Below are 72,089 nucleotides of genomic sequence, written 5' to 3'. Positions count from 1 at the left end.
ATGTGCTTGAACGGACACTAAATAACTCGCCCAGCTACAGCACTAAGGACAGATTTAGCGGGATATAAATTTGAGGCCTAGTATTTAGGCGCTGGGTGACAGGTATGGGTTTAGTGCCAGAATTAGACTTGGAAATACACAGTAGCGGGTGTGTGTGAAGTTATTCTGAATGACCCAATGTGCACCTTGAATATTATATACCCTTTTAGGGATAGATTTCAAATAGCTCTGATATAGCAGAAACCACTAAATTATGAAATTGCTAAATTGGGAATTGTATTTCAACCCAGAACAAGAAATGTGCTTGAACGGACACTAAATAACTCGCCCAGCTACAGCACTAAGGACAGATTTAGCGGGATATAAATTTGAGGCCTAGTATTTAGGCGCTGGGTGACAGGTATGGGTTTAGTGCCAGAATTAGACTTGGAAATACACAGTAGCGGGTGTGTGTGAAGTTATTCTGAATGACCCAATGTGCACCTTGAATATTATATACCCTTTTAGGGATAGATTTCAAATAGCTCTGATATAGCAGAAACCACTAAATTATGAAATTGCTAAATTGGGAATTGTATTTCAACCCAGAACAAGAAATGTGCTTGAACGGACACTAAATAACTCGCCCAGCTACAGCACTAAGGACAGATTTAGCGGGATATAAATTTGAGGCCTAGTATTTAGGCGCTGGGTGACAGGTATGGGTTTAGTGCCAGAATTAGACTTGGAAATACACAGTAGCGGGTGTGTGTGAAGTTATTCTGAATGACCCAATGTGCACCTTGAATATTATATACCCTTTTAGGGATAGATTTCAAATAGCTCTGATATAGCAGAAACCACTAAATTATGAAATTGCTAAATTGGGAATTGTATTTCAACCCAGAACAAGAAATGTGCTTGAACGGACACTAAATAACTCGCCCAGCTACAGCACTAAGGACAGATTTAGCGGGATATAAATTTGAGGCCTAGTATTTAGGCGCTGGGTGACAGGTATGGGTTTAGTGCCAGAATTAGACTTGGAAATACACAGTAGCGGGTGTGTGTGAAGTTATTCTGAATGACCCAATGTGCACCTTGAATATTATATACCCTTTTAGGGATAGATTTCAAATAGCTCTGATATAGCAGAAACCACTAAATTATGAAATTGCTAAATTGGGAATTGTATTTCAACCCAGAACAAGAAATGTGCTTGAACGGACACTAAATAACTCGCCCAGCTACAGCACTAAGGACAGATTTAGCGGGATATAAATTTGAGGCCTAGTATTTAGGCGCTGGGTGACAGGTATGGGTTTAGTGCCAGAATTAGACTTGGAAATACACAGTAGCGGGTGTGTGTGAAGTTATTCTGAATGACCCAATGTGCACCTTGAATATTATATACCCTTTTAGGGATAGATTTCAAATAGCTCTGATATAGCAGAAACCACTAAATTATGAAATTGCTAAATTGGGAATTGTATTTCAACCCAGAACAAGAAATGTGCTTGAACGGACACTAAATAACTCGCCCAGCTACAGCACTAAGGACAGATTTAGCGGGATATAAATTTGAGGCCTAGTATTTAGGCGCTGGGTGACAGGTATGGGTTTAGTGCCAGAATTAGACTTGGAAATACACAGTAGCGGGTGTGTGTGAAGTTATTCTGAATGACCCAATGTGCACCTTGAATATTATATACCCTTTTAGGGATAGATTTCAAATAGCTCTGATATAGCAGAAACCACTAAATTATGAAATTGCTAAATTGGGAATTGTATTTCAACCCAGAACAAGAAATGTGCTTGAACGGACACTAAATAACTCGCCCAGCTACAGCACTAAGGACAGATTTAGCGGGATATAAATTTGAGGCCTAGTATTTAGGCGCTGGGTGACAGGTATGGGTTTAGTGCCAGAATTAGACTTGGAAATACACAGTAGCGGGTGTGTGTGAAGTTATTCTGAATGACCCAATGTGCACCTTGAATATTATATACCCTTTTAGGGATAGATTTCAAATAGCTCTGATATAGCAGAAACCACTAAATTATGAAATTGCTAAATTGGGAATTGTATTTCAACCCAGAACAAGAAATGTGCTTGAACGGACACTAAATAACTCGCCCAGCTACAGCACTAAGGACAGATTTAGCGGGATATAAATTTGAGGCCTAGTATTTAGGCGCTGGGTGACAGGTATGGGTTTAGTGCCAGAATTAGACTTGGAAATACACAGTAGCGGGTGTGTGTGAAGTTATTCTGAATGACCCAATGTGCACCTTGAATATTATATACCCTTTTAGGGATAGATTTCAAATAGCTCTGATATAGCAGAAACCACTAAATTATGAAATTGCTAAATTGGGAATTGTATTTCAACCCAGAACAAGAAATGTGCTTGAACGGACACTAAATAACTCGCCCAGCTACAGCACTAGGGACAGATTTAGCTGGATATAAATTTGAGGCCTAGTATTTAGGCGCTGCGTGACAGGTATGGGTTTAGTGACAGAATTAGACTTGGAAATACACAGTAGCGGGTGTGTGTGAAGTTATTCTGAATGACCCAATGTGCACCTTGAATATTATATACCCTTTTAGGGATAGATTTCAAATAGCTCTGATATAGCAGAAACCACTAAATTATGAAATTGCTAAATTGGGAATTGTATTTCAACCCAGAACAAGAAATGTGCTTGAACGGACACTAAATAACTCGCCCAGCTACAGCACTAGGGACAGATTTAGCTGGATATAAATTTGAGGCCTAGTATTTAGGCGCTGGGTGACCGGTATGGATTTAGTGACAGAATTAGACTGGGATATGGCCAAAAAATAAACAGACTATTGCTGGTTAAATGCACTTGGTGTGACAGCTTCACCCTGATGTAGGCTTTAGCCAAAAAACAACCACACCATTGAGGGTTAAATGCACTTGGTGACAGGCGCAGCTTGCCCCTGATTTAGTATATGGCCAAAAAATGAACAGACTATTGCTGGTTAAATGCACTTGGTGTGACAGCTTCACCCTGATGTAGGCTTTAGCCAAAAAACAACCACACCATTGAGGGTTAAATGCACTTGGTGACAGGCGCAGCTTGCCCCTGATTTTGTATATGGCCAAAAAATGAACAGACTATTGCTGGTTAAATGCACTTGGTGTGACAGCTTCACCCTGATGTAGGCTTTAGCCAAAAAACAACCACACCATTGAGGGTTAAATGCACTTGGTCGCAGCTTGTGCTGGCGCACCACAAGACACAAAATGGCCGCCGATCACCCCAGAAAAATGTGACTGACAAACGGTCTGTGCAGCCTAAAAACAGTGAGCAATTGAGGATCAGCAGCTCAATGATCCACAGCTGCAGATCGATCAGTTAATCAAGTCCTTTGGAGGAGTTAATCTGCCTAATCTCGCCCTACTGTCGCAGCCGCAACCTCTCCCTACGCTAATCAGAGCAGAGTGACGGGCGGCGCTATGTGACTCCAGCTTAAATAGAGGCTGGGTCACATGGTGCTCTGGCCAATCACAGCCATGCCAATAGTAGGCATGGCTGTGATGGCCTCTTGGGGCAAGTAGTATGACGCTTGTTGATTGGCTGCTTTGCAGCCTTTCAAAAAGCGCCAAGAAAGCGTCACAAAAGCGCGAAGAAAGCGACGAACACCGAACCCGAACCCGGACTTTTACGAAAATGTCCGGGTTCGGGTCCGTGTCACGGACACCCCAAAATTCGGTACGAACCCGAACTATACAGTTCGAGTTCGCTCATCCCTAGTCATGTCCCATGTATCACAGTTTTATTCACGGTCTTATAGCTATCATTGCTGTTTGTTCGCTTTCTTAAGGCCTCATGCAACACAAACTTATTTTCTTTCCACGTCCGTTCCATTTTTTGGGCTAACCGTATTCATGTCAATGGGTCCGCAAAAAAAAAAAAACTGAAGTTACTCTGTGTGCATTCCGTTTCCGTATGTCCGTATTTCCGTTCCGCCCAAAAATTTAACATGTCCTATTATTGTCCGCATTACAGACAAGGATAGTACTGTTCTATTAGGGACAAGGATAGTACTGTTCTATTAGGGGCCAGCTGTTCTGTTCCGAAAAATACGGAATGCACACAGACGTCATCCGTTCATCGGGTGATCTGGAGTACCTTTACACGGGAAGATTGTCAGGAACGAGCATTCACAGGAATGCTCATTCCTGATAATCTTCCCAATTATCTATATGTTTAAATCCACCTTTAGACACTCATTCCAATGAATGCCCTACCATGTGGTACATGGATGAGTCAGGTCTAATAGAGCCTGTGCTGCTTTTAGATAAGCAGCTGCAAACATTCCAGCAGGTTAAATGAGAATAGTGAGATAACTGAGAAAATGCACTAAGATGATTCTATCTCAAGACATATAGAAAAATTCATGGAGACAATTTGCTTGCCCTGGAGCATATTGTGGCTACAGTTATTAAAGAAATAAAAAAAGTACGCATGACATACAAAAGCTACAATCACATAAACTATAGTAGATATAATAGTATTGTCAATATTGTATTAATTGATAAAATATATGATAATAAAATATTCAATACTAATCTATAGTCGATAAATTCACGGATATAAATCACACACCAAAAACTTCAAGTATTGTCCAGGTCTTATATATGCTGTTATTGTGAAGGGGGAGGTAATTCCTCTGTGACTCTATCCCAGATTGGGAAAATGAGTGTCACTTTAAATATTGTAGGTGTATTTCCCCTGGGAACGTAATGTATTCATAAAATGTCCACAGGATTCCTGATAATGTTGGAATAAAAAGTCTCTTATGGTATTTCCTTTTAAAGTCGAGGTAAACTTTAAATCGGTATTTGGCTTACCATCTGGTGTCTGCTGTCTCCCTGTTGCTTGAGTGGAGCTTTAAATGTCTGCCGACTTATTTGATCGCTCCTTCCAGCAAGCTGGTTCAGATTTCGCGGGAGTTCCAAAGATCGAGGGAGTTGACACTCTATTCCGCAATTTCCTTTGGTACAGCTTTTCGAAGATAAAAGTAGTTGTTCCTTTACTGTAAAAAAAATTTCTTTCTCTGTATGGCCATACAGTTTTATCAGAGGCTTCTCAATATAGGTACATCACTTGTTTCACCATACGCGTTTCGGGTAGATTCGCTCTCCCTTCCTCAGTGGTCAAGTGTCTGCCTGCCTGGCCTCCATTTTTATCCATTCCTTAATTACTTCCCAACTCTCAAACACCTGCTGTTCATGCTGTTCCCAATTGGTCAGGAAATCCTGCCACATAATCAGGGGATAATTTTATACAGCATTGGATTTTTTTTTAATTATTATTATTTTTTTCTCTCTACTTGCAGTTTCCATGCATTTTTTGGGGGGGACACATGCGTTTTTTTGCCCAGATGTCCCAATTGGTGTGATATACTGATGTATGAGATATAAACTTAATATCTAATTGCTAACACTTATAAAATCACATTTTGATGATAAAATATTATTAAACAAATTATTTAGATTAAAATCCGGATATAAAACTATAAATACTCCCCAACATTTATAATGCATTTGAGGAATCTTGAAAGTTGGAGATTTATAGGATTCTTGGAATTTGATAAAATTCTTGGAATTTGATAGAGAAGGAAGGGTGGGTATCTAGGAGCCAAGGACACGTCGCAGCGCCGATAAACGGCCTGGCATGCGACGTGCCGTCGGCCACAAGACACCCAACCTACATGAATCCAAAAATCTCCAACTCCGAATTAAGACCTTTCGGTTGTAGAGATCCAAATTCATAAATGTGTCTGGATTCTATCATAGACATTTGTCTAATAAAATCACCACCTCTCCAGTGTTTCTCCACCTTCTCCAGTGCCACAAACATCAGACTGGATGGATCCTGGTTGTGTACGTCTTTATAATGTTTTGATAGGGAATGTTTATCGTACCCCTTACTGATGTTAGCAATATGCTCGGCCACTCTTTTTTTGAATGGCCTCTTGGTGCGTCCTATATATGGTCTATTGCAAGGACACTGGAGAAGGTAGATAACTCCACTGGAGTCACATGTAAGACAATCTTCTATCTCCCAATTAAAATCATTCTGAGTCGAGGGGACAGTCGTCGTCAGGCGGGGTTTCTTATTCATTCTACAACCCATGCACCTTCCACATTTATAAAAACCCTTCAGACTCAGCCAGGTTCCTGAAAAACTCAACTTGTTCTGTTTCCAAGGTTTTACAGTAGGGGCCACCTTAATACCTAGATTAGGTGCCCTAGTGAAGGTAATCGTCGGAACAGTCGGAAGTAGATGTCCCACAATTTTGTCATTCAACACGTGGTGCCAATGGGTTTTAATAATTTTCTGAATCTTCCTATAGTTCTCATTAAATGGAAGAACAACCCTAATTACTTCTTCTTTGTTTTGTGTTTTATCTTTCTCATTTTTATCTTTGTTGTCTTCCTTCTCCAAAAACTCTCTTCTATCTAATTTCCTAATTTGATTGAGTGACTCTTCCACTAAGTTTTCAGGATATTCCTTTTCAATAAATTGTCTTTTCATCTCAATGGCCTCTATCTCAAAAGTGTGTCCCTCTGTGCAGTTCTGTTCTATCCTACGGAACTGACCAGAGGGGACATTTGTCAGCCATTTTGGCAGGTGACAGCTAGAAAAATCAATATAGCTATTTCTAGCTGTGGGTTTGCGAAACGTCTCACATATGTATTTATTACCAGATTTTGTAATTAGTAAATCCAAGAATTCGTGCTCTCCTGTATGTTTGAGGTAAAGACCAAATTTAAGTTATTAATATTAAATATTTCTAGGAATTTTTCCAATTCTTCTTTACTTTGTTTCCAGATGAAGATCACATCATTTATGTAACGGCGCCACAGGGCCAGATCCGTCCCCAGCCTCGGCTTGATGTGGTTATATTCCCAGTCGGCCAAAAATAAATTTGCATAGCTGGGGGCGAATCTGGTCCCCATGGCGGTACCCCGTTTCTGCGAGAAGAATTCCCCCTCAAAGAAAAAGTTGTGGCTCAGGATATCATCCATTCCTTTCGTTATAAACTCTTTTTTTATTGCTCCATAAAAGAGCCATAAAAAAAGAACGATCTCTTGTTAGTTGCATTTTTACAGCATCAATTCCTTGGTGATGATCAATCACGGTATAAAGTGATTGAATATCAAGTGTGCCCATAATCCATTCAGGCTGGACATCTAGGTTTTCCAGAATCTGTATGATTTGGGTCATATCCTTGATATAGGAATTGGTTTTCTTAACTGTTGGCTGTAACTGCACATCTATATATTTGGACAGGTTGGATGTGATGGAACCAATCCCTGAGATGATAGGACGTCCTGGGGGATCATTCTGGTTTTTATGAACTTTAGGCAGGCAGTAGAAGCATGGTAGCCTCCTCCGCGTGCCCAAAATAAAATCCAGTTCCTGCTGTGATATTGTGCCATTGTCCAATCCGTCCATACTGTATCTCCTGATCTCCAACTGAAATCTCTCAAGGGGGTCTCCCCCCAATTTTTGATAGGTCTCCCCATCTGAAAGTTGTCGGAGGCATTCCCTATTGTAATTAATTGTGTCCATCACCACTACCGCACCTCCCTTGTCCGCAGGGCGTATGGTGATGGAATGGTTCTTTTGTAATTGTTTTAATGCCTCAAACTCTCCTCTGGTTAGATTGTTTGTGGCTCTTTGTCTGGCCTTTAATTTGCATATATCTTCCTCTACACGCCCTGTGGCGCCATTACATAGATGATGTGATCTTCATCTGGAAACAAAGTAAAGAAGAATTGGAAAAATTCCTAGAAATAATTAATATTAATAACTTAAATTTGATCTTTACCTCAAACATACAGGAGAGCACGAATTCTTGGATTTACTAATTACAAAATCTGGTAATAAATACATATGTGAGACGTTTCGCAAACCCACAGCTAGAAATAGCTATATTGATTTTTCTAGCTGTCACCTGCCAAAATGGCTGACAAATGTCCCCTCTGGTCAGTTCCGTAGGATAAAACGGAACTGCACAGAGGGACACACTTTTGAGATAGAGGCCATTGAGATGAAAAGACAATTTATTGAAAAGGAATATCCTGAAAACTTAGATAGAAGAGAGTTTTTTGAGAAGGAAGACAACAAAGATAAAAATGAGAAAGATAAAACACAAAACAAAAAAGAAGCAATTAGGGTTGTTCTTTCATTTAATGAGAACTATAGGAAGATTCAGAAAATTATTAAAACCCATTGGCACCACGTTTTGAATGACAAAATTGTGGGACATCTACTTCCGACTGTTCCGACGATTACCTTCACTAGGGCACCTAATCTAGGTATTAAGTTGGCCCCTACTGTAAAACCTTGGAAACAGAACAAGTTGAGTTTTTCAGGAACCTGGCTGAGTCTGAAGGGTTTTTATAAATGTGGAAGGTGCATGGGTTGTAGAATGAATAAGAAACCCTGCCTGACGACGACTGTCCCCTCGACAAGTGTGAAAGTAGCCGTAGATAGGACTAATCATTCTGGGAGATAGAAGATTGTCTTACATGTGACTCCAGTGGAGTTATCTACCTTCTCCAGTGTCCTTGCAATAGACCATATATAGGACGCACCAAGAGGCCATTCAAAAAAAGAGTGGCCGAGCATATTGCTAACATCAGTAAGGGGTACGATAAACATTCCCTATCAAAACATTATAAAGACGTACACAACAAGGATCCATCCAGTCTGATGTTTGTGGCACTGGAGAAGGTGGAGAAACACTGGAGAGGCGGTGATTTTATTAGACAAATGTCTAGGATAGAATCCAGACACATTTATGAATTTGGATCTCTACAACCGAAAGGTCTTAATTCGGAGTTGGAGATTTTTGGATTCATGTAGGTTGGGTGTCTTGTGGCCGACGGCACGTCGCATGCCAGGCCGTTTATCGGCGCTGCGACGTGTCCTTGGCTCCTAGATACCCACCCATCCTTCTCTATCAAATTCCAAGAATTTTATCAAATTCCAAGAATCCTATAAATCTCCAACTTTCAAGATTCCTCAAATGCATTATAAATGTTGGGGAGTATTTATAGTTTTATATCCGGATTTTAATCTAAATAATTTGTTTAATAATATTTTATCATCAAAATGTGATTTTATAAGTGTTAGCAATTAGATATTACGTTTATATCTCATACATCAGTATATCACACCAATTGGGACATCTGGGCAAAAAAACGCATGTGTCCCCCCCAAAAAATGCATGGAAACTGCAAGTAGAGAGAAAAAAATAATAATAATTTTAAAAAAATCCAATGCTGTATAGAATTATCCCCTGATTATGTGGGAGGATTTCCTGACCAATTGGGAACAGCATGAACAGCAGGTGTTTGAGAGTTGGGAAGTAATTAAGGAATGGATAAAAATGGAGGCCAGGCAGGCAGACACTTGACCACTGAGGAAGGGAGAGCGAATCTACCCGAAACGCGTATGGTGAAACAAGTGATGTACCTGTATTGAGAAGCCTCCGCTAAAACTGTATGGCCATACAGAGAAAGAAACATTTTTTACAGTAAAGGAACAACTACTTTTATCGTCGAAAAGCTGTACCGAAGGAAATTGCGGAACAGAGTGTCAACTCCCGCGATCTTTGGAACTCCCGCAAAATTTGAACCAGCTTGTTGGAAGGAGCGATCAAATAAGTCGGCAGACATTTAAAGCTCCACTCAAGCAACAGGGAGACAGCAGACACCAGATGGTAAGCCAAATACCGATTTAAAGTTTACCTCGACTTTAAAAGGAAATACCATAAGAGACTTTTTATTCCAACATTATCAGGAATCCTGTGGACATTTTATGAATACATTACGTTCCCAGGGGAAATACACCTGCAATATTTAAAGTGACACTCATTTTCCCAATCTGGGATAGAGTCACAGAGGAATTACCTCCCCCTTCACAATAACAGCATATATAAGACCTGGACAATACTTGAAGTTTTTGGTGTGTGATTTATATCAGTGAATTTATCGACTATAGATTAGTATTGAATATTTTATTATCATATATTTTATCATTCAATACAATATCGACTATACTATTATATCTACTATAGTTTATGTGATTGTAGTTTTTGTATGTCATTGCTATAATACACTGTTTTTATTATTTTTATTACTTGAATTTTATGGAGATTTAATAATAAATATTTTCTGCATATGTCAATTTGGTTGCCAAGTGTATGAGTGCTCGCTCATTTTTCTATTGTTACATTCACTTTTTAACAGAGGGTGGGGTGATTCCCTCTATATGAGCTTGCAGCACCACCCTGTAACTACTAAGGAGTGAGCCACTACAACCCACTACTAATTCAAAAGTTTGCTCGCTCACACGGAGCGCTGTGTGACATCACAATTTGAGCTACGGATGGTTAGGAGGACCAAAGTTATACCAACGCATTTCGAATAAAATGTTATTCTTCGTCAGGGATACTCATTCGGTCTCCTAATGCTGCTTATATAGATCCATTTCTCTTCCTTCATTTATCCCCCTCATATCTTCTGCGTTCTAGCATTCATTCATTCAAAGGCAAACAGTTAGAATTCTGGGTTCAATCCTGATGGTACTATTGTGTTTAGATTAAAAATCCACTGGATCTCTGCTCTGGACATTTTTTAATGAAGTCCCCCCCCCCCCTTTTGTCTTTATTAACTATCTCTATTCCAGTAAATGTGGTACCATTACTATTTCCCCCATGTTTCTTTTTGTAATGTCTTGAAAGGGGATGACCTTCAAATTTTCTCCGGATGTTATAGCTATGTTCCCCTATTCTCTTACTTAGGGTTCTTTTTGTGAGTCCTATATATACCTTTTTACATGGGCATTTTATTGCATATATGTTATATATGCAATAATAAATGTTTCCGTTTAATCCTTATGCATTCTGAATGGAAAGAGATCCATTCAGGATGCATCAGGATGTTTTCAATTCTGGCAGCATTCTGTTTTGTGACCAGACACAAAATCGCTGCAAGTTGCGGTTTAGTGTCAGGTCATAAAAATGGGAGGGGGGGGGGGGGGAACGGATAACGGACAATATAAGTCAAAGGTGACAGATGTGTTTTTCTTATGAACCTAAAAAAAATGGATCAGTCACCCATTAACTTTTAATGTATTGAGTGACAGATCAGTTTTCTTCTGTTTTGATTGGATGCATCCTGATGTGTGAAATCAAAATGGATGCATTTAATTCCGGTACTGAGATCCTCTGCCAGATCTCAATACCGGGATTAACAACACAAGTGTGAAAGTAGCCGTAGATAGGACTAATCATTCTGGCCTTATACTTATGTCTTCTTCAGGAAGCCAGCTTCTTTCCTTTCTGGACAGATTAAAACTACATGCAGGTACTGAAGGAAGATTGTCATCTGCTGTATCTCAGCCCTTCATTCCTCCCACTATAGCCACCTCCTCCTCCTCTACACCAGCATATAATGCTTAAAATCACTAAGCTGTAAGGTGATGTATCCAGATTAAGTCACATAGGTTACACTTTGAAGATAAATGAAACAACCAGCAAATGCATAGATCTATTATAGCTATTCTAAAAAAAAAACTTTTTATTAAGTAATTAAAGGCTATGTATACTTTTGGGGGCAGTTTTTTTTTTATATTGCATTGTATTTATTTTGAGATAATTTTTTTTTTCTTCAATTGGTCTTAATAAAACATTTTGAACCAGTGTGTTTGTGCAGCCTTGAGATTTGGTAAGCGAGCATGGTACTTGCTGTACTCGCTTACATAGCTTGTTCTCGTGAGATTTACCAAATCTCACGAGAACAGCTCTCCTAGCTTGCCTGTGAACAGAGGAGCGGATCATGAAAAAAATTTGTGAGATGGCATCTACTGAACATGGACTACAGTATGAGGTATTGATTTTATACTGCCATCAACAATGAAGAAGCAGGATGGAGGAGCAGTAAGCTTGATTTGGAGACCAAGTCTTGAAGACCACTGCCCTTTTTACTTCAAATAGGCCATTTGGATATAGAATAAAGAGGTTTAGCAGCAAAGTTATCCATCAGACGAACTACCAAAAAACATTATTGGGGACTGATGGCCAGAGCTATGAGGTACTCCAGGAGGTTGGTGAAGCATTTTGGTGGTGACAGGTTCCCTTTAAATATATGCAAACTACAGATCGGCGTGGTATTAAAAAGCAGGAAGTACTAAACCCCATATGCAGTGGTGCATCTATACGGGGGGGGGGGGGGGGCAGATCATGCACTTGTGGTCCACTGCTAATGGCAAAACCCAGCAGAAATGCAATGGAGGATGCCCGCAGCGGATCACAAGTACCACAATAGACATCCTACACAGGATAGAAAATGTGTGGATGTGATAAACAGTAAAAATAATATAACAATAACAAAGACAGGTGCACTCTGCAGTCTTACTAACCCTCATACTGGTGTAAAATTGAGAGATTAGCCAACATATCACATATCCTACTGTGGAGGACATGTCTGAGCCCGAGCACCGCCCCAAGGTTTCTCAATGGAGGACATGTCTGAGCCCGAGCACCGCGCCAAGGTTTCTCAAGTAGCTTGGGACCTAACGCTAAACCTACCTGTGCCGTATGGTCACATGCTAAAGATTGCTGTGAGTCAGACCTTGCGCTCCTGTAATTCGCCCTCTGGCTCCTGGTATTGCCCATAAGGCATAGGTAGGTTTAGCGTCCCGAGCTACTTGAGAAACCTTGGCGCGGTGTTTGGGCTCAGACATGTCCTCCACAGTAGGATATGTTGGCTAATCTCTCAATTTTACATCAGTATGAGGGTTAGTAAGACCACAGAGTGCAGCTGTCTTTGGTATTGTTATATTATTTTTCCCTTCAAATATAAACTCACATAAAGCATCTGTTATTCAATAGACCTATTACAGTAAAAATTCTAAAAGAATAATACATCTATTTAGACCCATAGTTATACACATCAGCTCTGTCATTTGTATACACAACACTCAATTGGGGAGATTTATCTTCGCATTCACCAATTTCATGAAGTAAAGAAGTCATAAGCCCAAAGTTTGCAACTTTTTAAAGTCATTTAAATGCCAAATGCAACTAAATTTGCTTTGCTGTCCTGCACTGTGCCCTAAGGCCTTGCACTAAGCCTAATATCGTGTATACATATGCGCTTTCCTTTCAGACAGGAGGTTAAATGAAATGGCATCTGTTTTCCAGTTTCTTAGGTTTTTGTGAAGCTATTAGACAGACTTCCAGGTACCATTTAGGAGAAATCAATATCTTTCTTGAATGTGGAGTCTCCAGACATAGCATTCTTGTTACGTGGGATTATCTGTTGTAAGCAAAAGCAATTTGGAAGTTACTTGTAAATTCACTTTAATGGGAGGCAAACCTAAAAGACCTTCAGGTCATATTTGCAGCCACCAAATACTTACTAGAAGTGCACAAATCATCACACAATATGGACAGTAGGGGGATCAATGGCAAAAATTCCCACAAAAAATATGTATTTTAATTTATTTTAGACTATGAGAGTACAGGCCCCAAACATTAGGCATTCACCAGACAGAAAACAACAAGTGATTATGTGGCTGGAAGTATATTAGATGGTCATTGGATATCAATTTTACTGCAGGCCAGTGGAGTACAGGCCCCAAACATTAGGCATTCACCGGACAGAAAACATCAAGTGATTATGTGGCTGGAGGTATATTAGATGGTCAACAGATATCAATTTTACTGCAGTCCAGTGGACTACAGGCCCCAAAAATTATTCATTCACCATACAGAAAAGAACAATTGATAATGTGGCTGGAGGTACATTAGGCGGTCACCGTATAACAATTTTACTATTGGTCAATAAGATTACAGGTCCCAAAAATTATGCATTCACAGTACATAAAAAATTCAGGATTTTCCTAAGTCATGACGTAAAGTCATGATTTTATGAAAGACACGGAGGCGAGTATTTGCTTAACTCTTTCTTTACTGAACATATAGCAGCAAAGACAACTGAAGAAAAAGACATCAGTGTAACCATGGTAATAACTCCACCCCCATAGCCCCTATATAAGGCGCATCACCAGATGGACACCTCCTCTTTCTTTGTGGACTTCAACTGACGAGAACCTGGAACCTGGAACGGTCAACAAACAGCCCGAACTTCGACTGCGAACAACAACGCTGGATTGCAGCAAGGCGAACACCTGGAAACAGCTGACAGAGGGCGATCAACCTGAAGGGAAAATAAGACATCATGGTAATATGGAAACTAACAATCCGAGTGTGGACAACCATACACGGACTCATTCCCTGCGAAAACAATAAGGCATTAAATAAATACAAATCAGTAACATTCCATGAAGGTCACGAGACACCACAGACCAGATGGGTGGGGCATAAAAGCAGTGGGTGGGAAATACTCGCCTCCGTGTCTTTCATAAAATCATGACTTTACGTCATGATTTAGGAAAATCCTGAATTTTATATCAAGACACAGAGGCTCATATTTGCTAGTTTAAAGCTGAGCAATCATGGAGGAAAAGGCGTGAGGAACAGGTCTAAAATAGAATTCCCGAAAGGTAGCTACACGGGACCAATCCGCCAATTTCAAAACATCCTCCAAACGAGCACCAGCGACAGACATAGAGGTAGCCGCTGCCCCACGCACCGAATGCGCAGTAAATATGGACGTGTCAATCCCAGATAGCGACAAGATCCACTTAACCCAATGGGTCAGGAAATGAACAGCTGAGGGGAATTCCCAGCGCGGAAGGACAGCGTGCGAGCTTCATACTCCCGCAAACAAGCCACAGGACATAACTGAATCGATGAAGGAAAGACGGATAAGAAACGGACTTAATGCTCATCTTAGTGCGCCGAGAGATATTGAATAAAACCCCCTCCGGAGTAAAATAGCGAGCATCAATATCCAGAGCCTGGACGTCGGAGACACGTTTGCATGAGATTAAGCAAAGCAGGGCCACCAACTTGGCAGAGAGCTGCCGTAGAGACAACAGATAGCGAGAACTGTCGCAACGTCCCAAGTGGAAGAGAAACGAGCTCTTGGAGGACGTGTTAACCGGCAGCCACGCAACAATCTGCACACTAAAGGATGTTGGCCGGCGGGAGAACCATCAAAACCCGAATGCCTGGAAGAGATAGCAGAACGGTACACATTGATAGTACGGTAAGCCTTCCCAGCCTCAAAAAGAGAAGTGAGGAACTGAAGGACGTCCGTTACAGGGTCCTGTTCGGGATCCAAGTCCCGTGAATCGCACCAACGACCCCAGACGTCCCATGCAGCATGATAGGCTTGTCTAGTGCCTGGCGCCCACGCAGACTCCAACAGCTGTCTAGTCGCTGCCGAAAAACTCGCGGAGTCCCAGGAAACCCCGAAATTCGACATGCGAGAAGATGAAGCGATCCGTCTAGAAGTAGAGGGTGTGGGCGACCGTAAGGGTCGAGCAGCAGCAGTGGGGAGGACGGCAAGAGCCGAGGCTCCTCTGACAGAAGGCCCAGTTGCTGGGGGAACCAAGACTGCATTCTCCAGTAGGGCACTATCAATACTAACTGCGCCTGTTGGCGACACACCTGAGTGAGCACCCGCGGGATGAGAGCAAATGGAGGGAAGGCATAGAGAAGAGACCCGTCCCAGGGTTGGAGGAAAGCATCTACCGCCTCTGCCTCCGGGTCCGGACGCCAACTGAAGAATCTGGGGAGTTGTGCGGTCAAACGTGACACGAATAAATCGATGGATAACGGGCCCCAAAGAGAGAAAATATCTTGGAACACCGTCGAATCCAACTTCCAGTCGCTGGAATCTGAAAGACAACGAGAATTCCAGTCGGCCAAAGTGTTGTGGAGACCTGGTAGATATTCGGCCACCACCTATATTCCCCTGGAGAGGCAAAACTCCCAAAAGTCTTTGGCTAGAGAGGACAGGACCCTGGAACGAGTCCCTCCCAGGCAGTTCACATAACGGACAGCCGAAACATTGTCCATCCGTAAACGAACACACGCTCGCTAAGAGCTCAAGAGCATTGATGTGTAGATTCAATTCGTCTGGGGACCACGCCCCTCCCGTGGACACCCCCGACAATGGGCTCCCCATCCCATGAGGCTTGCATCTGACTCGATGACTAGGTCTGGACTCGGGCCAAATATGGCTTGGCCATTCCACACCGCCAAATTGTGGATCCACCAAACCAGTTCGTGCCTGGTTTCCGTATGTAAGACCAGAGTGTCCGAGTATGAGGCTCCCGCCTCTGAAGGGCTCGGTAGTGGAGGGGAGCTGGAAAAATCGCCTGAATGGATGAAGTGAGAAGTCCAATTAGGCGAGCCAGCTGGCGGAGAGACACATGCGGGAGGGCGAGAGAATGGCGGATCTCTTTGCGGAATGCCTTGACCTTGGACGCAGGCAAGCTGAGCGTTTGACTCCCAGAATCTAAGGTGAAACCTAGGAATTCTATGGAAGTGGCCGGCATAAGGCAAGACTTTTCCAGGTTGAGAATAAACCCTAAGCCCTGAAGAAGGTCTTTGGTCATCTTCAGGTGAGCAAGTAAAAGGGGCGGATCCTGGGCCATAATCAGGATGTCGTCCAAATAAATGATCAGACGAATTCCCCTCCCTCTGACCCAGGCCACCGCCGGTTTCATGAGTTTCGTAAAACACCATGGGGCGGATGACAGACCAAACGGGAGGCAGGTAAAACGCCAGATGTGGTCCTTCCAAAGAAACTGAAGAAGACCTCGGGATGCAGGAGCCACTGGGACTGTGAGATATGCATCTTTCAGATCTAATTTGACAAACCAGTCTCCTGGTTGAAGCATATCTCTTAACAGATGGATGCCCTCCATTTTGAAATGTCTGTAACGAACGAAGACATTCAAGTGTTTGAGGTTTATGACCGGGTGGAATTGGCCGCCTTTCTTCTGCACCAGGAAGATACTGCTCAGTACTCCCGTGTGAGGATCGGGGGATACCTCGATTGCCTCTGTCTGGGCGAGGGATGACAGTTCTGTATCTAAGAGCGTCTGCATCTGGTTCGAACAAGAAACCCTCGGGATGGGAGGAAGGTTTCTTGGGGTGGACACCAACTCGATGGTGAACCCCTGGACTGTGGAGAGGACCCACTGGTCTGAGGTGATCCTTGACCACGCACGGAAAAAGAAGCGGAGTCTTCCCCCAACCTGCAGTGAAATCGGATACGACACACAGAGATGACTTACCATATGGGCGTCTGGATCCTGGAGTGCCTCGGAATCCTCTGGAGCGGAAAGAACCTCCGCGAGATGGGAAGAAGGTTGGCTGGTATTTGGGGTCTTGAAGGGATTGGCGATAGTTAAAGGAGCCTCTGCCCGTGCTTCTGGGCTGAAAATTGGAACGGCCGGACAGTCGGCCCCTGAGACTGCCGGCCCTGGAGGAAAAACTAGGCTGGAACACACGACGCATAGAACTCTGCGCCTTATCAAGGGCCGTAAAGGCCCCAACATATTTTCCCAATTCTTTAATAAAGGGATCTCCGAAAAGGAGACCCTGCGCCTCTTTGCCAGACTCAGATAGGGATAGATTGGCTAACTTGGGCTCTATCTTCATCAAGACGGCCTTTCTTCTCTCAATGACAATGGAAGTATTTACATTGCCCACTATACATATGGCCCTTTGGGCCCATCCACTGAGATCCTCCGGGTCAACCTGCGTGCCAGCTACCCTAGCGGCCTCGGCTAAATCGAAGATTTTTGCCAGTGGGCCGGTCACATCAAGCAGTTTATCCTGGCAAGCCTTCAGCGCAGAATCCAGCCCTTTGCGTGGGTTGAAACCGGATTTTGCCAGGAATTGGACCACTTTAGGATCCACGCTAGGGGTTTCACACATCCTGTTAAAGATTAGGGGACGGGGACATTCCGCCCGCAGCTTGCTGCGAGCCTCTTTGGAAAGAGGCATGCGGATCCTAGCCTCAAGATATTGAGTCACGTGGGTGGCAGGGAGCCACTCAGAGGACCGTGGATGATGTAATTGGTCAGGGTTAAACAGAGGATCCCCCATGGGGTCTATAATTGCGTCCTTGACGTCTTCATGTGGCTCAGAAATGACACCCGTTGTCAGAGACGGGTCTTCTATGGCAGGGTCAACTGCAATATCAAACAACTCATCCCCATCCCCGACTGCAACTGAAGTATTACAACATATCAAAAGATATTTTGACATGGAAAGAGTTGAGGCAGAACAATATAAAGGGAGATTTAGTAAACTCTTTTTCACAAGATGGAAAAGCTTTATAGAAGTAGTATACTCTGATACAGAAATGAAAGCTCTTATGGAGCCCTTTACATCATCCGAGTGGTATCTTAAGCAAAAAGTTGCAGGGAATTTGGGGAGACGTCAGGTTGATTAAACAGGGAAAAAGAAGATGTATGAAATAAATACCTGGTGTGGGTGAAGAAGCATCTATGTGTTGGGGTGGGGGTGGGGGGTAATACACTGTTAATTTCAATACGGTATATGTACTGTACTATTTGTCTCAGTAGGGCGAATGTATCTCATGTCTGAGCCTTTTTGTCTTTGAAAAAAATAAATAAAAATGTCTTGCTATACACATGTACGAATATATTCATTATTCTATGAGACAAATCTTAATAAAGATTATATAAAAATAAAAAAAAGATAAACTAATATACAGCACTTAACAAAAACCCACAGCAATAAATAGCTTTATCTTATTTTCACGTTGTCACCTACTAAGATGGCTCCTTAATATCCCTACAGGCCAATTCAGACGCATAAAACGCAATTGCACACTCGACCATCAATTTGAAAAGGAAGCCAATACATTAAAGGAACAATTTATGACAAAACAATACCCCACAAAAGAAATAGAGAAATGTAAGAGACCTAGATTGACCGGCCTTTTTCAGCATTAACCACTTCAACCCCGCTAGCTGAAACCCCCTTAATGACCAGGCCACTTTTTACACTTCTGCACTATACTACTTTCACCGTTTATTGCTCGGTCATGCAACTTACCACCCAAATGAATTTTACCTCCTTTTCTTCTCACTAATAGAGCTTTCATTTGGTGGTATTTCATTGCTGCTGACATTTTTACTTTTTTTGTTATTAATCGAAATTTAACGATTCTTTTGCAAACAAATGACATTTTTCACTTTCAGCTGTAAAATTTTGCAAAAAAAACTACATCCATATATAAATTTTTCGCTAAATTTATTGTTCTACATGTCTTTGATAAAAAAAAATGTTTGGGCAAAAAAAAAAAAATGGTTTGGGTAAAAGTTATAGCGTTTACAAACTTTGGTACAAAAATGTGAATTTCTGCTTTTTGAAGCAGCTCTGACTTTCTGAGCACCTTTCATGTTTCCTGAGGTTCTACAATGCCCAGACAGTAGAAAACCCCCACAAATGACCCCATTTCGGAAAGTAGACACCCTAAGGTGTTCGCTGATGGATGGGCATAGTGAGTTCATAGAACTTTTTATTTTTGTCACAAGTTAGCGGAAAATGATGATTTTTTTTTTCTTACAAAGTCTCATATTCCACTAACTTGTGACAAAAAATAAAAACTTCCATGAACTCACTATGCCCATCAAAAAATACCTTGGGGTGTCTTCTTTCCAAAATGGGGTCACTTGTGGGGTAGTTATACTGCGTTGGCATTTTAGGGGCCCATATGCGTGCAAAGTAGTTTGCAATCAAAATCTGTAAAAAATGACCGGTGAAATCCAAAAGGTGCACTTTGGAATGTGGGTCCCTTTGCCCACCTAGGCTGCAAAAAAGTGTCACACATCTGGTATCTCCGTACTCAGGAGAAGTTGGGGAATGTGTTTTGTGATGTCATTTTACATATACCCATGCTGGGTGAGAGAAATATCTTGGCAAAAGACAACTTTTCCCCAGTGACCCCATTTTGGAAAGAAGACACCCCAAGGTATTCCGTGAGGGGCATGGCGAGTTCCTAGAATTTTTTATTTTTTGTCACAAGTTAGCGGAAAATGATTTTTTTTTCCTTACAAAGTCTCATATTCGACTAACTTGCGACAAAAAAATAAAAAATTCTAGGAACTCGCCATTCCCCTCACGGAATACCTTGGGGTGTCTTATTTCCAAAATGGGGTCACTTGTGGCGTAGTTATACTGCCCTGGCAATTTAGGGGCCCATATGTGTGAGAAGTAGTTTGCAATCAAAATGTGTAAAAAATGGTCTGCGAAATCCGAAAGGTGCTCTTTGGAATGTGTGCCCCTTTGCCCACCAAGGCTGCAATAAAGTGTCACACATCTGGTATCGCCGTACTCAGGAGAAGTTGGGGAATGTGTTTTGTGGTGTCATTTTACATATACCCATGCTGGGTGAGAGAAATATCTTGGCAAAAGACAACTTTTCCCATTTTTTAATACAAAGTTGGCATTTGACCAAGATATTTATCTCACCCAGCATGGGTATATGTAAAATGACACCCCAAAACACATTCCCCAACTTCTCCTGAGTATGGCGATACCACATGTGTGACACTTTTTTGCAGCCTAGATGCGCAAAGGTGCCCAAATTCCTTTTAGGAGGGCATTTTTAGACATTTGGATCCCAGACTTCTTCTCAGGCTTTAGGGCCCCTAAAAAGCCAGGGCAGTATAAATACCCCACATGTGACCCCACTTTGGAAAGAAGACACCCCAAGGTATTCAATGAGGGGGCTGGCGAGTTCATAAAAATATTTTTTTTGGGCATAAGTTAGCGGAAATTGATTTTTTTTTTTTGTTTTTTCTCACTTTCCGCTAATTTGGGACAAAAATGTAAATCTTTCATGGACTCAATATGCCCCTCAGCGCATACCTTGGGGTGTCTTCTTTCCAAAATGGGGTCATTTGTGGGGTGTTTGTACTGCCCTGGCATTTGAGGGTCTCCGCAATCATTACATGTATGGCCAGCATTAGGAGTTTCTGCTATTCTCCTTATATTGAGCATACAGATAATGAGATTTTTTTTTTCCGTTCAGCCTCCGGGCTGAAAGAAAAAAATGAACGGCACAGATTTCTTCATTCGCATTGATCAATGTGGATGAAAAAATCTCTGCCAAAAAAAAAAAGGAGGGGAAAGGCATCTGCCAGGACATAGGAGCTCCGCCCAACATCCATACCCACTTAGCTCGTATGCCCTGGCAAACCAGATTTCTCCATTCACATCAATCGATGTGGATGAATAAATCATTGCCGGGATTTTTTTTTTATATACAAAGTGTTTGCCAAAGCATAGGAACACCGCCTCCTCCTCAGCTCATATGCCTCGGCAAACGTATCTTTTACTGCAGAGGAGAAATCTCGTCTTGCAGCGCCGCATACATCGACTTGTGTGTAATCTGACAGCAGCGCAATGCTTCTGTCAGAATGCACATCAGTGCTGCAGCTAGTCGATCGGTTAGTCCACCTGGAAGGTAAAAAAATGAAAAAACCAGGCCGCAACGCAATAATTTTATTAACTTTGGAACAGAACATATAAACTTTTACTTTTTGAACTGAACATTAACTTTTTTGCTTACTTGTGTTTTTTTTTTTTTTTTACCTTTATAGAACAAACCTCTCCTTCCCTATGGGACAATGTGCAAAGCGCAAATCGCCCAAAGATGTGGCGAAGTGCGTTATGCACTTTGTCCCAGGTGAAAGGAGACGTTTGCAGCAGCTCTGTGTGAATGGGCCCTAATATCCCTGTGTGCCTGTCCTGGTGAGATGTGATCCCTATGCTAGGTGTACCTGTGTGTGGTACTTCCGGAAACACTCCCCTAAGCATAGGGCAGGGTGGTCAGGGCAGTCAGGACAGAAATAGCGTGTGTCATGCCTTATTCCACTCCTGCTACAGACACAACATCTTTTTCAGGGTGACGGTTGGGTTGAGGTACCGGCAACGACATTGGGGAAATGTCGCTCGTGTAGACGGCTAACTACACTGGTGGATGGGGCCACGGAACCTCCTGGGTACAGGAGGTTCTCGATGATCTCTTCCTGAAATTTGAGGAAGGATTGTGTTCTCCCAGCCTTACTGTAGAGAACAAAACTATTATATAGAGCCAATTGAATCAAATATACAGACACCTTCTTATACCAGCGTCTGGTTCTGCGGGAAACTAAATACGGAGACAACATCTGGTCATTGAAGTCCACCCCTCCCATGTGAAGGTTATAGTCGTGGACTGAGAGGGGCTTTTCAATGACACGGGTTGCTCGCTCAATTTGTATTGTCGTGTCTGTGTGAATGGAGGAGAGCATGTAAACGTCACGCTTGTCTCTCCATTTCACTGCGAGCAGTTCTTCGTTACACAAGGCAGCCCTCTCCCCCCTTGCAAGACGGGTGGTAACGAGCCGTTGGGGGAAGCCCGCGTGACTAGTTTGCGCGGTGCCACAGGCGCCAATCTGTTCTAGAAACAAATGCCTGAAGAGGGCCACACTTGTGTAGAAATTGTCCACACAAAGATGGTACCCCTTGCTGAATAAGGGTGACACCAAGTCCCAGACTGTCTTCCCACTGCTCCCCAGGTAGTCAGGGCAACCGACCGGCTCCAGGGTCTGATCTTTTCCCTCATAGACACGAAATTTGTGGGTATAGCCTGTGGCCCTTTCACAGAGCTTATACAATTTGACCCCATACCGGGAGCGCTTGCTTGGGATGTATTGTTTGAAGCCAAGGCGCCCGGTAAAATGTATTAGGGACTCGTTTACGCAGATGTTTTGCTCTGGGGTATACAAATCTGCAAATCTCTGGTTGAAATGGTCTATGAGGGGCCAAATTTTGTGGAGCCGGTCAAAAGCTGGGTGGCCTCTGGGACGGGAGGTGGTGTTGTCACTAAAGTGCAGGAAACGCAGGATGGCCTCAAAACGTGCCCTGGACATAGCAGCAGAGAACATGGGCATGTGATGAATTGGGTTCGTGGACCAATATGACCGCAATTCATGCTTTTTAGTTAGACCCATGTTGAGGAGAAGGCCCAGAAAAATTTTAATTTCGGAAACTTGGATTGGTTTCCACCGGAAAGGCTGGGCATAATAGCTTCCCGGGTTGGCGGTTATAAATTGTGTGGCATACCGGTTTGTTTCGGCCACGACTATGTCTAAGAGCTCCGCAGTCAAGAACAGCTAAAAAAAAACAGGTCCGAACCGATCTGAGCTGTCTCAACCCGAACTCCAGACTGGGCGGTGAAAGGGGGAACTACAGGTGCGGCTGAAGTTGGGGACTGCTAATCAGGGTTTGCCAGCACCTCAGGGATTCTAGGGGGTCTACGGGCCCGTATTTGCAGTGGCTGCGACGGGGTAACTTATGCATGTGCCACCGTACCAGCTTCAACTGCCCTTCTGGTGCTCGCCACTTCACCAGGTTGTACGGCAGTGCTGGTACTAGGTCCAGGGAGGGCTGCGCTGCTGGTGTATGCCTCACCACGTAATCCGACAGCGCCAGCCCCACTCTGCTGCCCTTGAAGCGGATCCTGCGCAACCTGTGGTCTAGCGACACGGGGCCGGGTAAGCCTGGTGCTATCAGGGACCTCAGCCTCCTCGTCCGAACTTTGGGTCAGAGTGCCACTGCTTTCTACAGGTTCATATTCTGACCCGCTAGATTCGTCAGATGAGGGTTCCCATTCCTCATCCGACTGGGTCAGAAGCCTGTAGGCCTCTTCAGAAGAATACCCCCTGTTTGACATTTGGGCAACTAAATTTAGGGGTATTTTTAGGGGTATTCCTTGAGACTACCCAAGAAAAAAAGCAAGCCTGTCTTACAAATTGGAGGCTAGCGAAGTACCGGAGGCCGCTGCAGTTGATAAAAAATATCAAAACGGATTTTTTTATCGCCGCAGTGCGTGTAAAGTGAATGTGCAGTGATAAAAAATATATATTTTTTGTCACTGCGGTGGGGCGGGTGTGGGCGAACGCACGTGTGGGCGACCGATCAGGCCTGATCGGGCAAACACTGCGTTTTGGGTGGAGGGCGAACAAAAGTGACACTAATACTATTATAGATCTGACCGTGATCAGTTTTGATCACTTCCAGATACTATAAAAGTACAAATGCTGATTAGCGATACGCTAATCAGCGAATAAGAGACTGCGGTGCGGTGGGCTGGGCGCTAACTGATCCATAAACTACTTAACCAAGGGGCCTAAACTATCCCTAAAACCTAACAGTCAATACCAGTGAAAAAAAAATGTGACAGTTTACACTGATCACTTTTTTCCTTTCACTAGTGATTGACAGGGGCGATCAAAGGGGTGATCAAAGGGTTAATTGGGGTGCAGGGGGTGATCTGGGGCTAAAGTGTAGTGTTGGTGCTACTCACTGTGAAGCCTGCTCCTCTGCTGGATCCAACCGACCAAAAGGACCAGCAGAGGAGCAGGGCAGCCATATAACACATCATATTTACTAATATGATGTGTTATCTGGCTTTTGATTGGCTTTTTTAAAAATCATCAGCTTGCCATCCGCGATCATTGGCTGGCAAGCTGATGACGCGACCCCCCTTGAAGAAATGCCGGCCCGCATTGCGCATGCGCGGGCCGGCTAAGCGCGTCATCTCGCGACATGCCGCGTATATGCGTCAGTCTGCCTGCAGCTGCCGCCTCCGGACCGCGAATCTGCGTTAGGCGGTCCGGAGGCGGTTAAGAACAAGCAGCCCAACAAAAACACAGAGGAAGATGCATCTTTACGCATCATACTCCCATACAATGCTCAATATAAAAAAGTAGAACAAAGTATTAAGAAACACTGGCATTATTTACTGAGGGACAAAACAATAGGTCCACTGATTTCCACTAACCCACTGATAACCTACACCAAAGCACCAAACCTAGGTCTAAAGATTGCACGTTGCGTTAAACCATGAAAAAATAAAACACAAGAACACCCAATAAGTAGCTGGATCAAACTTAAAGGATTTTACAAATGCGACAGATGCTGCACGACTAAGTTCAGAACGTGTGCCATTCACGGCACATGTTTTCATTTTGCCCTGTTTCCGCGCGCTCAGCAGATTGGGACTGCTGTCGCACACCACTTTACCAACTGTCAAATTGAGCAGGGTTAGACACTGATCGGCCTGTGACCGCAGAGCTGAAAGCAGTGCAGGACCGGTGTGGCTCTCGGCTTCCAAGCACAACAGCTCCAGCACAGCATGGCAACGTTTCACCTGGCACGTTGAATAGATTCTGCAGAGCTTGGGAGGTGCGGCAGAAGAGGCGGTAGCAGTGGAAAAGGAGGAGTCATCCGAGGAGGAGACAGAGAATGGAGGAGGATAAGAAGAGACCGGCCTGCATGCAATCCGTGGCGGTAACACCAAATCCACATTGGTGCCACGGGTTACATGCTTGATGGCCATCAGAAAGTTTGCCCAGTGAGCAGTAAAAGTTATGTACCTTCCCTATCCGTGTTTGCTAGACTACATGTCTGTGGTCAGATGAATCTTGGCACCGACACTGTGTGCCAGATATATATTAGCTTGCCTCTGAACGTGACAATATAGTTCAGGGATGCCCCTCTAGGTGAAATATTTCCTTCCGGGGACCTTCCATTGTGGTGTGCCAGTGGCCACAAATTTTCTAAAGGCCTCCTAGTCCACCGGTTTATATGGCAGTAGAACGAGAAGAGGCTTTGTGGGTTCTGACAGTGTTGCTCCCACTGGGCTCTGTGATGGAACGCCAGGTGCCTTCTTAACCACCTCAGCCCCCCTAGCTTAAACCTAGCTTAAACACCCTTAATGACCAGACCACTTTTTACAATTCTGCACTACACTATTTTCACCATTTATTGCTCGGTCATGCAACTTACCACCCAAATGAATTTTACCTCCTTTTCTTCTCAATAATAGAGCTTTCATTTGGTGGTATTTCATTGCTGCTGACATTTTTACTTTTTTTGTTATTAATCAAAATATGTAACTAAATTTTTGCAAAAAAATGACATTTTTCACTTTCAGTTGTAATTTTTTTTTTTTAAACGACATCTATATACACATTTTTCTCTAAATTTATTGTTCTACATGTCTTTGATAAAAAAAAAAATTGGGGGTAAAAAAAATGGTTTGGGTAAAAGTTATAGCGTTTACAAACTATGGTACAAAAATGTGAATTTCCGCCTTTTGAAGCAGCTCTGACTATCTGAGCACCTGTCATGTTTCCTGAGGTTCTACAATGCCCAGACAGTAGAAAAACCCCACAAATGACCCCATTTCGGAAAGTAGACACCCTAAGGTATTCGCTGATGGGCATAGTGAGTTCATAGAACTTTTTATTTTTTGTCACAAGTTAGCGGAAAATGATGATTTTTATTTTTTTCTTACAAAGTCTCATATTCCACTAACTTGTGACAAAAAATAAAAACTTCCATGAACTCACTATGCCCATCATGAAATACCTTGGGGTGTCTTCTTTCCAAAATGGGGTCACTTGTGGGGTAGTTATACTGCCCTGGCATTTTAGGGGCCCAAATACGTGCGAAGTAGTTTGAAATCAAAATCTGTAAAAAATGCCCTGTGAAATCCAAAAGGTGCTCTTTGGAATGTGGGCCCATTTGCCCACCTAGGCTGCAAAAAAGTGTCACACATGTGGTATCGCTGTACTCAGAAGAAGTAGGGCAATGTGTTTTGGGGTGTCTTTTTACATATACCCATGCTGGGTGAGAGAAATATCTCAGCAAAAGACAACTTTTCCCATTTTTATTTATACAAAGTTGGCATTTGACCAAGATATTTCTCTCACCCAGCATGGGTATATGTAAAATGACACCCCAAAACACATTCCTCAACTTCTCCTGAGTACGGCGATACCACATGTGTGACACCTTTTTGCAGCCTAGGTGGGCAAAGGGACCCATATTCCAAAGAGCATCTTTAGGATTTCGCAGGCCATTTTTTACAGATTTTGATTTCAAACTACTTCTCACGCATTAGGGCCCCTAAAATGCCAGGGCAGTATAACTGCGGTGCGGTGGGCTGGGCACTAAACGATTGCTAACTACCTAACCAAGGGGCCTAAACTATCCTAAAACCTAACAGTCAATACCAGTGAAAAAAAAAGTGACAGTTTACACTGATCTCTTTTTTCCCTTTCACTAGGTGATTGACAGGGGTGATCAAGGGGTTAATTGGGGTGATGGGAGGTGATCTGGGGGCTAAGTGTGGTGTTTGGTGTACTCACTGTGAACTGTGCTCCTCTGCTGAGACCAACCGACGAAAAGGAACAGCAGAGGAGCACAGCAGCCATTTAACACCTTATATTTATAAATATAAGGTGTTAAATGGCCTGTGATTCGTTTTTTTTAAATCATCAGCCTGCCAGCGATGATCATTGGTGATGATGTAACCCCCCTCGAACTTTTGCTGGCCCGCGATGCGCCTCGCAAGATGACCCATCCCTGCGTGACTCTGCCTGAGACTGCCGCCTCCGGACCGCAATCCTGCGTTAGATGGTCCGGAGGCGGTTAAGGCAGTCGTCCCTAGGTGAGCAGCATAGGCTGCAGATGGCAACACTATTGTCAGCAGCTGACACGTTAAAAAAAGCCCACACTGCAGAGCCATGTGCCGGCGTCCTGGGAGCGCCAGATGTGACCATGCATGGTGGATGACTTGCTCCTGATACATTTGCAGTCTGCTTTTTGCCTCCTCCTATCTGCTGCTGAGTATTTGCTGAAGCTGGCAAATCAAACCCCTTAATCAATATTTGGTGGAAGCTGATGTAGCGCAGACCTCAATCAATATTTGGTGGAAGCCGGTATATCAATACCCTGTATCAGTATTTTGTGGAAACAGGTATATAGAACCCAATAATGAGTATTTGCTTGCAGCCGGTAAATCAAACCCCTAATCGAAATTTGGTGGAAGCTGGTATATCAATACCCTGTATCAGTATTTTGTGGAAACAGATATATAGAACCCAATAATGAGTATTTGCTGCAAGCTTGCAACTCAAACCCCTTAATAAATTTTTGGTGGAAGCTGGTGTATCGCAGGCCTCAATCTATATTTTGTGCAAGCTGGTTTATCACACCCCTCAATCAGTATTTTGTGGAAGCAGGTATATTGCACCCCTTAATCTGCAACCTCTCCCTACACTGGCAAAAATCAGAATGTAAAATGTCTGCCAGATCGGGTTTATTTATAGGGTAGGGGGTGTGTCCATGTGATGAAATGTCTTAATTGGCTGTCCTGTCCCACCTGATGGATGTGTCATGAGTCAGAGCTCTTCACAATACTAAGAATGTAGCGCCGGCGGACATCGACATATGTTCGCTTGTTCAGCGAACAGCAAATGAGCAAAGTTCCCCGCGAAACGACCGCCTGGCAAACCTCAAGGCCATCTCTAGGCACAAGCCAGGGTGTTGTTCGGGCCTTGAGGCAGGATGTGGACACCATCTTAACAGAATGATAATTACTTCTATAACAGTTCCCCTCTTTGATCTCATTCTTTCCCTATGTCCCTAACACATCTCTCCACAATGCTCCGGATACTTTTTCCCAGCTTCCATGACAACCCATCCCTACCGGATGGTCTCCCATTACACTGGACTTGAGCATTAGGAAGTGAGATGTCTATCCCTATCTAATCTATCTTACCAGGCATGGTGTTATATTTAGGGAAAGGGCAAAGAAGGCACGTGGGTCCCATCGTCAAGGTCCTCATAAGGTTCAATCATCTTCATCTCTGGGACAGCTTTTTGCAGGAGCTTCCTAGCACAAGGAATAACATAGCAAACAATTAGGGTAAGCAGTATCAATACAATCGCGATAACAATTCCAATCTGAGTTAAAAATTGCTCCCAATTCTTAAACCAATTGAATCAGTTGTCCCAGGGATCTTCTATCCCCTGATTCCTTTTCAGTTACTCTGATAGGGAGGTGAGACCCTTCAGGACATTCATCACTTGACCATCAGGTCCCAAGTTATCAGTAATTACTATGCGACAGGTGTGTCACCAATCATTTTACATACACCTCCTTTCTCGGCAAGCAGGATGTCTAGGGCCATTCAATTTTGGAATGCCATAACACTGGTGGGACCTAACTGTTCGACAATGTCCTGTAGGGCTTCTCGTGTGTCATTTACAAATCTCTGTGATTATAATAGATGTAATTGATCCAATTCAAATTCTTGTTTATAGTAATTATAGTGATGAGGGATTCAAACCCTCCTGCCACTTGGTCTCTAGCTTTGAATTAATTAGGGACCCCCCTTGGCACTCCTATAGCATCTATGTACATATGGGAGTCAAGACTCTCCCTTGGGACCATTTCCTGTTTGGTCCTTTGCTTGGGAGATTCAGACTGATCTACAGGGTTATCAGTGGGCATTCTAAGGTACATTAGGGTCTTTTAACAATCCGGAGGGTTGAAGATGTGGAAGGGCATTAGTATGAGTGCCAGGGTGCACTGACAGTACTGAATGACCTCTATTTTTTCTCTCAACTTCATGTCTGCACACAGCCACACTACATCTCCTAGTGCCGCATATCCTTCTTGTGAATACAGTATTCTCCTTCCCTGATGTTTTAATTGGATGAATAAAGGAATTTTTTTTACCAACATTGGTGAGTGCCGCCTTCTCTCTACTCTTCACGTTGTATTGTTATTGGCACCTATTTTTGGTCTGTACACCACGTATATGTGCTTGGAAAAGGAACAGTGGTTAGAGGACCCAGTGATTTAATTTGTGACACACAGAAGTGCTGCCTGCTTTTGCTTTTTTACACTACTACGGTAAACACACCCAGATCTGTTTACTTCAGAGGCTGTAAACTTAAACCATTTTAACCATATGTTATGGTCTGAGAACTCTGCTTCGGCAGCTAGGGTCTCCTCCTCAGTATAAGGGGTTCAAGCTTAACTTTATCTAGCTTCATGAAGAAGGGAGTTTGTCTCCTTCTCCTTCTTGGTAGATTCTGTTACAGCTTGATCTTTAAGATCCTTCAATCTAAACTGGATCAACAGTGGATTTGGATGACTAATTTTTTTAATATCTTCCTAGGACTGGGTTGGGGATTTTCAATGGTGAGTGGGGGGTGGCATCCCCTACACCATCTTTCTTTATCTCGCATACAATAGGGTAGGTGTGTGGGACATTTATCTCTATCTATAAATATCAATAGAGATCAATATCAATAGAGATCTCCCTTTAGTATCTTTCTAGGATAAGCCTTTTGCTGGTCTATAACCCCAATCATCATACCAGGATGAACACCACTCATCATCTGTCCTTGTTGGGGGTGCTGGTGTTAACCCAAAATGTAAAAGGCCTCTTAGAGATGAGGCTCCCACAACAGGACCCCATCATCCCCATGGAACATAATAAAAAGGATATCATGGTTCTGTCTCCTGGGCCCAGTTCCCTTTCTCCTCCTCGCAGGTTTTCAGTCTTTTACAGTGTGAGGGGTGGATCCACGTCCTTTTCCCCTCAAGCTTCACAATGGTTGGAGATGTCAGCAGGACTTGGAAGGGGGCATAAAATCTGACCTCTACAGTGTTCCAGACCTGCCTTTTCACAATCATCCAGTCTGGCTGTAGACTGTGAGACCCAGGGATCTAGTCTGGGTCTCGAAAGGAAGAGAAAACTAAAAAATATAGATCAGTCAAATGTTTACACTGAGCAAACACATAATTAAACAATCATGTAGTAGAGCTAGTTATTGGGGAAAGTCCTGTCCTAACCTGGGGCACTACGGAATAACATTTCAAACGGGGAAAGTTGGGGCCTGTATGGAGTATGGAAAGCCAGCTGGGTTCCCAGGGCCCTACAGATTTCCTGGGCTATATCGGCTGTAAATATGCAGTCCCTTGATCACTCTCTATGGTCTCAGGTACCCCATACCTGCAGACTATTTAACTTAGCAACTTTTTGGCTGTGGTTTTTGCTCTCTGATTTGTCACGGGGCAGGCTTCTATGATCACCAATGCATATTAGAATCCCTGGGCAGGAGGCATCTGTATATGATCAATCTGGATCCTTTGGAACGGGTAGAGAGGTTTGGCTGACCATTTTACCGGGACTTTTTCCATTTCCCCAGAATTACAACTGGCACAGACTATGCAGCTGTTAAAATATCTGGCGGTGAACATAGATATTCCAGGTGCAAATGGAGGATAAGAGATTGTTCATGGCCGTCTTGTTCTGGTGAGTTGGACCATGGGCCCAGGCAGTTATGATAATATACAAGCTTTGGGGAAGACAGAGCAAATGTCCTTTCCTCAAATCCAGTCAATGTCACTGCCAATATTCGCTCCTCTTTCGTCCCATATTATTTTCTCCTCATCAGATGCCTTCTCCTTCATCTCCTGGAGCATTTCCTTAGTTAGGAGGAGTGAGTAGGGTATACCTGTGCTGTTCCTTGACCTAGTCTGGACTGCTAACACTTCTTCTCTTTACTCCATGGCTGCTCTTTTTGGTGCTTCATTAACCAGTGCATTCCTTCTAGTTTCCGGTGTATCCGCTTTGGAATGGGCTTTCACTTTCAATATGGCCACTTGTTTAGGAAGGGCTAGCTCTTCCATCAGTTTCTCTACTAAACTGGCATTCTTGATAGGCATTCCATTGGCTGTAATGAAGTTTCTACACTTCCATATGGGTCCGAAATCATGTGCCACTCCAAAGACATACCTAGAATCAGTGTAGATGTTAGCAGTCATGTCCAGAGCAATTGTACATGCTTCTGTGAGTGCAATAAGTTCTGCTTCTTAAGCAGACACATCTGGTGATAGTGAGTCAGCCTTTACTACTTCATGAAGGGAGGTGACAGAATATCTACTGTGGTATCTGCCTGAATCATCTCGAATCTGGAGCCATCCACAAAGAGTAAGAATTCAAGGTTCTGCAGAGGAGTCTCTGAGATGTTTATCAATGGTTCAGTTTCCTTTTTAATAAGTTCCAGGCAGTCATGATAGTCACCATTGTAGAAATAATCATCTGAGTAGACAAAATCTTCTTCAATCTCCCCCGTGAGGAAAAGGAAGAAATGAGGCAGGTTTGAGGACATGACTTCTAGATATAGTGACTGTATCTTGCAACAATAGGGAGCACTCAATGCAGAGATGGCGTGCAGCAGACACATCCTCAGAAGTGTTCCACTTGTTGTATTTTGTATCCCCCCCCCCCCAGATGTTTACTAGGCCTCAGCGAGATGCTGGTTCCTTCACCAGGGAAGGAACGGGTTGTCTCTGCCCTGTCAATACCTTTAGGGCATCCCAGGGTTACCAGGGTTTTCCAGCTTCCTGTGTATGGGCATCTCTACCATCGAGAGGCGCCCTAACGGATAGGAGTTAGGGCCAGGAGCAGGGTTTTATAGGTGCTGACTAGGGATGAGCGAGCACCAAAGTGTTCGGGTGTTCGGTCCAAACACATAGCGATATTCGTGCGCTCGGCCAAGCACCTGAGTATAATGGAAGTCAATGGGAGACAACCAGGCAGCCCCTGCTCGGATCAGGGGAGGGTGCCTGGTTCATAGGAAAAGGTCTAAAAGGGATGGAAACACCTCTGAAATCGATCAGGAACAGCAGGGGGACCATGTCTGGATGCATCTTGGACTCCAATGTCACTGCTGGGAACCATGTTGTATGCCACTTATACAGACCTACAAAAAAAAACACCCAAAACCCTGCCCCCCCCAAAAAAAACTTTGTTAGGAAACATTCTTTCTTGTGTATTCAATTGTATATACAGTGTAAGTGCTACCAAAAATTACAAAGAAGAAGCACTCCGATACAGCCTGTATATCACATAAAGGAGGCACTCATTCACATGGTGCTACAATTGTTCAGGAATAGGGATGAGCGAACCGTACCGAATTTTGGGGTGCCTGTGACACGGACCCGAACCCGAACATTTTAGTAAAAGTCCGGGTTCGGTGTACGTCGTTTTCTTGGCGCTTTTTGAAAGGCTGCAAAGCAGCCAATCAACAAGCGTCATACTACTTGCCCCAAGAGGCCGTCACAGCCATGCCTACTATTGGCATGGCTGTGATTGGCCAGTGCAGCATGTGACCCAGCCTCTATTTAAGCTGGAGTCACGTAGCGCCGCACGTCACTCTGCTCTGATCCATGTAGGGAGAGGTCGCAGCTGCGACTGTTAGGGCGAGATTAGGCAGTGATTAACTCCTCCAAAACACTTAAGTCAGTGATCGATCTACAGCTGTGGATCATTGAACTGCTGCTATTCAATTGCTCACTATTTTTAGGCTGCCCATAGCGTTTTTCAGTCACTTTTTTCTGGGGTGATCGGTGGCCATTTTGTGTCTTGTGGTGCGCCAGCACAAGCTGCCACCAAGTCCATTTAACCATCAATAGTGTGGTTCTTTTTTGGCTATATCCTACATCAGGTGCAAGCTGCCACCAAGTCCATTTAACCATCAATACTGTGGTTATTTTTTTTTGCTATATCCAACATCAGGGGCAAGCTGTCACCAAGTCCATTTAACCATCAATAGTGTGGTTATTTTTTGGCTATATCCTACATCAGGGGCAAGCTGCCACCAAGTCCATTTAACCAACAATAGTGTGGTTATTCTTTTGCTATATCCTACATCAGGGGCTTGGCTGTGCTTGCTATTTTATTGAGGGGTGAAATACAATTGCCAAAATAGCAGTACCCTAAATCTGGTGTTTCAGCTGTGGTCAGCCAATTGTAATACTGTCTTCTGTCTGGCAAAGGATATATTTTTGTTCTGGGTTGAAATACAATTCCCAACTTAGCAATTTCCTAAATTAGTAGTTTCTGCTGTATCAGGCCTACTTTAAATCTATTCATTAAAAGGGTATATTAGATTCAAGGTGCTGATAGAGTCATTCTCAATTACTTCACACACACGCTACTGTGCATTTCCAAGTCTAATTCTGTCTGTAAACGTATACCTGTCACCCAGCGCCTAAATAATAGGCCTCAAATTTATATTCAGCTAAATCTGTCATTACTGCTGTGCCTGTATTAGTGTAATACGGTACCTAAATAGATAGCCAGATAGTGTTAGGTGTCTGTAAAAAAAGGCCTGAATTTGAATTCAATACATTGGGCCAAATAATATTTTTGTTATTGTGGTGAACGGTAACAATGAGGAAAACATCTAGTAAGGGACGCGGACGCGGACATGGTCGTGGTGGTGTTAGTGGACCCTCTGGTGCTGGGAGAGGACGTGGCCGTTCTGCCACAGCCACACGTCCTAGTGTACCAACTACCTCAGGTCCCAGTAGCCGCCAGAATTTACAGTGATATTTTGTGGGGCCCAATGCCGTTCTAAGGATGGTAAGGCCTGAGCAGGTACAGGCATTAGTCAATTGGGTGGCCGACAGTGGATCCAGCACGTTCACATTATCTCCCACCCAGTCTTCTGCAGAAAGCGCACAGATGGCGCCTGAAAACCAACCCCATCAGTCTGTCACATCACCCCCATGCATACCATGGATACTGTCTGAGCCTCAAGTTATGCAGCAGTCTCTTATGCTGTTTGAAGACTCTGCTGGCAGGGTTTCCCAAGGGCATCCACCTAGCCCTTCCCCAGCGGTGGAAGACATAGAATGCACTGACGCACAACCACTTATGTTTCCTGATGATGAGGACATGGGAATACCACCTCAGCACGTCTCTGATGATGACAAAACACAGGTGCCAACTGCTGCGTCTTTCTGCAGTGTGCAGACTGAACAGGAGGTCAGGGATCAAGACTGGGTGGAAGACGATGCAGGGGACGATGATGTCCTAGACCCCACATGGAATGAAGGTCGTGCCACTGACTTTCACAGTTCGGAGGAAGAGGCAGTGGTGAGACCGAGCCAACAGCGTAGCAAAAGAGGGAGCAGTGGGCAAAAGCAGAACACCCACCGACAAGAGACTCCGTCTGCTACTGACCGCCGCCATCTGGGACCGAGCACCCTAAAGGCAGCTTCAAGGAGTTCCCTGGCATGGCACTTCTTCAAAGAATGTGCTGACGACAAGACCCGAGTGGTTTGCACGCTGTGCCATCAGAGCCTGAAGCGAGGCATTAACGTTCTGAACCTTAGCACAACCTACATGACCAGGTACCTGCATGCAAAGCATGAACTGCAGTGGAGTAAACACCTTAAAAACAAGGAAGTCACTCAGGCTCCCCCTGCTACCTCTTCTGCTGCTGCCACCTCGGCCTCCTCTGCTGCTGCCGCCTCGGCCTCTTCCTCCGCCTCTGGAGGAACGTTGGCACCTGCCGCCCAGCAAACAGGGGATGTACCACCAACACCACCACCACCACCTCCGTCACCAAGCGTCTCAACCATGTCACACGCCAGCGTTCAGCTCTCCATCTCACACACATTTGAGAGAAAGCGTAAATTCCCACCTAGCCACCCTCGATCCCTGGCCCTGAATGCCAGCATTTCTAAACTACTGGCCTATGAAATTCTGTCATTTAGGCTGGTGGACACAGACAGCTTCAAACAGCTCATGTCGCTTGCTGTCCCACAGTATATTGTTCCCAGCCGGCACTACTTCTCCAAGAGAGCCGTGCCTTCCCTGCACAACCAAGTATCCGATAAAATCAAGTGTGCACTGCGCAACGCCATCTGTGGCAAGGTCCACCTAACCACAGATACGTGGACCAGTAAGCACGGCCAGGGACGCTATATCTCCCTAACTGCACACTGGGCAAATGTAGTGGCGGCTGGGCCCCAGGCGGAGAGCTGTTTGGCGCACGTCCTTCTGCCGCCAAGGATCGCAGGGCAACATTCTTTGCCTCCTGTTGCCTCCTCCTCCTACTCGGCTTCCTCCTCCTCTTCTTCCACCTGCTCATCCAGTCAGCCACACACCTTCACCACCAACTTCAGCACAGCCCGTGGTAAACGTCAGCAGGCCATTCTGAAACTCATATGTTTGGGGGACAGGCCCCACACCGCACAGGAGTTGTGGCGGGGTATAGAACAACAGACCGACAAGTGGTTGCTGCCGGTGAGCCTCAAGCCCGGCCTGGTGGTGTGCGATAATGGGTGAAATCTCGTTGCAGCTCTGGGACTAGCCAGTTTTACGCACATCCCTTGCCTGGCGCATGTGCTGAATTTGGTGGTGCAGAAGTTCATTCACAACTACCCCGACATGTCAGAGCTGCTGCATAAAGTGAGGGCCATCTGTTCGCGCTTCCAAGGTTCACATCCTGCCGCTGCTCGCCTGTCTGAGCTACAGCGTAACTTCGGCCTTCCCGCTCACCACCTCATATGCGACGTGCCCACCAGGTGGAACTCCACCTTGCACATGCTGGACAGACTGTGCGAGCAACAGCAGGCCATAGTGAAGTTTCAGCTGCAGCACGCACGGGTCAGTCGCACTGCGGAACAGCACCACTTCACCACCAATGACTGGGCCTCCATGCGAGACCTGTGTGCCCCTGTTGCGCTGTTTTGAGTACTCTACCAACATGGCCAGTGGCGATGACGCCGTTATCAGCGTAACAATACCACTTCTATGTCTCCTTGAGAAAACACTTAGGGCGATGATGGAAGAGGAGGTGGCCCAGGAGGAGGAGGAGGAGGAAGAGGGGTCATTTTTAGCACTTTCAGGCCAGTCTCTTCGAAGTGACTCAGAGGGAGGTTTTTTGCAACAGCAGAGGCCAGGTACAAATGTGGCCAGCCAGGGCCCACTACTGGAGAACGAGGAGGATGAGGAGGAGGTGGAGGAGGATGAGGATGAAGCATGGTCACAGCGGGGTGGCACCCAACACAGCTCGGGCCCATCACTGGTGCGTGGCTGGGGGGAAATGCAGGACGATGACGATACGCCTCCCACAGAGGACAGCTTGTCATTTCCTCTGGGCAGCCTGGCACACATGAGCGACTACATGCTGCAGTGCCTGCGCAACGACAGCAGAGTTGCCCACATTTTAACGTGTGTGGACTACTGGATTGCCACCCTGCTGGATCCACGGTACAAAGACAATGTGCCCACTTTACTTCCTGCACTGGAGCGTGATAGGAAGATGCGCCACTACAAGCGCACGTTGGTAGACGCGCTACTGAGAGCATTCCCAAATGTCACAGGGAAACAAGTGGAAGCCCAAGGCGAAGGCAGAGGAGGATCAAGAGGTCGCCAATGCAGCTGTGTCACGGCCAGCTCCTCTGAAGGCAGGGTTAGCATGGCAGAGATGTGGAAAAGTTTTGTCAACACGCCACAGCTAAGTGCACCACCACCTGATATGGAACGTGTTAGCAGGAGGCAACATTTCACTAACATGGTGGAACAGTACGTGTGCACACCCCTCCACGTACTGACTGATGGTTCGGCCTTATTCAACTTCTGGGTCTCTAAACTGTCCACGTGGCCAGAGCTAGCCTTTTATGCCTTGGAGGTGCTGGCCTGCCCGGCAGCCAGCGTTTTTCTGAACGTGTATTCAGCACGGCAGGGGGCGTCATTACGGACAAACGCAGCCGCCTGTCTACAGCCAATGTGGACAAGCTGTCCATCCCTTGTGCAGATTAGACATTAACTACCTCCCCTTAACCATATATTATTGTACTCCAGGGAACTTCCTCATTCAATCCTATTTTTATTTTCATTTTACCATTATATTGCGGGGCAAACCAAAGTTGAATGAACTTCTCCTCTGTCTGGGTGCCAGGGCCTAAATATATGACAATGGACTGTTCCAGTGTTGGGTGACGTGAAGCATAATTCTCTGCTATGACATAAAGACTGATTCTCTGCTGAGTCGCTGACATGAAGCCTGAATCTCTGTTATGGGACCTCTCTCCTCTGTCTGGGTGCCGGGGCCTAAATATATGACAATGGACTGTTACAGTGGTGGGTGACGTGATGCATGATTCTCTGCTATGACATGAAGACTGATTCTCTGCTGACATGAAGACTGATTCTCTGTTATGGGACCCCTCTCCTCTGCCTGGGTGCCTGGGCCTAAATATCTGACAATGGACTGTTCCAGTGTTGGGTGACGTGAAGCATGATTCTCTGCTATGACATGAAGACTGATTCTCTGCTGACATGAAGCCAGATTCTCTGTTATGGGACCTCTCTCCTCTGCCTGGGTGCCGGGGCCTAAATATCTGACAATGGACTGTTCCAGTGTTGGGTGACGTGAAGCCTGATTCTCTGCTATGACATGAAGACTGATTCTCTGCTGACATGAAGCCAGATTCTCTGTTATGGGACCGCTCTCCTCTGCCTGGGTGCCGGGGCCTAAATATCTGACAATGGACTGTTACAGTGGTGGGTGACGTGAAGCATAATTCTCTGCTATGACATGAAGACTGATTCTCTGCTGACATGAAGCCTGAATCTCTGTTATGGGACCTCTCTCCTCTGCCTGGGTGCCGGGGCCTAAATATATGACAATGGACTGTTCCAGTGTTGGGTGACGTGAAGCCTGATTCTCCGCTTTGACATGAAGACTGATTCTCTGCTGACATGAAGCCAGATTGTCTGTTATGGGACCTCTCTCCTCTGCCTGGGTGCCGGGGCCTAAATATCTGACAATGGACTGTTACAGTGGTGGGTGACGTGAAGCATGATTCTCTGCTATGACATGAAGACTGATTCTCTGCTGCGTCGCTGACATGAAGCCTGAATCTCTGTTATGGGACCTCTCTCCTCTGTCTGGGTGCCGGGGCCTAAATATATGACAATGGACTGTTCCAATGTTGGGTGACGTGAAGCATGATTCTCTGCTTTGACATGAAGACTGATTCTCTGCTGACATGAAGCCTGAATCTCTGTTATGGGACCTCTTTCCTCTGCCTGGGTGCCGGGGCCTAAATATATGACAATGGACTGTTCCAGTGTTGGGTGACGTGAAGCCATATTCTCTGCTATGACATGAAGACTGATTCTCTGCTGACATGAAGCCAGATTCTCTGTTATGGGACCTCTCTCCTCTGCCTGGGTGCCGGGGCCTAAATATCTGACAATGGACTGTTACAGTGGTGGGTGACGTGAAGCATGATTCTCTGCTATGACATGAAGACTGATTCTCTGCTGAGTCGCTGACATGAAGCCTGAATCTCTGTTATGGGACCTCTCTCCTCTGCCTGGGTGCCGGGGCCTACATTATATGACAATGGACTGTTCCAATGTTGGGTGACGTGACGCATGATTCTCTGCTTTGACATGAAGACTGATTCTCTGCTGAAATGAAGCCTGAATCTCTGTTATGGGACCTCTCTCCTCTGCCTGGGTGCCGGGGCCTAAATATATGACAATGGACTGTGCCAGTGTTGGGTGACGTGAAGCCTGATTCTCTGCTATGACATGAAGACTGATTCTCTGCTGACATGAAGCCAGATTCTCTGTTATGGGACCTCTTTCCTCTGCCTGGGTGCCGGGGCCTAAATATCTGACAATGGACTGTTACAGTGGTGGGTGACGTGAAGCATGATTCTCTGCTATGACATGAAGACTGATTCTCTGCTGCGTCGCTGACATGAAGCCTGAATCTCTGTTATGGGACCTCTCTCCTCTGTCTGGGTGCCGGGGCCTAAATATATGACAATGGACTGTTCCAATGTTGGGTGACGTGAAGCATGATTCTCTGCTTTGACATGAAGACTGATTCTCTGCTGACATGAAGCCTGAATCTCTGTTATGGGACCTCTCTCCTCTGCCTGGGTGCCGGGGCCTAAATATATGACAATGGACTGTTCCAGTGTTGGGTGACGTGAAGCCTGATTCTCCGCTTTGACATGAAGACTGATTCTCTGCTGACATGAAGCCAGATTCTCTGTTATGGGACCTCTCTCCTCTGCCTGGGTGCCGGGGCCTAAATATCTGACAATGGACTGTTACAGTGGTGGGTGACGTGAAGCATGATTCTCTGCTATGACATAAAGACTGATTCTCTGCTGCGTCGCTGACATGAAGCCTGAATCTCTGTTATGGGACCTCTCTCCTCTGTCTGGGTGCCGGGGCCTAAATATATGACAATGGACTGTTCCAATGTTGGGTGACGTGAAGCATGATTCTCTGCTTTGACATGAAGACTGATTCTCTGCTGACATGAAGCCTGAATCTCTGTTATGGGACCTCTCTCCTCTGCCTGGGTGCCGGGGCCTAAATATATGACAATGGACTGTTCCAGTGTTGGGTGACGTGAAGCCATATTCTCTGCTATGACATGAAGACTGATTCTCTGCTGACATGAAGCCAGATTCTCTGTTATGGGACCTCTCTCCTCTGCCTGGGTGCCGGGGCCTAAATATCTGACAATGGACTGTTACAGTGGTGGGTGACGTGAAGCATGATTCTCTGCAATGACATGAAGACTGATTCTCTGCTGAGTCGCTGACATGAAGCCTGAATCTCTGTTATGGGACCTCTCTCCTCTGCCTGGGTGCCGGGGCCTACATTATATGACAATGGACTGTTCCAATGTTGGGTGACGTGACGCATGATTCTCTGCTTTGACATGAAGACTGATTCTCTGCTGAAATGAAGCCTGAATCTCTGTTATGGGACCTCTCTCCTCTGCCTGGGTGCCGGGGCCTAAATATATGACAATGGACTGTGCCAGTGTTGGGTGACGTGAAGCCTGATTCTCTGCTATGACATGAAGACTGATTCTCTGCTGACATGAAGCCAGATTCTCTGTTATGGGACCTCTTTCCTCTGCCTGGGTGCCGGGGCCTAAATATCTGACAATGGACTGTTACAGTGGTGGGTGACGTGAAGCATGATTCTCTGCTATGACATGAAGACTGATTCTCTGCTGACATGAAGCCTGAATCTCTGTTATGGGACCTCTCTCCTCTGCCTGGGTGCCGGGGCCTAAATATATGACAATGGACTGTTCCAGTGTTGGGTGACGTGAAGCCTGATTCTCCGCTTTGACATGAAGACTGATTCTCTGCTGACATGAAGCCAGATTCTCTGTTATGGGACCTCTCTCCTCTGCCTGGGTGCCGGGGCCTAAATATCTGACAATGGACTGTTACAGTGGTGGGTGACGTGAAGCATGATTCTCTGCTATGACATGAAGACTGATTCTCTGCTGCGTCGCTGACATGAAGCCTGAATCTCTGTTATGGGACCTCTTTCCTCTGCCTGGGTGCCGGGGCCTAAATATCTGACAATGGACTGTTACAGTGGTGGGTGACGTGAAGCATGATTCTCTGCTATGACATGAAGACTGATTCTCTGCTGACATGAAGCCTGAATCTCTGTTATGGGACCTCTCTCCTCTGCCTGGGTGCCGGGGCCTAAATATATGACTGTGGACTGTTCCAGTGTTGGGTGACGTGAAGCCTGATTCTCCGCTTTGACATGAAGACTGATTCTCTGCTGACATGAAGCCAGATTCTCTGTTATGGGACCTCTCTCCTCTGCCTGGGTGCCGGGGCCTAAATATCTGACAATGGACTGTTACAGTGGTGGGTGACGTGAAGCATGATTCTCTGCTATGACATGAAGACTGATTCTCTGCTGAGTCGCTGACATGAAGCCTGAATCTCTGTTATGGGACCTCTCTCCTCTGTCTGGGTGCCGGGGCCTAAATATATGACAATGGACTGTTCCAATGTGGGGTGACGTGAAGCATGATTCTCTGCTTTGACATGAAGACTGATTCTCTGCTGACATGAAGCCTGAATCTATGTTATGGGACCTCTCTCCTCTGCCTGGGTGCCGGGGCCTAAATATATGACAATGGACTGTTCCAGTGTTGGGTGACGTGAAGCCATATTCTCTGCTATGACATGAAGACTGATTCTCTGCTGACATGAAGCCAGATTCTCTGTTATGGGACCTCTCTCCTCTGCCTGGGTGCCGGGGCCTAAATATCTGACAATGGACTGTTACAGTGGTGGGTGACGTGAAGCATGATTCTCTGCTATGACATGAAGACTGATTCTCTGCTGAGTCGCTGACATGAAGCCTGAATCTCTGTTATGGGACCTCTCTCCTCTGCCTGGGTGCCGGGGCCTACATTATATGACAATGGACTGTTCCAATGTTGGGTGACGTGAAGCATGATTCTCTGCTTTGACATGAAGACTGATTCTCTGCTGACATGAAGCCTGAATCTCTGTTATGGGACCTCTCTCCTCTGCCTGGGTGCCGGGGCCTAAATATATGACAATGGACTGTTCCAGTGTAGGGTGACGTGAAGCCTGATTCTCTGCTATGACATGAAGACTGATTCTCTGCTGACATGAAGCCAGATTCTCTGTTATGGGACCTCTTTCCTCTGCCTGGGTGCCGGGGCCTAAATATCTGACAATGGACTGTTACAGTGGTGGGTGACGTGAAGCATGATTCTCTGCTATGACATGAAGACTGATTCTCTGCTGACATGAAGCCTGAATCTCTGTTATGGGACCTCTCTCCTCTGCCTGGGTGCCGGGGCCTAAATATCTGACAATAGACTGTTCCAGTGGTGGGTGACGTGAAGCATGATTCTCTGCTATGACATGAAGACTGATTCTCTGCTGACATGAAGCCTGAATCTCTGTTATGGGACCTCTCTCCTCTGCCTGGGTGCCGGGGCCTAAATATATGACAATGGACTGTTCCAGTGTTGGGTGACGTGAAGCCTGATTCTCCGCTTTGACATGAAGACTGATTCTCTGCTGACATGAAGCCAGATTCTCTGTTATGGGACCTCTCTCCTCTGCCTGGGTGCCGGGGCCTAAATATCTGACAATGGACTGTTACAGTGGTGGGTGACGTGAAGCATGATTCTCTGCTATGACATGAAGACTGATTCTCTGCTGAGTCGCTGACATGAAGCCTGAATCTCTGTTATGGGACCTCTCTCCTCTGCCTGGGTTCCGGGGCCTACATTAAGCCTGAATCTCTGTTATGGGACCTCTCTCCTCTGCCTGGGTGCCGGGGCCTAAATATCTGACAATGGACTGTTCCAGTGGTGGGTGACGTGAAGCATGATTCTCTGCTTTGACATGAAGACTGATTCTCTGCTGACATGAAGCCTGAATCTCTGTTATGGGACCTCTCTCCTCTTCCTGGGTGCCGGGGCCTAAATATATGACAATGGACTGTTCCAGTGTTGGGTGACGTGAAGCCTGATTCTCCGCTTTGACATGAAGACTGATTCTCTGCTGACATGAAGCCAGATTCTCTGTTATGGGACCTCTCTCCTCTGCCGGGGTGCCGGGGCCTAAATATCTGACAATGGACTGTTACAGTGGTGGGTGACGTGAAGCGTGATTCTCTGCTATGACATGAAGACTGATTCTCTGCTGAGTCGCTGACATGAAGCCTGAATCTCTGTTATGGGAACTCTTTTTTATTAGAAAAATACAAAACTTAACAGACAAGAAAAAAAACAAGACAAAACAGAACAGCTTCTCAGCTGGCCCAGCCTCACTCATACTCACATTCATACCAACACCCTATAAAAACTATATACAAACGCTAAAAAAGAAATGAAACTTACTTAGCCGGTTCAGCTGTAAAACCCAAGAAAGAAAAACTTGACTACTCGTCAATAAAACAGAAACGCAAATAAGACAAATAAAACAATAATAACAATAATAATAATAGTACAAAACAAAAAAAATAATATATTTTTTTTTTTCCATCACCATTTTATTTATTTTTTTTATTTTATTTTATTTTATTTTTTAATTATTTTTTTTTTTTTTTTTTTTTAATATAACACATAAAGCAAAACAAACCTCACCTCGCTAATCTAGCCCTAACCCCCACTACCTACTCCATCACCCTTCACCCAAGGCTGACCTCCGCCTCACGTCTCTCTCGTGTCCGCATAGTCCGAGGCCAGCCCTACCTCCACCACCCACATCTAGCCCCTCGCCCCATGTCCACCCATGTCCGCATAGTCCAGGGCTAGATGCAGGCCTCCTACTTCAATACACACATAAAACACTTAAAAGCACAAATAAAAGACCCCTTCCCTCACCCACCCAACCTAACTAGCCCCAACTCATTCTATCCTAATAAACAACATAAACAACATAACTATTTAACACACACTGCAAAATATTTTAATATACAGAACTACCCGAAGGCCCAAGCTCGGTCTCTGTAAGCCTTTCTTCAAAGCTCAACATCCCACAAAACAAAAATCTACGGTGAAAGCATCAGCCCACCACCAGGAAACGTATGACTAGGCTAGGGTACGCTAAAAGCAAAGCCTCTCCAGAGGAGAGAGGCCCTACTGGTACCCAGTCTCTCATACTCCAAAGAACGCACCTTCACCAGGTCACCCAGAATGTTCCTACATACCACGTCCACTGGGAGGACTTTCTGCTGCGTTGAAACTAAGCACCGTGCATTCCACGTGTAGAACCTAACCACTATACTGACTAAAAAACATGTGCACAGGTCCCTTCTACCAATGTCTCTGAGCACTCCATAAGCCCACTCCGCATAGGAGAGGCTGGCTAGCCTAGGCCAGCCAATGGAAGCTCCCACCCGTTGGTAAACCTCTGTATTAAAGGGACACTGAATCAGGAAGTGATCCATACTTTCCAGTATGGAGCCACACTCCTCCCGGGGACAACCCCTTTCATCAGAGTTCCTGTATTTCAAGTTGTCCCTCACATACAGCCTCCCGTGAAAGCAGCGCCAAGCCAAGTCCCAAAACTTCAAGGGGATCCTTGCAGAATTTAGCAACTGTAACCCCTTGTCTAGATCCCGGCTTGGGCAATCCCTGAGGGCCAGGGGCTTCTGGAAGTGGGACAACAAGACCCTCTCGTCAAGGGACCTCCTTGACAGAGTCCTGATCTCCCTCACCTCCAAACCCCACCGGCGGATCACCTTCAGAATCGGGGTGACGTAAGTCGGAAGATATCCGTGAGGCGTACGCAAGTCCTTCACTTGCCCTCCTGTCTCCCATTCCTGGAAGAAAGGCCGAAACCACCCCCGGCAGGAGACTACCCACGGAGAAGCCCTCTCCATCCAGAGGTTCGCCAGATTCGCTTTAACAAAGGTGTTTACAAGAAACACCACGGGGTTGACCATAGATAACCCCCCTAGTCTCCTCGTGCGGTAAGTCACTTCTCTCTTGATCAGGTTCAGTCTATTCCCCCATAAGAGCTGGAAGAACAGACTATAAACCCGAGTCCAGAGAGGCTCTGGCAAGATACACACGCTACCCAAATAGATAAGCAAAGGGAGTAAGTAGGCCTTGATCAGGTTTACCCTTTCCCTGAGGGTCAAAGACCAACCCTTCCACTGGTCGACCTTCTGAGCGGCGATCCTAAGCCTGTCGTCCCAATTTTGAGTGGGATAGTCCCCATGGCCAAAATGGATGCCTAGGACTTTGGCTGACGACTTGGGTGTCCGGGAGATCAAAAACTGGATCACCCCCTCCCAGCCAGAGAATCTCACACTTATCCCGATTGATCATGGACCCGGATGCCTCCGAGTAGCGATCCACTTCAGACATCACGTACTCCGCCTCCCCTCTCGAGGATACGAAAATGGTGACATCGTCAGCGTACGCTACTACCCTCAGAGTGGCTTCCGGCGCCGTCCGATCCATCCCGACTCCCGCCAACGGTCCACGATCGATCCGTTTAAGAAAGGGATCAATCGCGAACACGTATAAAAGCGGGCTCAAAGGACAACCCTGGCGGACGCCAGACCCAACCTCAAAAGAGCAGCCAGACCAACCGTTCACAAGCGGGAAACTCTCTGCCCCTGCATACAAGATCTTTAACCAATCGACAAACCCCCCCGGCAGGCCATACTTCAGAAGGACCGACCAGAGGTACTCATGGTTCACCCGATCAAACGCCTTTGCTTGATCTAAGGACAGCATGTACCCCTTCCAGTAGCCCGCTCTACTCTGCTCCACTGCCTCTCGGACACCGAGTACAGCACTAAAAGTGCTGCGGCCTGGAACCGAGCAATGCTGGGCCACCGAAAGGAGTTGGGGTGCAAATTTTACCAGCCTATTAAAAAGTATCTTGGCCAGAATCTTTCTGTCCGTATTAAGAAGTGCTATGGGACGCCAGTTCTCAATACGGCTCGGATCTTTACCCTTTGATAGAAGGATCAGAGCTGACCTCCTCATTGACCGAGGCAGAGTGCCCGAGGATAAACACTCATTGAATACCTCAGTCAAGAGGGGACATAAAGAGTCCTTAAAGGTCTTATAAAACTCAGATGTTAAGCCATCCGGGCCTGGCGACTTCTTCAGAGCTAACCCTTCCACCGCCAGGATAACTTCCTCCTTCCTGATCTCTTCTACCAAACCGTCAAAAGAGAGGTGAGCTCCTGACTCAGGGGTGACCCCAGCCAGGAAAGCCGACATCTTGTCCCGATCCAGATCCCTCCTCCCCAAGAGGCACGAGTAAAAGGATCTAACGACTTCCAGGATCCCTGATCTGGACCTGCTCAGAGATCCCGTACTATCGACCAGTCCTGTTATTAATTTACTCTTCACTGACATCTTACAATTTCTGTAGGGGTCGGGCGAGCGGTACCTCCCAAAGTCCCTCTCAAAAACTAAAGATGTGTGCCTATCATACTGGCACCTCTTGAGCAAAGATTTCACCCTGGAGATATCCTCGCGGCTACCACCAGTCGAGACCAGATGCTCGAGTTTCCTCCTCAGACCCTGATACAGGCGGTACCTGTCCAGGGACCTGAGGCTCGAGAGCCGGCGGAAGAACCTTGCAGCCCGATCTTTGAATATCTCCCACCACTCTGACTTAGTATCACAGAGATCCAGTAAAGGTACCTGACTCTGAAGGAAGTCCTCAAAGGATTGTCTCACCTCCGCTTCCACCAAGACACCCGAATTCAGCTTCCAATAACCTCTTCCCATTTGGGGGGATTCTGAAATATTCAGAGAAAACATAATTAAACAGTGATCGGAGAATTCCACCTCCACAACCCTTAAGGGCGAAAAGGTAGCCTCCTCCTTCAAATAAAACCTATCTATTCTAGACCTTACCTGACTACCTCTATAGAAAGTGAAACCCCCGTGGCCTGGGGTATGCCTAATGTGGACATCCTCCAGACGAGCCTCACTAGCTACTCTATTCAGAAAAATACTATCATAAGTCAGCTGGTTTCTGGTGCCTCCCCTGTCTTGGGGCCTTGTGACAGTATTAAAGTCCCCACCAAAAACCACCTGCCGGCTTGTAAAAAGGAAAGGCTTAATCCTCATAAAGAGACATTTCCTGTCCCACCTGGACTGGGGCCCGTAGATATTAATCAGGCGCAGTTCCTGTCCCTTCATGAGGACATCCAAGATCAAACACCTCCCCATTTCTAATTCAATTACTCGTCGGCATTCTACCGGTGCGGTAAAAAGGACCGCCACTCCGCTATACGGCTCAGCCGCAAGAGACCAGTAGGAGGGCCCTGGTCTCCACTCCCTCTTGGCTTTATAAATCGCTGCCAAATCTGGCAGCCTGGTCTCTTGCAAAAACAAAATGTCAGCTTCAACACGGCTGAGAAAATCGAAGGCTGTGAAACGAGCCGCATCCGACTTAATGCTGGCGACATTAATGGTCGCCAGAGTCAGCAGAGCGGGTACCGCCATAAAGAGTAGTTAAATTAGACGGCCTTCTTCCCATCCTTCTCCCCCCTCCCGGGGCTGCCTTCTAGAGCAGCACGACCTCTCTTGAGGGAGATAGTGGTATCCATCTCTGCCACCACCACCTCCCTCTGCGCACCACTCCTGGCTTTCTCAGTCTCAGGGCCCGGTTTTGCCACCCCTCCTGAGGACCTTGCATCCCCACCAGAGGGGGGCGCGGGGCCCCCTGAAGGCCCTCCCTCCTTCGCCTCCGGCCCCTCACCTTCAACCTCCTCCTCAGCAGAGGAGGCAGAGGTCTCATCCAAGATGAGGTACCGGTTGGAGAGCTCCAGAGGGGAGCCGGTTACACCTTCCCTGGCAACTTTGGTCGGGCTAGATCTTTTTTTAGTACGCCGTTTCCGTCTACTTTGGGACTCTGCCCCACTACCCTCTGCAGAACTTTCGTAGTGCGAGGACAGAGTCTCTTCGGCCCGATCCAGTCTCTCAATCTCCTCCTCCAGCTCGCTGCCCCCTAGGGTCTCGGATTCAGGAGGGGCAGTCGCTTGGGAAGGAGCGGGCATCACCCCAGGACGGGGTTCCTCCCCCTCCCTCTCCGCCTGACGCCTCTCTCTCCGTCTCTGCCGGGACGGGTTGTTCCGGTTCCTCACTGACCCCTTAACTCCACTGCCTTTGCCAGCACCCGCCTCAGCCGAAGGGACCTCCCGGCCCGCTCCTGCATGAGCTCGGGCCGCATTGGCCTCAGAGAGAGGACAGCGACTGAAGGGGTGCCCGAGCTCCCCACACAGGTTGCATCTTATCTCCTCACAAGATGCAGCAAGATGACCTGTCCCCCCACACAACGCGCACTTCTGCACTTGGCAGCTGGCGCTGAAGTGTGTGGGGCTGCCGCACTTGTGACAGAGCTTAGGCTGCCCCCTGTAGAAAACCAAGATCCTGTCTCGGCCAATAAAGGCAGATGATGGAATGTGGGAAACTGTACTACCCAGACGCCTAAGCTTGATATTAAACGTCCAGGCACCCGACCAAATGCCAAACTCGTCCAGGTTTTTAGCTGGTATTCCCTGGACCTCTCCGTACCTTCCCAGCCAGGTCATGATGTCAATACAAGAGAGAGACTCGTTACGGGTCAGCACGGTCACTCTCTTGACCTCACTCTGGCGGGTTATCGCTTTTGCAACGAAATCACGCCAGTCCGGCATGTTCTTCACCAGCTCATATCCGGACCAGAAGAGCTCAAGCCCCTCCGGCCGGACAAAGCTGATGTCAAACTCCTTGGAGCCAAAAGGATGGATCAAGGCAAAAATGTCAGTAGCCTTGAAACCCATCCCAAGCAGGAGCTCCACTACCCTCTTTCTTGTAGGGCAAGCTTCATCGCTACTCCACTTGAGACAGACCACATTCCGTCTGGCTCCAGGGCCGGTTGTGGGTGAAGACCAGGCGGTCTCGCCCCCGTTCTGTTCTCGGAAGGTCCGAACGCCATGTCTGTTGAACCAGAATGAACATTCCACCTTCTCTCCCTCTACGGAAAAGGAACTCTCCCCCTTTTTGAGGGCCTCCAGCAGTCGCCGCTGCAAGTCACCGTTACCAGACCCTGAGAGCGAGGAAGCCAAAGAAGTCAGCCCCTCCCCCCCCACAGCCGCAGCCACACTGGCATAACTTCTGCCAGGCGCCATGGATGCAAGAGGGGCAGCAGAACCGGCTCCCCCCCCCTACCTGTCACGCCGGACCCCTCTGAGGAGGCCATACGGGGGGACCCCGCCACTTTTCCAGCAGCAGGACAACCCCCCGCATTCACCCCCCCATCAGGATCCGGAGCGACCCCTGACCTAACATTCCCTCTGTAACCATTTTTTTGGGTAACCACTTTTTCAGTAGCCACCTCCATCTCCTCTCCCACCCCCAAACACTCAGCTGGGCCAGCTGGGACCATAACATTCTTATTATTATTAATATTCACATTCTTTGCCTCAGCCTCAGTAGCCCTTGTCACCACTTCCTTGGCTTCATTGGCATTATTTGCATTGTGGTGGACCATGGCCTCCGCCACTATCACCCCCCTCCCCCCCTCTTCAGAGGAGGACAGAGAGGATGCAGCGGCGTCCACAGCCCTGAGAACCTTGTACCTCTGGTGTTTCATTGCTAGCTTAGCTAGCTTTTTTTCACTTAATTTAGTGTTTGCAGTGCTTTTTATCACGTCCTTAACAGTTCCTATGAGCCAGTGCTCCATGCTTGCTCCAGCCACGTCGCCGCTCTTGGCCACGCCCCCGGCCACGCCCCCCGGCGGCGCGATCTCCCCCGATGCACCCCCAACACCCCCGGTGTCCTGTGCCATCTTTTTAATAGCTATATTTTCCCCACTCCCACGCTCTGGTCTCACTTCAGAAACCAGGCTAGGGGGGGTAGTGGGGTTAGCCCCCTGGACTGACTTTGCAGTCAGTCCAGAGGGCAGTGGGTGAGAAACATAGACCAATTTCATTTCTTTGTTCTTTTCTTGTTTCTTTGCCTTTTTCCTTTTCTTTTTTCTTGCAGGCTCGTCCTCCAGGAGCTCATTCCCAAAAACAAAGTTTTCAAGGTGAGCCCGGGGGGATTCTAGGTTACGAATTTGCTCCATTAATTGCCCCCCTACCCCACTGCTCTCACTATCCTCCTCCTCCTCTGAGCTTGTGGGGGGGAGACAGACCTGCTCAGGCCGGATCCCTGAGTCCGCAGGCCCTGCAGACTGACCCCCCAGGCTCACCACAGACCTTTCCTCCTCATTATCTGAGGGGTCCATTGCTTTTCCCTCCTCCAGTTCTCCTTTAAACCTTTTCTCATTTTTAAGTTTTTCCTCAAAAGGACCACTATTCTTGAGGATAGCGGCCCTCCTGTCCTCCAATATGCATATTTCGTCTTTTAGGACTCTAATCTTAGCTGATATTTCTGGCCTCTTCACCTTAGAGGCTTTGTCCGCTTTTCGCCTTTCACACTTTAGCTCGCCTCTGAGCCTCTTTAAGGCTTTTCCAGCCTCCTCGTACTCCTGGAGATAGGCTGCTATACGGGAGCTATATATGGCGACAGGCTCCCTGGGCCTCATGCAGCCCCAGTCGGCCTCCACCGTTCCCGACCCACCTCCAGGAGCACCCTGCGTACCTTTAGGAGATTCCATTCTCCTGGACTTGCCGGCGATCTTCACGGCTTCGCCCCTGGGGGCCACAGGGGACACTTCCACATGACCCCTGCTTGATCTTCTGACCCCCGGAGCGGAAGATGGAGCAGAGACCGGTAACTCACCTCCCCTACCTCCCGCCGGCCTACCCCGGGAAGCAGGATCCTGGGCCTTGCCTGAGCGCATAGCCCAGGCCCTTACCAGCTCCCTAGGGAGAGGCAGGGCCTGGGCTGGGGAGAAAGGTGGAAAACCTCCCCACAAGCCTGGTCCCTCCCAGGGGATTAAGGTGATGAAAAATCTCCCTGGGCCTTAACGAGGTGGAAGTCTCCTGGAGCTGCTGCACGCACACCTTTCCACCTCAGCTGCAGGAAACAGACACGCCCATGCCAGATTGTCTGTTATGGGACCTCTCTCCTCTGTCTGGGTGCCGGGGCCTACATTATATGACAATGGACTGTTCCAATGTTGGGTGATGTGAAGCATGATTCTCTGCTTTGACATGAAGACTGATTATCTGCTGACATGAAGCCTGAATCTCTGTTATGGGACCTCTCTCCTCTGCCTGGGTGTCGGGGCCTAAATATATGACAATGGACCGTTCCAGTGTTGGGTGATGTGAAGCATGATTCTCTGCTATGACATGAAGACTGATTCTCTGCTGACATGAAGCCAGATTCTCTGTTATGGGACCGCTCTCCTCTGCCTGGGTGCCGGGGCCTAAATATCTGACAATGGACTGTTACAGTGGTGGGTGACGTGAAGCATAATTCTCTGCTATGACATGAAGACTGATTCTCTGCTAAGTCACTGACATGAAGCCAGATCCTCTGTTATGGGACCTCTCTCCTCTGCCTGGGTGCCGAGGCCTAAATATCTGACAATGGACTGTTACAGTGGTGGGTGACGTGAAGCATGATTCTCTGCTATGACATGAAGACTGATTCTCTGCTGAGTCGCTGACATGAAGCCTGAAACTCTGTTATGGGACCTCTCTCCTCTGTCTGGGTGCCGGGGCCTAAATTATATGACAATGGACTGTTCCAATGTTGGGTGACGTGAAGCATGATTCTCTGCTATGATATTAAGACCGATTCTCTGCTGACATGAAGCCTGAGTCTCTGTTATGGGACCTCTCTCCTCTGCCTGGGTGCCGGGGCCTAAATATATGACAATGGACTGTTCCAGTGTTGGATGACGTGAAGCCTGATTCTCTTCTATGACATGAAGACTGATTCTCTGCTGACATGAAGCCAGATTCTCTGTTATGGGACCTCTCTCCTTTGCCTGGTTGCTGGGGCCTAAATATCTGACAATGGACTATTACAGTGGTGGGTGACGTGAAGCCTGATTCTCTGCTATGACATGAAGACTGATTCTCTGCTGACATGAAGCCAGATTCTCTGCTATGGGACCTCTCTCCAATTGATATTGGTTAATTTTTATTTATTTTATTTTTATTTTTATTCATTTCCCTATCCACATTTGTTTGCAGGGGATTTAACTACATTTTGCTGCCCTTTGGAAGCCCTCTAGGCCTTTCCTGGGCTGTTTTACAGCCTTTTTAGTGCCGAAAAGTTCGGGTCCCTTTTGACTTCAATGGGGTTCGGGTTCGGGACGAAGTTCGGGTCGGGTTCGGATCCCGAACCCGAACATTTCCGGGAAGTTCAGCCGAACTTCTCGAACCCGAACATCCAGGTGTTCGCTCAACTCTATTCAGGAATACTGCTACACTCCTAAAGCCTATGCACTAAGTGAAAGGGCTGCCATTGTCAGTGGCAAGAGCAGTGCTCCAGACAAAAAAAAATACCTAGTAGCCATTGGCTCCTGAACTGAAAAATTTAGGAGCCAAATCAAATTTTTAGTCGCCAAATCGAAACTGAATAAAAATTTTGGTATCGTGACAACGCTACGCCAATCAGATCGGCATAGGGTTGTTTTGATACCAAAATTTTGATTCGCTTTCGTCACCATAAAAAAGTATTGTGATACTCAATACCGCACACAAAAAAAACACACACACACCAAAAAAAGCTGCGTGCATTTCGCATTTTATGAAACATTCGGCCCATAATAGAACAGTCCTATCCTATTTTTTGGGGTGACAAGGTGACTAAAAAATGGCGAATGCTTACCGCATAGGAGATATTTTTTTATTATTTAATAGTTTGGACAGCGCTATGTAATTTATTTATTGTTTATATATTTTATATGTAAAATTGGGAAAGGGGGGATTTAAACTTAATATTTTAGGGTACTTTCACACTAGTGTTTTTCTTTTCCGGCATAGAGTTCAGTCCTAGGGGCTCTATACCAGAAAAGAACTGATCAGGCATATCCCCATGTATTCTGAATAGGGAGTAATCCGTTCAGGATGCATCAGGATGTCTTCAGTACAGTCATTTTGACTGTTCAGGCAAAAGATAAAACCGCAGCATGCTACGGTTTTATCTCCGGTGAAAAAAAACGGAAGATTTGCCTGAATGCCGGATCCAGCATTTTTTCCCATAGGAATGTATTAGTGCCGGATCTGGCATTCAAAATACCGGAATGCACCTGCACTACATCCGGACCCATTCACTTCTATAGGGCTGTGCACATGAGGGGTGATTTTCACACATCACTTGTGCGTTGCGTGAAAAATCGCAGAATGCTCTATGTTGTGTGTTTTTCATGCAACGCAGGTCCCATAGAAGCTAATGGGGCTGCGTGAGAATCGCAAGCAAGTGCGAATGCGGATGCAGTGCGATTTTTCACTCATGGTTGCTAGGATGAAGGTCTATTCACTGTATTATTTTCCCTTATAACATGGTTACAAGGGAAAATAATAGCATTCTTTAATACAGAATGCATAGTAGAAGGTCAATATAATTAACATTGGTGGCGCAGTGCGCCCCCCCAACACCCCAGTATGATAAACATTGGTGGCGCAGTGTGCCCCACCAATATAATAAACATTGGTGGTGTAGTGCGCCCCCCAACACCCCAGTTTGATAAACTTTGGTGGCGCAGTGCGCCCCCCTCAATATAATAAACATTCGGGGGCACACTGCGCCACCCTCAATATAATAAACATTGGTGGCGCAGTGCGCACCTCCCAACACCCCAGTATAATAAACATCGGTGGCGCAGTTTGCCCCCCTCAATATAATAAACATTGGTGGCGCAGTGCGCACCCCCCAACACCCCAGTATAATAAACATTGGTGGCGTAGTGTGCCCCCCCTCAATATAATAAACATTGGTGGCGCAGTGCGCCCCCCCCTCAATATAATGAACATTGGTGGCGCAGTGGGCAGTGCCAATGAGGGTTAAAAAATAAAAATTAACTCTCCTCCTCCAATTGATCGTCTCCTGTTCTTTCTTCGGGACCTGTCAAAGGACCTGTGGTGACATCACTGTGCTCATCACATGATAAATCACATGATTCATCACCATGGTAATGGACCATGTGATGAGCTCAGTGACATCACCACAGGTCCTGAAGAAAGAACAGGAGATCGGCAGCTACGCGATCAACTGGAGGAGGTGAGATCATTTTTTAAAATTATTTTTTAACCCTCATTGGCACTTCCCACTGAGCCACCAATGTTTCTTATACTGGGGTGTTGGGGGGGGGCACACTGTGCCACCAATGTTTCTTATACTGGGGTGTTGGGGGGGCACACTGTGCCACCAATGTTTCTTATACTGGGGTGTTGGGGGGGCACCCTGTGCCACCAATGTTTCTTATACTGGGGTGTTGGGGGGGCACACTGTGCCACCAATGTTTCTTATACTGGGGTGTTGGGGGTGCGCACTGTGCCACCAATGTTTCTTATACTGGGGTGTTGGGGGGGGCACACTGTGCCACCAATGTTTCTTATACTGGGGTGTTGGGGGGGCACACTGTGCCACCAATGTTTCTTATACTGGGGTGTTGGGGGGGCACACTGTACAGGGAGTCTAAGAAAGAATCGAATGAGTCACTAAGTTGGATCTTTAGTTCTTTTCACCTGTGACTCATTCGATTCTTTCTCCCTGTACTTGTCAGTGACCGAGAGCTGATAGTGCTTGCCTTGCCTCAGCTCTGATTGGTTGGTGGGCGGGGAGGGGCTGGCAGAAGCAGCTTCCACTCTAGGATCAGATTACACTCCTCCCAAGCCCCTCCCCTCTCTGCTGCCAGCGTCTCTGCTATTGTCTGTGTGCTGTGACCGAGCTGACTCAGACTGAGGAGAACAGGCATCTCCTGTGCCCGTGGCTGTTAAACTGCAGAGCTGCCGCGGTGGGTCTAGTCGCAAATGGCGACGAGACTAAAAAGTCTTGTCGCCATTTGTAAATTCTAAGTCGCATTGGCGACCATTTTGGTCGCCATCTGGAGCCCTGAAGCGGATACGCTTATCTGCTATAATGCCACCAGCAGCACTAAATACACACTCAGACAATACGCTGGCGGCAGGGCAGGCCAGCACCTTCAAGGCATAGAGCGCAAGTTCGTGCCACGTGTCCAGCTTGGACACCAAGTAGTTTTAAGGCACTGAGGGATGATTGAGGTCTGCTATGTATTTCTTCACCATCTTCCAAAACGTTTCCCTCCTTGGGACAGTAGGCCACGCTTCAGGGTACGGTTGCTGGTGGGGTGTCTCATGTGTCTCATGCCTTGGAGAGTGTTGCCCTGTCTATGTTGGAACTGGAGTGTGTAAAATGTATTCTCTGCTGGAATACTGTATATAACATTTGTGGATTGAACGCGCACACAGATGTGCCCAAAAGTAATTAAGTGTGTCGTTTCACCATGCTGCACGTCCCCGTAATGTCCCGATCCAATTGGATATCTGCTATATCAACTTTCAATGTTATTTTCTGTGCCTACCATATTGATTACGGTGAATGGCGAATCAGGGTTCCCTGCAACAGGAGCTCCACCAGCAGCACCACGACAGGGGCCATGTCCCTTATTCGACGCTCTCCTCATTCTCTGCAAATTTAGGATCTTGCCCTAAATGGGTGTTTTTTTAAATAACAGAATATAACAGCAGTATCTAACACATGTATTTCACACTGACAGATCCAGCAAAGGCTGCAAATTTAGTATTTTGCCCAAAATGGGTGTTTTTTCTTTTATAACAGAATATAACAGCAGTATCTAATGCATGTATTTCACATTGATAGATGCAGCAAGGGCTGTAAAATTTAGTATTTTGCCCAAAATGGGTGTTTTTTTTTATAACAGAACATGACAGCAGTATCTAACGCTTGTATTCCACACTGAAGGATGCAGCAAGGGCTTGTTAAATGTAGTATTTTACCCAATAAGGGTGTTTTTTTTAAACCAAGAAAATTATTGCATTATTTCAAGCTTAACTTTCACACTGTAAACAAAAATACACTGATATCTCGACCAATACTGAATTTATTATATATACTAAGTGCTACCCTATAGTGAAGGGTACTAGGCACAATAAAATATCACATAAAAATCGAGGACATTAACAATCAAACATCACAATAAAATCGATAAAATAATCGATAAAAGAGTCGCTGAATAAAGTGCCTATGCTAATTTTCAAACCATTAATGAAACAGCATACACAATAGCAGCATTCAATAGCAGCATTCACAGGTGTGGAATATAAAACCTTTGAATCAGAAAGTTTAATGGTTGTTTGATCAAGATTTATAGCATGAAGATAAAAGTCTTAATCCCATATGAATCACTTTAAAAGAACAAGGTGAGTCACTGGGAACTCAATTTCATATTACAGCTTGTTATAAGCTATTCCCCAACAAAATGTCCTAACGGCATCCCGCTATGTTAGAGTCTCAGCGGCGTCCCGCTGAAACAATTAGCTGTGTGTTCCCAACACACATAAGCCGCCAAAAAAAATCAAACAGTCTTACCATTCGATGAAGCGAATGCCCATACGTTGCTCTGGACATTGGTCTTGCAGTAAAATCGACCATAGTCTTACGAGTTTTGCGAATTTCTTCCGTCTGGATACCCACGCCGGCGGCTTGTTCGCACGTGAACCTCGATAGGTGTGCACGGTCTTTAATTCGACAAGCTTTAGGTCACCTATTGCGCGGCAGACGGTATTGGATGGGCAATTTCATATGATATTATTTCATCACACTTGGCAAGAGATACTTTAGGTGGTTTGAACCAGACGCGTTTCGGGGTATTGAATAACCCCTTCCTCAGTGTTTTTTTCACACTGACAAATGCTGCATAGGCCCCAGATGTAGGGTATTGCCAGAAAAGGGGTGCTTTTTTAAACCCAGAAAATTATTGCAGTATTTCAAGCTTGTATTTAACAATGACCAATGCTGCAAGCGCCGCAAATTTTAGTATTTTGCCCAAAATGTTTTTTTTTTTTATAATATAATATGACAGCAGTATCTAACACTTGTATTTCACACTGACAGATGCAGCAAGGGCTGTAAAATTTAGTATATTGCTCAAAAGGGGTGTTTTTTAAAACCCAGAAAATTATTGTAGTATTTCAAGCTTACATTTCACACTGACAAATGCTGCATAGGCCCCAGATGTAGGGTATTGCCAAAAAGGGGTGCTTTTTTTAACCCAGAATATAATTGCAGTATTTCAAGCTTCTATTTGACTGTCACAAATGCACATATGCTGTGCTGGTGCACTGAACTTACATAAAATGGCCGCCGTCACCCACCTAACTAACAGATGGATAAAAGTTATTTTCCTGTGTCACTGGGCTCAGGGCAGGGTAAAAAGATTGTGCACTGCACCCATAAAACAGAATCTAGGTTGATCGCTGAGTTAACAAGTGCTTCAGATTAAAGAATCTTTCCTATTCTCTACCTCACAGCAGCAGCATCCTATCCCTACAGTAATCAGAGCAGAGTGACGTGCAGCCCTATGTGACTCCAGCTTATATAGAGGCTGGGTCACATGCTGCACTGGCCAATCACAGCCATGCCATTAGTAGGCATGGCTGTGATGGCTTCTAAGGGCACATAAGTTAAACGCTTGTTGAGAGTCATCAAGAAGCAGAAGAGACTGCTGCATGACGGGGCTCAGACTGCTTGACTGGTTTGCAAGGGGGTGAGGTGAAAGACTGATGGACATCGGCTGCAGATGCCAACTCTGATCTTTCAGCAGGAGACTGGGTGGGAGGCAATGTGAAGGAACTAGAGGCACTGTCAGCAACCCAATCTACTATCGCCTGTACTTGTTCTGGCCTCACCATTCGTAGAGACGCATTAGGCCCGATCAAATAACACTGAAGGTTCTGTCGCCTACTCGCACCTGAGGAAGGTGTTTCACTTATACGTGTAGCTGGCACAGATCGACCACGTGCTCTCCCTGCAACAGGAGCTCCACCAGCAGCACCACGACAGGGGCCATGTCCCTTATTCAACGCTCTCCTCATTCTCTGCAAATTTAGGATCTTGCCCTAAATGGGTGTTTTTTTAAATAACAGAATATAACAGCAGTATCTAACACATGTATTTCACACTGACAGATGCAGCAAGGGCTGTAAAATTTAGTATTTTGCCCAAAATGGGTGTTTTTTTTATAACAGAACATGACAGCAGTATCTAACACTTGTATTCCACACTGAAGGATGCAGCAAGGGCTTGTTAAATGTAGTATTTTACCCAAAAAGGGTGTTTTTTTAAAACCCAGAAAATTATTGCATTATTTCAAGCTTAAATTTCACACTGTAAACAAAAATACACTGATATCTTGACCAATACTGAATTTATTATATATACTAAGTGCTACCCTATAGTGAAGGGTACTAGGCACAATAAAATATCACATAAAAATCGAGGACATTAACAATCAAACATCACAATAAAATCAATAAAATAATTGATAAAAGAATCGCTGAATAAAGTGCCTATGCTAATTTTCAAACCATTAATGAAACAGCATACACAATAGCAGCATTAAATAGCAGCATTCACAGGTGTGAAATATAAAACCTTTGAATCAGAAAGTTTAATGGTTGTTTGATCAAGATTTATAGCATGAAGATAAAAGTCTTAATCCCATATGAATCACTTTAAAAGAACAAGGTGAGTCACTGGGAACTCAATTTCATATTACAGCTTGTTATAAGCTATTCCCCAACAAAATGTCCTAACAGCGTCCCGCTATGTTAGAATCTCAGCGGCGTCCCGCTGAAACAATTAGCTGTGTGTTCCCAACACACATAAGCCGCCATAAAAAATCAAACAGTCTTACCATTCGATGAAGCGAATGCCCATACGTTGCTCTGGACATTGGTCTTGCAGTAAAATCGACCATAGTCTTACGAGTTTTGCGAATTTCTTCCGTCTGGATACCCACGCCGGCGGCTTGTTCGCACGTGAACCTCGATAGGTGTGCACGGTCTTTAATTCGACAAGCTTTAGGTCACCTATTGCGCGGCAGACGGTATTGGATGGGCAATTTCATATGATATTATTTCATCACACTTGGCAAGAGATCCTTTAGGTGGTTTGAACCAGACACGTTTCGGGGTATTGAATAACCCCTTCCTCAGTGTTTTTTTCACACTGACAAATGCTGCATAGGCCCCAGATGTAGGGTATTGCCAAAAAAGGGGTGCTTTTTTAAACCCAGAAAATTATTGCAGTATTTCAAGCTTGTATTTAACAATGACCAATGCTGCAAGCGCCGCAAATTTTAGTATTTTGCCCAAAATGTTTTTTTTTTTTTTTTATAATAGAATATGACAGCAGTATCTAACACTTGTATTTCACACTGACAGATGCAGCAAGGGCTGTAAAATTTAGTATTTTGCCCAAAAGGGGTGTTTTTTATAACCCAGAAAATTATTGTAGTATTTCAAGCTTACATTTCACACTGACAAATGCTGCATAGGCCCCAGATGTAGGGTATTGCCAAAAAGGGGTGCTTTTTTAAACCCAGAAAATTATTGCAGTATTTCAAGCTTGTATTTAACAATGACAAATGCTGCAAAGGCCACAGATGTAGGGTCTTGCCAAAAAAGTGTGATTTTTTTTTTTAACCCAGAATATAATTGCAGTATTTCAAGCTTCTATTTGACTGTCACAAAGGCACATATGCTGTGCTGGTGCACTGAACTTACATAAAATGGCCGCCGTCACCCACCTAACTAACAGATGGATAAAAGTTATTTTTCTGTGTCACTGGGCTGAGGGCAGGGTAAAAAGATTGTGCACTGCACCCATAAAACAGAATCTAGGTTGATCGCTGAGTTAACAAGCGCTTCAGATTAAAGAATCTTTCCTATTCTCTACCTCACAGCAGCAGCATCCTATCCCTACAGTAATCAGAGCAGAGTGACGTGCAGCCCTATGTGACTCCAGCTTATATAGAGGCTGGGTCACATGCTGCACTGGCCAATCACAGCCATGCCATTAGTAGGCATGGCTGTGATGGCTTCTAAGGGCACATAAGTTAAACACTTGTTGATTGGCTGCTCAGCTGCCTTTAAATATGTGCCATTAACTCACCGAACACCGAACCCGAACTTTTACTGAAAACTTCAGGTTACAGTTCGGGTTCACTCAACCCTAGTCCCAAATACAAATAATTATCTGCTGTAATACTGTATATAAAGTTTGTGGATTGAATGCACACACAGATGTGCCTAAAACTAGTTAAATTTGCCCAAAATATAAATAATTCTCTGCTGGAGTACTGAATATAACGGTTGTAGATTGAACACACACACACAGATGTGACACAAATTAGGTTAATTTCACCAGAAGTTTTTCTGGTGTATAGCTCACTAGCAGGCACACTCTAGTGAATAAGCCCCTTTTTATAATGTTTGCTAAACACACTGCTTTCTGATGGCGTACTGTAGATCTCACTTGGAGACACACTCTAGTGAATAAGCCCCTTTTTATAATGTCTGCTTAACACACTGCTTCCTGATGGTGTACTATTGTTGAAACCGCCCTAAATTAGGGCATTTAAGATACACTCTGGTGTGCCAAATCAATGTACCCCCTAGGGGTTAATATCCACGCGTGGCTGAGAGACTAGACACTGACACAGAAGTTGGTCAAAGCAATCTCTAACTTTTAATTACATGGGGGTAAGGGTATATACATCTTCAGAAGAGGGCAGTCCTCACTGAGGCTAAAACATTGTTTCATTGGTCAAAAAGGAAGAAGAGATAGGAGAGTGGAGATAGCACCCTGGCTTCTGCGCACTGGGTCCTACTTTGGAATGTGAACTAATGTAAACATCTTGTTACAATCGCCATTTTGTAATGGAGTTTATTCTAACAAGAATACTGCCTACGTCATATGTGACACTTCAAAGAGGTGCTTCTCTATAGGCAGTGAATAATATATACATATCATCAAGCCATATGATTGGCCTACGCATTCCACCACACTCTGTAGAAAGATGACACCTGTAGAAAGATGAGAAATCAGACACTTCCCACAGCACAGCTCTTTGCCCCCCTCTCTCTCCTCTCCAGTCTTGAAACAAAGAGGGGGGTGGGTGGGCACTTGGAAGTAGAAATAGTTAACTCATTACAATCCTAGATATACAAAATATAGAATAAAATTCACACATCTTTAACACTATAGATCTCACTAATATCAAATCTTTCTGTCTTTTAAAAGCTTTTGGGTACTTAAAAAAGTGAAGATGTCTGTCCTTGATACTGCTGAATTTAACCCCTGGTAAAAAAAAAAATGGTGCTGCACTGCTGTCAAACACACACTGTAGTCCTTAAGAGGACTGTTTGGTCTTTCAATAGTTTTTCTTATATTTAGAACAAAATAATTTTTATTAGAATTTTCAAAGAAATTTCAATATAACACACAGAAAATTGAATGTTTCACACGTAATATTACTTCATATCACATGAGGTGAGAACACATAATCTACATTTCAAATATAATTAATGTTGCATGTATCAGAATAAATTGCAGTAAAATAAAATAAACATATTCACAAAAGTGCCTTCTTAAATCTTTGTTAACTTTAACATTAAATGAATAAAGAAAAGTGAATCTTTATTACATATACATTGAGAACATATCTTTAATTACATGTATCACTAATCTTTCCTGGCAATACTAAATTGGTTTTATTCATTACACTCTCTATTATATTTATGCTTTCTCTTATGTTATCTGACTTTTCTGTTGACCGTCTCCTATAACACATCCGACTCCCTCCTTACTTAGGGAAGTACTTTAGCTATGCTTCCCATTTTTGTTGCATAATGGTATACCTGTCCATACATATTGCATACGATTTTTCTTTGATACAGCTTTTTGACACCATCTCTATAATATTTTTAGTAATTGCTATTGTTTCTGTTTTCCAGTTTTTTGTTAAATCAACGTTCTGTATGCAATAAAGATGTGTATCAAGGGGAACTGCACCAATGAATCCATAGAGTCTATTCCCAGATTCAGCAATACCAGTTCTGGGGTGATCAAAAGACATGGAACAAAGTTCCCCTTTGATTACAGTTTCTCCAACATGTGTCTGAGCATGTGTGGTAAAAGAGATGTAATCTTGCAGGGGTGTGATACCATCTACATAGTGTTTTAAATAATTGTTCTCTATGGTTAGTGCAAATTGTTGCTTTTTTAAACAGTTTCAATGCTGTGTTCCATTTATTTAAGGGTATGTTTTTATTAAGGTCTAATTCCCATTTTTTATGGTAGGGCAAAAGTTCTTGAGTTGAGTCATTGTTTAGTATATCGTATATTGGTTTAAAGTTGCTTTTTGTAAGATTAGTGTAGGTTTGATTCAATAGGTCTGACAACTGCTGGGGAATATATGTTTCTGTTTTGGGACATCTTTCCGACATCTTTTTCAAGGCGTTATATACTGGCTTGTCTTCTTCTGAAAGATTGAATTTTTCCTTTATTAGATTGAAGGGCTTAATAATATCACCTTTAACTATGCTAGTAAATGTGGTAATTCCCTTGGAGGTCCAATTTTCTATTTTTTTTATTGAGGTAAAATATTTTAGGGACTCGAGTTCTAAAGTGTGCTTGACTTTATCTGGAGAGTTACTATCATTAAGAGTTTGCATGTTCCATGCCTCTAATGAAGCTTTAATTGTGGGCATACATGAATTTGCTAGCATTTTGGCTTTTCCAGAGTTTAAAATAAATTGTAACCAGTTTGTCATTTGTAATGCTTTGGATTCAATTTCCACCCAACTTTTAGGGATATTTTTACTTTTGATCCAATCTAATGATTGCTGAATTAGAATAGTTTTATGATAGGATTCAATATTAGGGAACGAGATTCCTCCAAATTGAAATTTCTTCGCAAGAGTTAGCCTAGATATTCTAGGCTTCATGTTTTTCCAGATGAAATTAGAAGCCTGTATCTGGAACTTTCTCAAAAGGTTTTTTGGGATGGATAAGGGTAACGTCCTGAATTTATATAGCAATTTAGGAAGTATAAGCATTTTATAGAGCGTGAGTCTTCCGAACCAACTCCATTCTTTAGACAACAGACTATCTATTTCTTTTTGTAGGTCCTTAAGTAGCTTGGGGAAATTTTCTTTTATAATTATATTCCTAATTGGTGTTAATTCGACCCCTAAAAAGTTAATTGTCTTAGGGTTCCAGACAAAGCTTGATATGTCCTGTATTGCTGATTTAGTTCTTTCATTTATGTGTATTCCTAAGACCTGAGATTTATTTTGGTTCACTTTGTGATAGGACATATTGCCAAAGCATTCCAATTCTTGTTGGACTTATCTAACAGATTCCAGTGGGTTTGTTAGTGTTAAAATCATATCATCTGCAAATAGCGTTATTTTATGCGTTTTGTCTGCTATTTTTTTACCCTTAATGTTGTTGTTATTTCTAATGTGGGCTGCCAGGGGTTCAACAGCTAGAATAAAAAGCAGCGGCGATAATGGGCAGCCTTGCCGCGTTCCATTTGTGATATGGAATTTTTCTGAGAAAATGCTGTTGCATTGTACTTTGGCTGTGGGTTCGGTATATAATGTAAAAATAGCTTTTATCATAGACTCTGGAAAGTTGAATTGTTTTAGAGCTATCTTAACAAAATTCCAGTGGATCCTGTCGAACGCCTTCTCTGCATCCAAGGAGAGGAGCAGAGAAAGCATTCTTTTTGACTTTGCCCAATACGATAAGTCCATGATTTTTCTGGTTCCATCGTATGGTTGTCTGTGCTTGGTGAAGCCTACTTGATCCATGCTAACTAGTGTTGGGACTATGTCTTGTAATCTATATGCTAGGACTTTCGCATAAAATTAAATATCAGAATTTAGTAGTGATATACAAATTACTAGGAGTTGTTGGTTCCTTGCCTGGCTTGGGAATTGTTATTATATTTGCTGTTAACATTTCTTGGGGGAATTCACCATCTTTCATGGCTTTGTTAAAAGATCTGGTCAGATGGGGTATAAGAATATCACTAAATGACTTAAAGTATTCTATAGATAGCCCATCCAGTCCCGGGGATTTTCCTGATTTTGAGGTTTTAACGGCTCGTTCTATTTCTTTTTCTGTGATAGGTGTCTCAAGAGTGATAGGTGTCTCAAGATAGGTGTCTCAAGAGATAGGTGTCTCACAAGTTCAGGTGATATCATGGGTAGCTGACTTTCCCCAACATATTGGGTAATTTCTTTTTCGGTTGGTTGCGGAATATTGGCGTTGCTTTTCAGGTTATATAGTTTCTCATAATATTTTGCAATGTAATTAGCTATATCTACCGGAATGCTTATTTTTTCTTTAGTTATTTCATCCACTAAATGGTGAATCCTATGTTGGGTTCTAATGTACTTTGTGTGTTTGGCCATGAGTTTGGATGGTTTGTTAAAATCTCCATAGTAACCTGCCTCTATTCTTTCTTTGGATTTTAAAGACTTTTTTAACATGAGCTCATGTAGTTTTAGTCTGACTTTTGAGAGGGCCTCTAACGTGGTGTATGAGTTATCTTGTTTGTGTTGTTTTTCTAACGTCTCTAAGTTATGCAATGTATTAGTTATATCCTTTTGATGCATTTTGTTAAATCTAGAGGTTTGTTGAATGGTGATGCCTCTTATAAAAGCTTTGTGGGTTCTCCATAAAAGAATCGGGTCAATAGATGGGGTTAAGTTGAATACAAAAAATTCCTCTAGATTTTTCTTGATATTTTGTTGTGTGGCTATGTTGGACAGAATAAAGGTGTTATTTCTCCAGGATGAAGCTTTGCTAAAATTTGCTGAAGACTTTACTCTCATCACTATAGGAGAGTGGTCCGACCAAGTGATGTTTTCAATTTTACATGAAATAATCTGTCCTATGGTGTCTGCTTTCGCTAAGAACATATCTATTCTGGAATATGTTTTGTGGCTTTGAGAGAAGTATGTAAAATCTCTTTCAGAAGCGTTCAGACATAGCCAGATATCAAACAAACCGTGATTCTTTAGCCAATTAGCAATGATAGTTCTGCTTTTGTTTCTCCCTCCACTTGTATCCATCTGTGGGTCATGAATTGAATTAAAATCTCCTCCAATCAGGAGAGAACCTTTCTGTATTGGAATTATTTTCTTGTATAGTTGGTTAAGAAATTAGATTTGGTTGGTATTTGGAGCGTATATGAAATGTGTTTCTTGTAAAAATACTATATCCGGTGTGTGCTTTTGTATGTCATGTAAAAGGTAAGATCTTTTTTGAGGACTGTTAAGACCTCTCACATTGTAGCTTAGTATGGACAAAGACATTTCTGGTTCCTTCCACACCTTATTCAGAGGGAAAGTAGCAGAAAATGCCTAGCCGATGTACTGTGTATTATTTTATACAGATGTTTATGGAATTGTCTACTTACTGGTGGCCAGAATGCTGAAGATTTCTGAGTTTGTAGTGTTCTGATGTTTCTAGTTGTTTTGATCCAGGAGTCAGTTGTATCTGAGTAAAACTTTTTTTTTATCTCTAGACATAAGAAACAAAAGCTGGGAAGAATGGTTGGGAAGAAAAAAGAAAAAGAAAATAAAACACTGAAAACAGATAAAAGAGAGTAGATAATAACAACGAAAAAATTGTAGTGTTTTCCCGATCAAACTTTCGGGAAAAGCTCCACAACAATAGAGTAGAGAGTAAAACAAGAGTAGCTATTCGCTACACAATCGCTACACAAATCTTTGAATTTCCAGCAAAACGATATCTGTCCCTGCCTACTGTCTGCTCTCTCTGATGCTGAATGATCCGAGCGCGGGACATCAGCTCCTATATAAACTGGTATTACGTGTTCCGGCCAGCCAATCAGTGCAAGGCTTAAAGCTAACATGGCTATGGCATTACACTGAAGGGAATTACTTACCGGAACGTTGATTGGCTGCTTAGGAGGTGCCAAACGTGCGGGGCGAACACTCGAATAATGCGACCGCCCGGCTGGGCGGTGAGCAGGATGCCGTGCTGTCTGCTGTGCGGCTGGTAATGGCTGACCTAGCTCCTCTGCTGTTGGTTGGATTTCTGGGCACGCTGAGTGGCTTCCAGTACTTACCTGGGAACTTGCCTCTACTAAGTATGGGATAAATAGTTGCTGAGGATGAATAAATATTCTACATTAATGTACCAATAACCCCGTATTACATCAGACTTGAAAAAGGAGTGTAGTGACTCTGAAACGTGTTGTCACTCATCAATAAAGACCCTTTATTTATCTACTGAGGTCGTGTCTTTGCGCCAGAAGGTATCAATTGGTGTACTTTTTTAGTGCACAAAACTTTTCCAATTCTGAACCAAAGGTGGATCTCCCGGATAGGTTTTCTGATGGTAGTGACAATTTTAGAGACAGTAGGACTCGTTGTCTTTCCATGAAAGTCCTGAGTCATTGGAAGCAGCTATGTCCCTTGCTGTACGTCTTGATAGACTCCTGAGGGAGAGATCAAGAGGCCCTCACCTTCAGGATGTACTGTCCAACAAGGGTACTGCTTCCTTTGACACTTATGGTGGAGAGACACTGGTGATTGAGCCTTGTGACGAGCCTATGCAGTTAGGAGGAGCTACTCCTGGAACTACTGGCAAAAGCTTGGGTCATGTGAAAGGAGTCTGCTTTTGTTGAGGCAAGAAGGGACATTTTGTGAATATTTGTCAGTACTTGCAGTATCAAGGTGTAAACAAACAAAAAAAAAGATGTTTAATCCCCAAATTACTATTGGTGGTGTGGGTGGGGAACAAGAAAACCTACTTTTGTCTTTTACTGGTAGTACCAGTTTTCTTCTGTCTGCCAAGGTGGCACTAGAGTCCAAAACTGTGAAAATCGAAGCATTTATCGACAGTGGAGCAGGAGTTAACTTGATTGATGGACAGTTTGTTTGCATTCACGGGTTGACTACTAATGCATTTGAAAAAAGTATTTCTGTCTTTGCAATTGACTCAGCACCTCTTACCCAAAAATGCCTGTCGCAGGTAGTAAATGACATTTATTTAAGAGTGGATGATTTTCATCGGGAATATTTCTCCTGTTATGTGTTGGAGGATCTTCCTGCTCCGTTGGTGTTGGATCTAACATGGTTAAGCAAACATAACCCTAACATCGACTGGCAAGCGAGACAGATTCTCGATTGGAGTGATTTTTATGTGGACAACTGTCTTAATGCATTGTTCTCTATGGTTACCACTAAAACTGTTCCCTCATTAATTTCTGAATTTTCTGATGTGTTCTCTGAGAGTGGTAATCAGGAGTTACCTCCGCATCGGGAGTATGACTGTCCTGTCAATCTTCTTTTCGGAGCTAAATTGCCCAAATCTCGGTTGTATAGTCTTTCGGAACCCGAAAGAAAGGCCACGCGAAAGTATATCACCAAGACTTTGGCAGTGGCTGCTGGATTTTTCTTTGAAAAGAAAAAGGATGGTACCCTGAGGCCATGTTTGGACTTCCGTGAGCTCAATCGTATTACCGTACATGATCCTTACCCCCTTCCTTTGATTCCGGATTTGTTTAGTCAGATTGTCAGTGCGAAGTTGTGTAAGACCGCATTAAATACCATTTTTAAAACCTGGTCATGCCCTTTGGGTTAACCAATGCTCCTGCGGTTTTTCAACACTTTGTCAATGACATCTTTCCTCATCTGGTGGGGAGGTTTGTAGTTGTATACATTGATGACATACTAATTTATTAACGACAGGTGTTACAGATCCTAAGAGAGAATAAGTTGTATGCTAAGATGGAAAAGTGTGTATTTGCTGTACAGGAAGTGCAATTTCTGGGTTACCTGCTCTCCTCCTCAAGTTTTTGTATGGATCCTGAGAAGCTCCGTGCCGGGTTGGACTAGGATCGACCCGAAAATCTGAAGGCGCTTATAGGGTTTTTGGGGTTTACTACCGTAAATTTATCTTGAACTATTCAACGGTGGTTAAACCTTTAACAGACATGACTAGGAAGGGTGCTGATATTTCTATCTGGTCTGATGCAGTATTACAAGCCTTTTCTGCTGTGAAAGAATGGTTCGCATCGGCCCCTATTCTGGTGCAACCGGACGTGTCTCAGCCATTTATTGTTGAGGTTGACGCGTCCGAGGTTGGGGTAGGAGCAATCTTTGTTGAAGGGTCCTTCACCCAGTAAATGGTGCCCATGTGCATTTTTCTCTAAAAAACTCTTGACTGCTGAAAAGAATTATAATGTGAGGAATAGGGAATTGCTGTCCATTAAGTTGGTGTTGGTTGGTGTTCGAGGAATGGCAGCGTTGGTTGGAAGGAGCAATTCATCCTATTACGGTAGTTATGGATCACAAGAATCTGGCCTACCTAGAGTCTGCTAAGCTACTGAACCCATTGCAGGCCAGATGGTCATTGTTTTTCACCAGATTTAACTTCATCGCCACTTACCGCCCTGGGGTTAAGAACATTGACCCTAGTCCCATTTTATCTGAAAGGGTAGTCATATCCGCTCTTTATCCTGATCTCGAGGCCAAGGTGTGGAGGCACAGGAGGATGCTCCGAACTCTTGTCCTCCGGGGAAATTGTTTGGTACCTTTGAATTACGTGACAAGGTGTTCGAGGAACATCACTGTACGGTGCTTGCTGGGCACCCTGGGAGCAGATCGACTGTCAATCTCATCTCTCGCAGATTCTGGTGGCATGGGTTGTGTAAGTGTATTGAGGACTATGTGTCAGCCTGTGGTATGGTGCACGTGCTAAGGTGATACATACTCGCCCTTCCGGATCTCTGCTTCCATTGCCCATTCCGTCCAGACCTTGGACTCATTTGTCCATAGATTTTATCACAGATTTACCGAATTCTTTGGGAATAACCGTGATTCTGGTGGTTGTCGATCATTTTAGTAAAATGGCACACTTTATTGCACAGGTGTTTGTCGACAACATCGTGAAACTATATGGAATTCCCTCTGATGTGGTATCCGATAGAGGGACTCAGTTTGTTTCCAGATTCTGGAAAGCGTTCTGTACTCATCTGTGTGTACAACTATCCTTCTCTTCGGCTTTTTATCCTCAGCTGAACGGACAGACGGAGCGCACTAATCAGAATCTGGAGACTTATTTGAGATGTTTGTTTCAGAGAATCAGGAAGAGTGTTCTTCATTTTTGTCGCTAGCAGAGTTTGTTATAAATAGCTGTAGACAGTAATCCACTGATTTGTCGCCGTTTTTTGGGGCATATGGGTTCCATCCACAGTTTGGTACATTTTCTGGTGCTCAAAATTCTGGCATTTCTGAGAAGGGAAGATTTTCCTCTTCTTTGTCGTCTATTTGGCAGAAAATCCAAAATAACCTGAAAAAGATGGGCAACAGGTATAAGTGTGCATCTGACAGGAGACGTATGAGTGGTCCGGACCTGAGAGAAGATGCTGATAAATGGCTGGCCAGGGGACAGCCTTGCAGGGGCTGAACTAGCAGAGGAGGAGGATGAGGACATTAATGCACAAGCAATGTATGCAGAAAACTGTGGTTTATCTGCACAAGTGACAGAAGAGGAACAGGAGGAGCTGGAGGGTGATGAGGAAGACTAGGCAGATGACAACAATACACTGTGGCAGTATGCAGTGGAGATGGAGGCAGGGAGTCCCTTTGATTCCCTTGCACAAATGGCCAGATGCATGATGAGTTGATTGCGTAGTGACAGCCGTATTATATCCAGTTGGCAGAGGGATGACTACTGGCTCTCGACCATGTTATTCAACCATTCAAGGACAGCTGGGTTGCTGGTCAAAACATGACTGAATGACACTGGCAGCTCTAACCTGTTGCTGCGACTGCTGCTACCTGTCACCTCGCTAGTGGTCCAAATTGGAGGCATTTTTTCCAACTGATGAGATGGAGGGTTAACTTAACTACTATTGAGACATCCTATGTAGTCAGTTGGTCGCTGCCTATGTGCGCCAACACCCATCCTCACAAAGGACCCTTTGTGCTCCAGCTCCATCAGAAGCAACTTAAGTCTAGCGTTTCTATTTAGCACTTTTCTTTACCTGCATACTGAAGAAACAACCCAGCACCAGCAGGACAAGGAGCAGAACCTAAGCCAGCAGCCAAACTTGATTTATGGCAACAACTGGCCTAGTTTGCCCTGGAAAAGCTTTCCTGTATTTAGTGCAACAGGTGGCATAGTTACCCCAAAGAGAACTTGCCGCAACATATGTTGAGAAACTAACCTTTATATAAATGAATCAGGTGTGGATCAGCCATTATTTCTACACACCAGTGCCTAAAGCATCAGACTAGATCATTCTGGGTGCCACGCAAAAATCTTGTGAAAAAAGGCCAGTTTCTACTGCCTCTGATGTCATATCCTCCTACTGCTACTATGTTGTGCTTTTATTGCCACTGCTGTTGCCCCCCACCTCCCCACTCTGTGACTAGGCCACTGTGTTGACTCCTCATGCAGTTGCCACCCTCACCACTCTGTGACGGGGCTACTTCTGTCCCTGTTTGGCCTTGTTGACATCACTGTTTATTATACCCCCCTTCTGATTTGTCAGAAGAAAGGAAAAATGAAAAACACAACGGATCCTGTCTTTGAAGCATTCATAATGCTTCTATCACATGGTCAGTATTCTGTATCAGGATTTGATCATGATTTGGATGTCAAAAGAAGGAGTTTTTGTCCAAAACACTGAGGACATTCAAATATTTTCATCTTTCTTTAGACTCGCCCCTGTTTTTGCCTTACCAATACTGATCAAATACTGATGGAAAAAACTGACCCAATGCTGACATTGTGATAGAGACTATTAATGGCCTGCATGCAGGACTTCTGCTCCCATCTGAATAAAACCAATTTCAGAGGCACATGAGGCCTCTATCACACTGTAGCTATTTTGCATCAGGATTTGCTCATGAGTTGGAAGCCGCAGACAGTGTAAAAGAAGAGCCGTCTTTCACTCTTTAGTAGAATCTTGAGCCACTGCACAGTTAAGTCCTTTATACCTGACTCTAACATTGACCTGTAAGGCTGAGTTCGCACTTCAGTTATTTGGTCAGTTTTGGACCCATAACTGACCAAATGACTGAAGTGTGAACTGATTTTAAGGCCTCATGCACACGGACGTTTTTTTTCACGGTCCGCAAAACGGGGTTCCGTTGGTCCGTGATCCGTGACCGTTTTTCCGTCCGTGGGTCTTCCTTGATTTTTGGAGGATCCACGGACATGAAAAAAAAGTCATTTTGGTGTCCGCCTGGCCGTGCGGAGCCAAACGGATCCGTCCTGAATTACAATGCAAGTCAATGGGGACGGATCCGTTTGATGTTGACACAATATGGTGCCATTTCAAACGGATCCGTCCCCATTGACTTTCAATGTAAAGTTATACCATCGGATTGGAGTTTTCTCCAATCCGATGGTATATTTTAACTTGTAGCGTCCCCATCACCATGGGAACGCCTCTATGTTAGAATATACTGTCGGATATGAGCTACATCGTGAAACTCATTTCCGACAGTATATTCTAACACAGAGGCGTTCCCATGGTGATGGAGACGCTTCAGGTTAGAATATACGAAAAAACTGTGTACATGACTGTCCCCTGCTGCCTGGCAGGTGCTGCCAGGCAGCAGGGGGCAGACCCCCCCCCCTGTTTTTAACTCATTGGTGGCCAGTGGGCCCCCCCTCCCCTGTTGTTAACTCGTTGGTGGCCAGTGTGCGCACCCCCCTCCCTCCCTCCCTCCCTCCCTCTATTGTTTTAATACATTGGGGCCAGTGTGCGCGCGCCCCCCCAACCCCCCCTCCCTCCCTCTATTGTTTTAATACATTGGGGCCAGTGTGCGCGCGCCCCCCCAACCCCCCCTCCCTCCCTCTATTGTTTTAATACATTGGGGCCAGTGTGCGCTCCCCCCCAACCCCCCCCCCCTCCCTCCCTCTATTGTAATCATCATCGGTGGCAGCGGAGTAGAAGATTTTCATACTTACCTGGCTGCTGGCTGCTGCGATCTCTGTGTCCGGCCGGGAGCTCCTCCTACTGGTAAGTGACAGGTCTGTGCGGCGCATTGCTGTCACTTACCAGTAGGAGGAGCTCCCGGCCGGACGCAGACATCGCAGCAGCCAGCAGCCA

Source organism: Bufo gargarizans, chromosome 2 (genome assembly GCF_014858855.1).
Source record: "Bufo gargarizans isolate SCDJY-AF-19 chromosome 2, ASM1485885v1, whole genome shotgun sequence".
NCBI lineage: Eukaryota > Metazoa > Chordata > Amphibia > Anura > Bufonidae > Bufo > Bufo gargarizans.
Note: the sequence above shows the minus strand (reverse complement) of the source record.